The sequence below is a fragment of the Lycium barbarum genome, chromosome 11 (assembly GCF_019175385.1).
Source record: "Lycium barbarum isolate Lr01 chromosome 11, ASM1917538v2, whole genome shotgun sequence".
Classification (NCBI taxonomy): Eukaryota; Viridiplantae; Streptophyta; class Magnoliopsida; order Solanales; family Solanaceae; genus Lycium; species Lycium barbarum.
Window position 1 is genome coordinate 120,406,375 of NC_083347.1, and position 67,549 is coordinate 120,473,923.

General features: G+C 37.1%; 5 protein-coding genes across 5 annotated transcripts; 4 read left to right on the forward strand and 1 right to left on the reverse strand.

Annotated features, from left to right (window-relative positions):
• Positions 1–11,411: 11,411 nt before the first annotated feature.
• Positions 11,412–12,203, forward strand: LOC132620214 (uncharacterized). Its single transcript, XM_060334902.1, has one exon. The coding sequence runs from the start codon at positions 11,412–11,414 to the stop codon at positions 12,201–12,203; it is 792 nt and encodes a 263-aa protein (XP_060190885.1).
• Positions 12,203–13,273, forward strand: LOC132620215 (uncharacterized). The gene has a single exon (XM_060334903.1). The coding sequence runs from the start codon at positions 12,203–12,205 to the stop codon at positions 13,271–13,273; it is 1,071 nt and encodes a 356-aa protein (XP_060190886.1).
• A 3,537-nt stretch (positions 13,274–16,810) lies between these two features.
• LOC132620216 (esterase-like) lies at positions 16,811–30,172 on the forward strand. Its single transcript, XM_060334904.1, has 4 exons — positions 16,811–17,078; positions 27,651–27,784; positions 29,889–29,948; positions 30,062–30,172. Exons 1-4 carry the CDS (start codon positions 16,811–16,813, stop codon positions 30,170–30,172), a joined length of 573 nt encoding a protein of 190 aa, XP_060190887.1.
• Positions 30,173–46,472: 16,300 nt separating this feature from the next.
• On the forward strand, positions 46,473–48,312 carry LOC132618976 (GDSL esterase/lipase At1g28610-like). The gene is made up of 2 exons (XM_060333964.1): positions 46,473–47,252; positions 47,983–48,312. Exons 1-2 carry the CDS (start codon positions 47,187–47,189, stop codon positions 48,295–48,297), a joined length of 381 nt encoding a protein of 126 aa, XP_060189947.1. The 5' UTR covers positions 46,473–47,186; the 3' UTR covers positions 48,298–48,312.
• A 2,070-nt stretch (positions 48,313–50,382) lies between these two features.
• On the reverse strand, positions 50,383–51,030 carry LOC132620217 (probable leucine-rich repeat receptor-like protein kinase At1g35710). Its single transcript, XM_060334905.1, has 2 exons — positions 50,790–51,030; positions 50,383–50,672 (listed from the first exon to the last, which is right to left on the reverse strand). Exons 1-2 carry the CDS (start codon positions 51,028–51,030, stop codon positions 50,383–50,385), a joined length of 531 nt encoding a protein of 176 aa, XP_060190888.1.
• Between the last annotated feature and the right edge of the window lie 16,519 nt (positions 51,031–67,549).

Here is a 67,549-nt window from a genome sequence, read left to right on the forward strand (position 1 = left end):
ATGTACATAGTTTATACATAATCGATCAGATTTCTTTTAGTTTATGTTTTTACATATTCGTTGAGTGTATACTAATCCTTTTCTTTTTTTATGCATGACCATCGCCCACGAGTCCGAGGGACTCATTCTCCTCCCGCATTCTGCGTTGGGCTAAAAGCCCAACGACGTCTCCTCCGTGCCATTTCTGTCCGCAGATAAAAAAAAGGGGGTTCTGGGCCAAAGCCCAATAAGTATGAACAGTCGCAGCAGCTTTAAAATGGGCTAAGCCCAATCCCGACAGCAGCAATCCTAAAAATGGGTCGAACCCGTTTAACTTTTATTTATACTTCTGCACTATTTTTTATTTTCTTTGCTTTTGACTTATGTATTATTTGACTAACACTTTTCTTATTGTATTTCCCCCTTAGCTTAGGAAAATTATGGAAATTAACATGGATAGTTTTCTTTAATAACGGGTAGATAATTTAAGGAAATTAATTATTAAATTCACAAGTTTTTATTCTCTTTTTATGTTAAAACTATTTATAATGCATAATATTTATTTCAAGGACAATTGATTTGCAAAAGCGGCATGGCTTATATATTTTAAGTAAAGGAAATTGTATTTCATTCTTGCTATCACATACACTTCAAAACATCATTAATACTCAAATATGAACTTTTTTATTAACTCTTTAAGTTTGAATCAATCATATATATATATATATATATATATATATATATATATATATATATATATATATATTTAGCTAAGCATAGTTAATAAAAAGTAATGAAGAGGATAAAAAAAACTTTCAATAGCTATTTTGTATTTTGTTCCTAAAAATCAATGAACATCTCACCATTTAAATTATTTCAAGTATTTTGTGAAAACGCCGCATAAACTCGTATTTTCGTCTACTCATATGTAAATTATCTTTTGCAAGTTTTATTGCAAAAATAGCACTAGTATTCAAAATCATATCAACATTCGTAAGTTTATTTTAAACGGCATTTGAAATTTCCTTTTATGCATCACGTTTTCTACATGTCTCATTATAAATAGCATTTTTATTTAAAGTTTTATCAATTTCTATCAATTTTGTTTTAAATGGCATTTGAAATCTTCTTTCATGCAAATTATTATATTTTCTTTAAATCTTATCTTCAACAACATTCTTATATTTTTCTTAAAAAACCTTAGCAACATTTCTTAGCATTTTTTTTGTTTTTCTTAAGGTTTAACGTTTTATTTAGCATTAATTAATTAACCTAAGTTTGGTCGGATAACCGTAAGTTAACGGATTCTAAAGGATGCCTAACCCCTTCCCTTTAGGATAATATAGAGCCCTTATCTAGAATCACACTGGTTAAGCAGACTATTAATTGAGGTTTAATTTTAACTTTGCCTTAGTTAACCTCTAGGTGTCCTAATTCACCGTTAAATTAATTAGGTGGCGACTCCTTAAAACAAAATAAATAGGAATCACTAATACGTCATACTCCTAAATTCAACCCGGGTTAAAATGGGGTGTGACAGTATATATATGAGCTTTTCACGGAAATAAGCAAAATATCTTATACCTTGTGTTATAGAACCCATGGGATGCAAGTTATGGGTTTTCATAGACTACGGATTGGGGTCCCAATCACCAAAACAGTAAATTAAGACTAATCAAACAGAATTGTAACTGACCATATAATATACATCATGGTTCAAGTGTCTAGGGTTTATCATGAATATACCTAGAATCCTAAAATTTGGTATGTAATCATGGAATACTGAAACATGGGGAAGAACAAGGATGTTCCCATGATAACGTCCAAATCCACTGCTCAAAGAGAAATTGTACACGGTCGTATGCAATATATTTTGCCCAACTATGAGTCGGGGTCGATCCCACAGGGAACAATATGCAAGGCGATTAAGAAAGTAAGGAACTTTCACCAACTAAGCTAAAGCCAAACGATGGATAATATTTTGGTTTTTGGAGAATATTATAACTAATGCAGAAATGTAAACTAACCTAGAAAGCAAGTAAAATGATCAATGACCACAAGCATGGATACAAGGGAAATTACTCTCAAGTAACGATCCAATGTATTTTACAATTTTACAACTAAGAGCGGGTTTATGTTAATAGATAAGGATTTCTAAAATCTCATTGAAAGTTTTTCAACCAAATCAATGAATTTCACTCCAAGCTTTCTCAAGCCTTAGAGTGTGATGTTAAACACAATCAATTCAACCTTAAGTTAACTATCCTATCTCTAGCTCAAGTTATTAGATGGGTTTAATGACCCAAATCCTTGCTATCTAACTCTTTTCCTAACTTTCACTTTCTTTCTCAAGCAAAGTAAAAGTACTTAGGCACAAATAATGTTTGCAACCATTAAGAGACATTTAAGCATGAAGAGTTAATAGAGAAACAATAAACCCACTTCATTAGAAATTAAAATCATTCAATACATAAGCAAAATGAGAGATTCATCCAAACCAAACATATGAATATTTGCATAAACAAGATTCAAGTAATGGAATAGAAAGCTACACACTTAGATATACAATACAAAATAAGGAATTGAAGAAAGGATTAAGAAATATCTCATTAAAGTGCTTCCAATCTTCTCCTCCAATGGTGCAGAAATGGCCAAAGATCCATAAAATTGCTCCCTTGTCTTCCTTTTGTAATTGCCTCATTTTTTCAAGTTCCAAAAATGACAAAATATGCCCCAAATTTCCGTTTTTGCAGTTCTGCCCATTTTTTGCAGTTCTGTCCCGTTTTTGCAAAACTGTCCACTTTTGACAGTTTTGCAAAACTGTGCAGTTTTTGTCCAATTTGACCTCTTTTTGACTTTATTTTCGCTTGGTTTCTTCCGATCACTTCTAAATCACATGAACATATAAAATGGAAGTAAATGACATTAAATGCACTATTTTTTTCAATCAAAACATAGCAACAATCTAAGATTAAAGAAGAAATAAGTTGATAAAATACCAACTTATCATCCACACGTGGATAGCGCCTATATACCTTGACTTCCTGCTTTTGAGCGTATCACAATGTCCTTCAATCCCTTCAACTTTAATCTATAGCAATACAGGTCATAGGGATTCTATATTAGCAACAATATCCATGCTTTGATCATCTATACATTTTATCAAACACTTGATGGGCATGAAGCTCCACAACCTTCATTAATAGTGTTTTCTTCACCCAATTCCCATTCTATTACTTCTAGCTGATTCTACAATCTCAATTAGATGTAATTAACATCATTCTTCATCACCCACATGAATACAACAATCCTAAGTCAACAATCCAAAAACTCTAGCATAGTTCACATAATTCTCTTTATCAAACCCATTTACTATTCTCTCAAGAACTCATCAATTCACTATTATGAATGATTAGAGAGTAGAAACATTACATTTTAGAAGTCCAATCCTCTTGAATTCGGGTTCTAGGGTTTCCACATCCAACAATAATGTTCCAATCATAACTCTATGGGGTTTACTCAAGTTAGAAAGGGATTAGGGACTTGAATTCAACGTAGAGTCATGATAAAACTTACCTTGGAAGGTTCTTGAGGTTTGGTACTTGTTCTCTATGAATTTAGGGTGATTTTTTGTGAACGGGGTGTTGGGGAAATAAACTCCAAATCTTAAATATAACTTAAAACGCGTAAACCCGATTTTTGACCCGAAACCTGACCTTTTATGCGTTGGGTCCGCGACGCACATGCATCGCGCGACCCCCTTCAGGTCGATATTCAGAGAGGTTGTTTTTATGCGATCGGCCCGCGACGCAGGGCCATCGCACGGGCCCCCACGCGCCCTCACACGCGACATGTGTCGGTTCTGTACAGTGTTCTGTAAAATAGGCATAACTTCTTGTACATAGCTCTGTTCAAGATCATAATATACCGTTGGAAAGATATTTCAAAGGGCTACAACTTTCATCAAGGAAGTTTTCCCAAGTTACCAAATAATAAAGGGGTTATGGTCGCTGGAAGTAAGACCTTCTACAAACTCACTTGAAAACATCCTCCGTAGAAAGGCTTCTGACTTTGCTTTGTCCAAAGACTATTCTTATGACTTGATTAGTTTTCAAAACACTTTATAAAATTCTCATATTGGTTCCATTATATTATCGTCTTACGAGTCAAACCTTAGCCCAAAGCTACGAGATGTTACAGGCTAAAACGTGAAACTTTTTATAGATATAGTGATTATGTATATTGTGTCATATAACATGGGCATAGATGCGATATAAGATTTCTATCCATTTTTTTTTACTTAACCTATCATAAGTATGTACTAATAAATTATTTTGGCTATTATGATGCTCCGTATATAATTAGAAACTTAAGACATTGGAAAATGCCTGAATGTAATACCCATCTTAGTTTCTTTTTAGGATATTAAACAGTACTGCGATAAATATCCGAGTAATTTATTTTATCAGTTGTAACAATATTCAATTAATTTGATTATAGAATTACAGTTGGTGAGGTAAGATATCACCCATGGAACTACAAAATGTAATAAGTTGTAATAGTGATTTTTAAAAAATGACGCTTGATAATAATACATTCACAATTACTTTTGAAAAATTAACCACCATTATTGACTTAATGGGGGATACTTTGAGTATTACATGGATATTGCTTGATTTTTTAATATGGGATCCACGTTTCTTTAATATTGCTTATTTTTTAATATGGGGTCCACATTTTTTTTTATATTGCTTGATTTTTAAAAATATGGGGTCCACGTTTTTTTTTTCCTTCAGTTGTAACAATATCAATTAATTTGATTATAGAATTACAGTTGGTGAGGTAAGATATCACCCATGGAACTACTAAATGTAATCAGTTGTAATAGTAATTTTTAAAAAATGAAGCTTGATAATAATATATTCAGAATTACTTTGAAAAATTAATCACCATTATTGACTTAATGGGGGATACTTTGAATATTACATGGATATTGCTTGATTTTTTAATATGGGGTCCATATTTTTTTTTAATATTGCTTATTTTTTAATATGGGGTCCACATTTTTTTTATATTGCTTGATTTTTTAAAATATGGGGTCCCCATTTTGTTTCTTCAGTTGTAACAATATTCAATTAATTTGATTATAGAATTACAGTTGGTGAGGTAAGATATCACCCATGAAACTATAAAATGTAATCAGTTGTAATAGTAATTTTAAAAAAATAAAGCTTGATAATAATATATTCAGAATTACTTTTGAAAAATTAATCACCATTATTGACTTAATTGGGGATACTTTGAGAATTACATGGATATTGCTTGATTTTTTTAATATGGGATCCACATTTTTTTTTAATATTTCTTATTTTTTAATATGGGGTCCACATTTTTTTTGATATTGCTTGATTTTTTAAAATATGGGGTCCACCTTTTGTTTTTTTTTGCTTCAGTTATAACAATATTCAATTAATTTGATTATAAAATTATAGTTGATGAGATAAGATATCACCCATGGAACTACAAAATGTAATCAATTGTAATAGTAACTTTTAAAAAATGAAGCTTGATAATAATATATTCAGAACTACTTTTGAAAAATTAATCACCATTATTGACTTAATGGGGGATATTTTGAGTATTGTATAGATATTGCTTGATTTTTTAATATGGGATCCACTTTTTTGTTTTTTACATGAGTTAGAGGTGAACAACGAAATCACCTCCAAACTCATGCTTATATATCGTACTAGACGGCAGCACAGGCACAACACTTTAAATTATAGTGCATCTATATGTATGTAGTTGTCTTTCAATAGTGATATTATATATATATATATTATGTTCAAAACACGATTAATATAACATTGTAGTTTGTGCTCCATATCTAAAACTTTTTTTATTTTGTTTTAATATTGGTTGGTGTTTTTATAATTTGACTAATTTACCTTATTCATTATTTGATCTCCATTTGATATATGTTTTTTACGACATTAATCTCTTTTCACATTTATTAGAGTAAGAATAAAAATAAAAATGTAATTAAATTCTATCTTATTGTAAAATATAAATATTTTAAGTATACTTATCTTAGTAAACATAACAAATAAATGACATGGCGGAATAGCAAATACAACAGTTTAATATCTAGATTAGATCTCAGGCTAATATAAAAAAAGAAAAAAATTGTATGGTTTGACTACTTAACCTTTTGAAGAAAAGCAATTTCATTTGCTCCCATTAATGGATTGATATGCACGTGGTAATGAATCCATCATTATTGACTTAATGAGATACTTTGAAAATTACATGAATATTGATTGATTTTTTAATATGTTGTGCACTTTTTTTTGACATTATTAATTTGCACTATTTCACGATTAATATTGTAGTTTGTACTCCGTATCTAAAACTTTATTATATTAGTGTTTACTACGAATACAAAGTCTGCACTTTTTTTTTGACATTATGTTTTTTTAATATGGGGTTCACTTTTTTTTTTTGATATTGCTTGATTTTGTTAATATGAGATCCACTTTTTTTAAGCGTGAGTTTAGAGATGGAGGGTTCCAATTTTTTTTTTTTTTTAAATACGGCAAAGGCTCAAATATGCCCTTGAACTATATGAAATTGTACACATTTTCCCGTCGTTAAAAGGTTGGTGCAAAGATGCCCCTAACGTTTTTTTTTGCCATACATGCCCTTGAGTTAACGGAAAATATTGGAGGGCATATTTGTTCAATTCGCATAGTATAGGGGCATATTTGTGCCTTTGAAATTCTTGAATATTATGGCACAAAATATCATTGCATTCCAAAACATAAAAAAACATTTGTAATTACAATCCATCCACCATTGTATTACATCAAAATTATACAACTAAAAGAGCAGATGCAATTACAAACATCTTTTAAAGACTGTTTTCACAACAAGAGCATCATTTTCCCTTTTCAAAAGATTTTTTTTTTCTAATGATAATACCATTTTTATTTTTCAATTTATTGTTCTTTTTGGATATTTTTTGTCTTCTCAGTCCCAATATCTACACAATAATGGATGCAACAATTACCCCAATAAAACATAAACATAAAAAAAGAGATAACTTATATTAGACTTATGACATATGAAAAAATGTCTCCCGCGGTGCTCAAAATTTTGATAATAATAATAGAAAGAGTATCACATCTTAAGCATTTATATAGTTTCTTACATAACATTCAATGTTGTTTGGCTCTTTCGTGAATTTCACACATAACCGAAACTTAGTAGTATTATTTGAAGCTCATAAGTGAGATGGAGTGTAGTAAGTCCACGTCCACTCCACATTCACAAACCCTTCCATAGCTATTTGAAGAACTCGAAGCTTCCGACATTTCATAAACAAGTGAAAGAATAAGAGAGAAAAGTGAGGGGTTGTACGATAAGTGTGGAGTTTCAAAATGCAGTTGCAATAAATTATTGGCTAGCATAAAGTGCACTACGAAAATCTGAGAACAATTTGTGCCGTAATATTCACGAATTTCAAAGGCCCAAATATGCTGTTAATGTTTGCGATATTGAACAAATATGCCCTCCAATATTTTCCATTAACTCAAGGGCATGTATGGCAAAAAAAAAAACGTTAGGGGCATCTTTGCATCAACCTTTTAACGACGGGCAAATGTGTGCAATTTCGTATAGTTCAGGGGCATATTTGAGCCTTTGCCCTTTTTAATATTGCTTGATGTTGTTTAGTATGGGGTCCACCCTTTATGGGGTGCTCTTTTTTTGGGGACATTATTAGTTTGCACTATTTTTATGCATATAATATATATACATATACTATGTTCAAAACACGATTAATATAACATTGTAGTTTGTGCTCCGTATCTAAAACTTTATTATATTAGTGTTTGCTACGAATACAAAGTCTGCACTATTTTTTTTAACATTATATATTTTTTTAATATGAGGTTCACATTGTTTTTTGATATTGCTTGATTTTGTTAATATGGGGTCCACTTTTTTTCCCATGAGTTTGGAGATGGTGAGTTCCACTTTTTTTCTTCCTTTTTTTTTATTGCTCGGTGTTATTTAGTATGGGGCTTACCCTTTTTTTAAGGGACAACGGACAACGAAGCATGGGTCTAAACCCATGCTTTATATAGTTTTTTATTATTTTTTATTTTTTATATTGCATGGTGTTATTTAGTATGGGGCCCGCCCTTTTAGACATTATTAGTTTGCACTATTGTTTATGCATATAGTATATATATATATATATATATATATATACTATGTTCAAAACACTATTAATATAACATTGTAGTTTGTGCTCCGTATCTAAGACTTTATTATATTAGTGTTACGAATACAAAGTATGCACTTTTTTTTTACATTGCTTTTTGTTTTTTTAATATGGGATTCACTTTTTTTTTATATTGCTTGATTTTGTCAATATGGAATACTATGTACAAAATACGATTAATATAACATTGTAGTTTGTGTTTCGTATCTAAAAGTTTATTATATTAGTTTTTGCTACGAATATAAAGTCTGCACTTTCTTTTTTTGACATTGTTTGTTTTTTTAATATGAGATTCACTTTTTTTTTTATATTGCTTGATTTTATTAATATGGGGTTCACTTTTTTTTCTCCATAAGTTTGGAGATGGGGGTTTCACTTTTTTTTTACTTTTTTTTTTTAATATTGGTTGATATATTTTTTTTTAATATTGATCGGTGTTTAATATGAGGATCATATTTTTTTTAATGCATTAACGGACGAGAAAGCATGGATTGAGAACCATGCTTCTATATAGTAGCAAAACCGGAACATTAATTTACAAATGAGTTTCTCGAGGACAAACGAAAAGTTGTAGTAATTCAGATTAGCTCAGTCATTTTATTCTACAATAAATAAACATCAAATTAACAGTAAAATAAAAAAGGAAACTATACGTGTCATTACTACTCTACACGTGGAAGTATTTCAGTATAATAAATTGTTATATGCTACTACAAAAAGTCAAAAGGGACAACACAAATGAAAAGTAAATAGAGCAACCAGAATAAATTATATGTGCAACCAATGGGAAACCACAAGTTGGAGCAGGAGGGACGACGATCCTATGACTGACGAAAAAGTGTCAAACTCACCTTTCTATATAGTAGTAAAGTAATAAATATAAATAAATGATACTCCTAAGATAGAATTGACCTTCAGTAGAAAGCAAACATGTCGACAACAGTTGTGTGCTTCTAGCCTCTTATTAATAAAACTCCTAAGACAGAATTGACCTTTGGTGGAAAGCAAACATGTCGACGAATAGATGTCTGCTTCTAGCCTTTTATAAAATAACTAGATGGTCACGGGCCCAACACTTTAAATTATAGTATATCTATGTATATATAGTTGTATTTAGATAGTGATTATATATATATATATATATATATATATATATATATATATATATATATATACACACACGAAGCATGGGTTTTGTGCTCCGTATCTAAAACGTTATTATATTCGTGTTTGCTACGAAAATTTATTAATACTTTTTAAAAGAGAGACTTGTTTAAAAGAAAACTATTTTCTTCTTTTTGAGATAAAACAATAGCATATTTAAGCATTAATTGATACTTTCAATTTTAATTTGATTAATGTAAAATACTTATTATTTTTTTATCAAATTTTAATTTGGATAATTCTAATTCAAATTATTAAATTAATTTTACATGTTTAAAACGAAACAAAGTAGAAATTGATTTTCTATTTAAATGAAGAAATGCTATTTTTTAATTTTTGGTAAATATTCTCGGTTTAGTTTATTTTATTTGTCATGTTGTCTTTTGCATGGTTTTTTAAGGAAACGTGAATTAGAATTATAGTTTGACTAATTTACCTTATTCATTATTTGATCTCCATTTGATATTAATCTCTTTTCACATTTATTAGAGTAAGAATAAAAATGAAAAAGTAATTAAATTCTATCTTATTTTAAAATATAAATATTTTAAGTATATTTATTTTAGTAATCATAACAAATAAATGACATGGCGGAATAGCAAATACAACAATTATATATCTAGATTAGATCTCAGGCTAATATAAGAAAAGAAAGAAAATTGTATGTATTTGCCTACTAAACCTTTTGAAGAAAAACAATAATATGAGGTCCATGTTTTTTGCTGTGCAATAATTTCATTTGCTCCCACTAATGGGTTAATACGCATGTAGCAATGAATCCACTATTATTGACTTGATGGGGATGCTTTGGGAATTACATGAATATTGTTTGATTTTTTAATATATGGGGTGCACGTATTTTTTTTTGACATTGCTTTTTTTTTTTTTTTAATATGGGATTCACTTTTTTTATGAGTTTGGAGAGGACGGGATCAATCTTTTTTTTAATGAGTTTGGAGAGGGTGGGGTTCCATTTTTTTTTTTTTAACTATATAGAAGCACTTTTTTTATAGAAGCATTTTTTTTGTAAGAGTGACTGACGACAAAGCATGGGTAAACCGATGCTTCTATATAGTAGAAAAATAGAAATATAATAAAGTATTTCTATCTATTTTTTAAAAGAGTTAGTAATATAAAGTACAAAATGTCATTTTTTTGCCCTTAAATAAAAAAGTGGGACCAAAGGACGGACGACGATCTTGCTTATAAACTAGCTCTTCTATATAGTAGTAAAGTAAACTTTCTCTCTCTAATGGAGCCGGCTTACGTTAGTTAACGTGCGCAGGTGTGGTAATCCATGGCGAAGGGGAAAGCAAAAGGTAGAGGTCAAGCTCAAGAACCAGACCAAGGACAAGCTCGAGGTAGGGGACGACCTCGCAAAGTTCCTTTAGCAACATTTGTTAGCTCGATTGACGCAAGGAACGCTGCAAAGCAGGCAGAGAATGAAGCTAACCCAGATCTGAATTATCAATCAGATGGAGTGGAGGCTGGCCCTTCAGATTCTGAAGTGGGTAAAAAGTTAATACTCAGCCCTAAAACTCCCGTGAATGCAGTAGATCAGAGTCAAGCTACTGCACAATTACCCGAGGATGCAGGTATTGTGAAGGATAAGGGTAAGATGATGGTGACAGAAAATCCCACCATTGCCAAACCTGTTGATCATGTCTATGAAAAGGAACCTGCAGAGGAAAATTGGGTGAACCTCTTCAAGCATAACAGGACAGCAGCTAACGGTATGAACCTAGCTTACATCCCACCTTTAGTTGTTGATGGTGAAATTGTTGTACAACTTGAGGAAGCTGATGTTAACATAGAGGTGGAAAAATGGAAATGTGCTCTAATTGCTTATTTCTTTGGGGAGTGTCCTGGGTATAATGCAATGCATTGATACATATCCCAAAATTGGATTAATGTTGCTTGCCCTAACATCTATCTACATGAGGCTGGTTACTATATTATTAAATTCCAAACCATTGAAGATATGAATGAGATACTTTATGCTGGTCCTTATACTATTAATAACAAGCCCATGATTCTGAAACCTTGGACTGTACAATTTGATCTCAATGCAGAACTAATGACTGAGATCCCACTGTGGGTTAAGTTTCCCAAGTTACCTCTGAACTGTTGGGGGTATGGCTCATTGAGTAGAATTGCTAGTGCTATTGGAACCCCTTTGTTTGCCGACGAGTGTACAACTAAACAGACCAGACTGTCCTATGCTAGAATGCTGATTGAGGTTAATGTCACAAAACCTCTGCCAGCTGTTATTAAAGTATTAGATCCTAATGGCCAGGAGATTTGTCAAGGTATAGAGTTTGAGTGGAAACCTGAATTCTGTCCCAAATGCCAAAGAGTGGGTCACTATTGCAAAGAACCACCCCCTGCACAGAAGCCAAAATCACCTAAGAAAAGAAGACATGGGAAACAAGTCACACAAGAGTGGAAATCTATTGGGACAATTATACCAGAGAAGGCTGCTACACCTAATGAAGCCCAGGTGACTAAACCGGTTGAAGTGCACCCTCAGAAAACCCAGGAGAGTGACCAAACAAAGGTAGTTGACATCCCTAGTTCATCTACACAGAAGCAACCCTCACCAAGGCCTTCTTCTAAGGGCAATGCTGTGAATGCTAGTCCTATGCTCAATCTTGTAAATTTCCCAACACTTCCAGCTGTGTTTACTAAAAATGGGTTTGAGGTCTTGCAATTGGGAACCTGTGACACCAATAGTCTTCCTCCTGATAAGGGGGGCACAACTCACACAGCCTGATGACTTGGCTATTTTGGAATGTTAGAGGTATAAATAAGAGATACAAGCAGAAGGAGCTTAAACAGTACCTGCTTAATAAAAGAATTAAACTAGCTGGTATTGTAGAAACTAGAGTAAAGGAGCAGAACATGGCAAATAGACTAAATAAAATTGCCCCAAGATGGAGCAGTTATGCCAACTACCAAGAGGCTGTTAATGGAAGAATTTGGTTTCTCTGGGATCCAAACTGGTATGAGGTCTCTCTCAAACACAAGACAACACAAATGATGCACTGCCATGTAAGGGATAGAACAACTGATAACCACTTCTTGATCACTGTTATATATGGCTTTAACACACTTGAGCAGAGAAAATCACTATGGGAGGACTTAAAAGGGGTGAATCAAGGAATAAACCAACCTTGGATTCTGGCAGGAGATTTCAATGCTGTCATGGCTCCTCAAGATAGAATGTGTGGTAACCCTGTTACTCTTGCTGAAGTCCAGGATTTTAATGATTGTATACAGCAGTTGGCTATTCATGAGCTTCCATGGCATGGGGACTACTATACATGGTCTAATAAACAGCAGGGGCAAGATAGAATCACTAGCAGAATAGACAGGATTTTTGGAAACTTTGAATGGATGGTCCAGTGGGGACAGGTGGTTACAACTTATGAACTCCCATTTATATCTGATCATGCACCAATGACCATCCTTTTACAGAGTCAACAGAGACCTAGAAATGTCCCTTTCAAATTCTTCAATGTTTGGGCTACACATGAAAAGTTTCTACACATTGTAAATGATATATGGTCGCAGAGTCTAAGTGCACATAGGATGAAAGATGTATGGTTGAAACTCCAGGCACTTAAACCAGCTTTGAGGAAACTTAACAACACAGAATTCAAATTCATTAGAGTTAAAATTGAAAATGCCAAAACTGAACTAAATAGAGTTCAAGAACACTTGTCTGTTCATGCCACAGATAATATGATCATCCAAGAGAAGAAGATTCTGCTCAACCTGGAAAAGTGGTCACTACTGGAAGAAAGTGCCCTTAAACAAAAATCAAGGGCTAGGTGGATCTAGCTTGGGGACTCAAATAATAAATATTTTTCAGCAGTCAGTAAAGAGAGGAACCACAGAAAGCAAATCATGGAGATCACATCCCTTACTGGCAAGAAATTACATGACTCTGAGGAGATCAAACAAGAGTTTGTAAATTTTTACAAAAGTCTGATGGGTTCAGCTGCTCACTCCCTCCATGCTGTCAATAAAATCACCATGAAAAAGGGCCCTACATTGACTCATCAACATAGACTGAAATTATGTGAAGAGGTGACTACTGAGGAGATTTATAATGCCCTACAGGCCATTGGTGATGAGAAAGCTCCAGGTATTGATGGTTATAATGCTCACTTTTTCAAACAATCCTGGACTATTATTAAAGATGATATTGAAGCTGCTGTGCTAGAATTCTTCTCTACTGGACAATTACATGCTCCAGTAAACTGCACTATTGTTTCTTTAGTTCCTAAAATCACTAAGCCTACTACGGTTAAAGAATTCAGACCTATAGCATGTTGTTCAGTTTTGTATAAAATCATCTCTAAAATTCTCTCTAATAGAATGCATGAGGTGATTGGCTCTATCATCTGTGGGGCTCAAGCAGGGTTCATACCTGGGAGGAGGATTTCAGATAATATTATCCTGTCACATGAACTAGTTAAAGCTTATAGCAGGAAGAACCTATCAGCCAGGTGTATGATTAAAATTGACTTACAAAAGGCTTACGACTCTGTGGAATGGGTTTATTTAGAACAAGTGATGGCAGAATTGGGATTTCCTCAGTTGTTTCAAAATTGGGTGATGACATGTGTCAAGACAGTCCAGTATTCTATTATTGTGAATGGGGAATATACCACACCTTTTCAAGCTGCTAAGGGTCTTAGACAAGGTGACCCAATGTCTCCATTTCTGTTTGCTATTGCTATGGAGTACCTTAGCAGGAACTTGAATGAATTAATGGCCAACAAGGACTTTAAATTCCATCCTCAGTGTGCCAAACTAGGTGTGACCCACCTATGCTTTGCAGATGACCTATTGCTATTCTCTAAAGGGGACTTAAAATCTGTTAAAGCAGTGCAACAATGCTTCCAAACTTTCTCTGATGCTTCTGGCCTACAGGAAAACTTGGGGAAAAGCTCTATTTATTTTGGAGGTGTCCCACCTGAGACTAGAGCACTTATTGCCCAGCAACTACAATACAGCATTGGAGAGCTACCATTCAAATATTTGGGGATCCCACTGTCCACTAAAAAGCTGTCCATCCTGCAATGGTATCCCCTTATTGAGAAGATTACAGCAAAAATCTCCACATGGACTGCTCGAAAATTATCCTATGCTGGGAGAGTTCAATTAGTACAAGCTGTATTATTTGGTGTACAAGCATATTGGGCACAATTATTCCTCATTCCCTCTAAAATACTCAAGCTGATTGATGGTTATTGTAGGAGCTATATTTGGTCGGGGGAAGGGGTTATTACAAAAAAATCCCTGGTTGCTTGGGAAAGGATGTGTTGCCCAATATCTGCTAGTGGGTTAAATTTAATTCACCTACAAAAATGGAACCAAGCAGCAGTTGCAAAACTATGTTGGGACCTTGCGCACAAGGAAGACAAGCTATGGATCAAATGGATCCATACTTACTATATTAAGGACCAGCAGTTGGGGAATTGTGTAATCCCCCAACGAGCTAGCTGGATGACAAGGAAGATTTTGGCCTCTAGAGATATTATGTTGCAGGCCTACCCACCATCCCCTCAACACCAAAGCATGATCAGAACCTTTTACTTGCAGCTTACAGGGGATCTACCAAGAGTACAATGGAAATGCCTGAAGTTTAGTAATAAAGCTAGGCCTAAGGCATGTTTTATTATGTGGTTGTGTCTCCAACAAAGATTATTAACTGCGGATAGACTCCTCAAATGGGATATAGAGGTTTCTCCAACATGTGCTATGTGTCAACAAGATCCGGAGTCCCATGAGCACTTATTTGTTACCTGCACTGTAGCCAAAACTCTATGGGCTAAAGTCTTGAGATGGAGTAACAATCAGCTATGTAATGCCACAACATGAAATGAGTTTGTTCAATGGGGAATCAGGTCTGCTAAGGGGAAAGCACAACAAGCACAAGTGTTCAAGATGGTATTTGCTGAATGCACCTATGCTTTATGGACTGAAAGGAACCAAAGGCTATTTGAGAGCACGATCAGACATGTGGATCAATTGGCAAAGGACCTGGCTGTTATATGCAATGTACGAGCTCCTCCTAGACTGCAAACTCTAATTCATAGTTTCCAGTTTTGATTTGCTGTTTGCCAAATGCTGTACTGATAGTTAGAGTGTTAATTTTGAGACCTTAGCAAGCTGTGGTAGCTTGACTAAATTTGTAATGATTGCTACCGGTGATTAATAAAATATGTTAGTTACCAAAAAAATATATAGTAGTAAAGTAATATATATATATATATATATATATATATATATATATATATATATTGTTCAAAACACGATTAATATAATATTGTAGTTTGTGCTTCGTATCCAAAACTTTATTATATTAGTGTTTGCTACGAATACAAAGTCGGCAAAAATTTACTAATAGACTTATTCAAAAGGAAACCGTTGCTACTTTGAATTTTAATTCGATTAATTTAAAAGTGTAAAATATTCTATTGTTAATATATGTAGATTGGGCCTAAACAATACCTATTATTTTTTTATCAAATTTTGATTTGGATAATTCTAATTCTAATTCTAATTCTAATTATTATATTAATTTTACATGTTTAAGATGAAACAAAGTAGAAATTTGATTTTCTATTTAAATGAAGAACTTCTATTTTTTAATTTTTAGTAAATATTGTTTGTTTAACTCATTTTACTTGTCATGCTATTTCTTACACGGTTTTTTAAGGAAACGTCAATTAGAATTAGAATTTCACTAATTTACTTTATTAATTATTTGATCTCCATTTAATATTATTTTTTATTTTATGACATTAATCTCTTTTCACATTTATTAGAGTAAGGAAAAAATGAAAAAGTAATTAAATTCTATCTTATTTTAATATATAAGTATTTTAAGTATGTTGCTGTACAATAATTTCATTTGCTCCCACTAATGGGTTGATACGCATGTGGCAATGAGTTCATCATTATTGATTTAATTGTTTGATTTTCTAAGCACTTTTATTTTAACATTGTTTATTTTTTTATTATGAGATTCATTTATTTATTTATTAATATTGCTTGATTTTGTTAATATGGGGTCCACTTTGTTTTCCCGTGAGTTTAGATTTGGTGGGTTCCACTTTTTTTTAATACTGGCTGGTGTTTAATATAGGGCTCACAATTTTTTTTAAATATTAGTTGTTGTTTAATATATATGGGGTCCACAATTTTTTTTTTACAATTTTTTTTATGGGCCTGTTTAATATGGGTCCCAAAAGTTTATTTTTATTTTTATGAGGCCCATCAACAGACGACGAAAAAGGACCCCAACTGGCGCTTCTATATAGTAGTAAATACCAAAGTATCAAAATAAAAATGTAGTACTTCATCATGGTTGCACTTCATGCAACAATTGCCTGTATTGTTTTTCTCCTCCTCTTGTTCTCTTCAACTAATAATTGTGAAGCTAAGTGCTTCAAATCTATTATCAGTTTTGGAGATTCACTTACAGATACTGGAAATTTAATTCATCTATCAGAAAATTCCAATTATAAACAACAGCAAATAGTGCAGTGTGGATTGTTACCCTATGGAGAAACTTTCTTTCATCACCCAACTGGGCGATGTTCTGATGGTCGCCTTGTTATCGATTTTCTTGGTACGTGATTCAGTAAAGACTTTAAGTTATACAGTTTAAAAAGTAATTTAAATTTTAAGTATAATATAATTTGTGATGGCATGTTAATTACTTTTTCTGATTTATGCAGTCTTAATTCTTAATTTTCATTGTTGTCTGTTTAAATATGAATATCACTTTCTATATTTATTAACTCTTTAATTCTAACATTTTATGTATCATCTTTAAGACCACAGGATTTCAAAAGTCTCTCAATTTTTTAAACTCATTATTTAATAAAACTAAGACACATAAAAATGATTAGGAAGGAGTACAATAAGGGTGTCAACCGGTTTGAACTGGAATCGGACCGGTAACCGATTATAAAACCGGCCGGCTTCTGATCTAAAAATCGAAACCTGACACTGGTTCCGGTTTAACCGATTACGGTTTACCGGTTTGAAACCCCAAACCGGAACTGTTATACCCCATTTTAAACGGGTCAAAGTAGAGTACAACATATTGGTGATTCCTAATTATTTAATTTAAGGAGTCGCCACCTAATTATTTTAATGGTGAATTAGGACACCTAAGTATTAACTAAGGAAAAGCTAAACTAAACCTCCGTTAATGGTCTGCTTAATTAATGTGATTCTAGGTAAGGGTTCTTAGTTATCCTAAAGGGAAGGGGTAAGGCATCCTTTAAGATCCGCTTAAACACGGTTAACCGGTCAAACTTAGGTTATTTAATTAAGACTAGAAAAATACAAATATAGCATTTTAAATGTTTAGGAAAATAGCTTGTAGATTTCAAAAAATGGAAAATATAAGACTGCTATTTAAATCAAATAAGATAGTAATTTATAGAAAATACTTTAGTTATAAGTTAAACTAAAGAAAACGTGGGATAATGTAAGGTTTTTATAAACATTCGAAATAACTCAATGGCTAGGTATCGACTGATTTTAACGGCTTAAAAATATATTGAATGACCAGACAAGATAGATAAATAGCTAGTGTAAATTTGAAAAATAACTTTATAAGTAGACTTTTTCTTGGTTAAATTAGGCACTTGGCGAAATTGAAGGCTTCGAAACATTGAAAACTTATATTTTGTTTTTAAAAGATGCACTAAAATACTTCGTGAAATGAATTAAAACATTTCCATTATTATACCGAAATAACGTCCCAATTAGCTTATCCGATTATTAAGCTCCCTTAGAGTCATAAAATGAATTAAAATATTTTTTCGTTATTATACCAAAATAACGTCCCAATTAGCCCCACTATATTAAGTGTTCTAAGGTAGCTAAATAGTCACATACGAACACAAATAAATCAAGCGAAACATAAAATGTTGCTTTAAATGCGGCAGCCTTTCTCGTTTTCTCCCCCCTTCATATTGCTTCGGCCCTGGTTGTTTTCCGAGGGGAGAAAGAGAGACCCGAATAGGGAGATTTCATCTCGATCGTCACTGGAATTGTTTCGGATGAATTTAGCGAACTAGAGACACAAAGTGGAGCAATGAAGTCGTTTGGATCTAGCGGCGAAATCGAGTCTTGATGAGTCGTGAAATTACGCGATATTCGACGCTAATTCCTTAAGCTTTTGTGACTCCTTAAGCACTTTTGTTGTTACTTTTTGTGTTTTTATGTTGTTTTGTAGGAAAAGATGCCGGGAGAGCATAAAAGAGCAAAATGGATCAAAATGGACCAAAATGGAACAAAATAGAGCAAAACAAGCCAAGTAGCTGAAATGAGTGATCGGAAGAAACCAAGTGAAAAGAAAGTCAAAAAGAGGTCAAACTGGACATTTTTGCAAAACTGTCAAAACTGGACAGTTTTGCAAAAACGGGACAGATTTGCAAAACTGTCAAAAGTGGACAGTTTTGCAAAAACGGGCAGAATTGCAAAAACAGAAATATGGGGGCAGATTTTGACATTCTTTTGAACTTGGAAAAATCTGAGCTACAAAAGAGAGGCTAGGGCAAAACATTTTCTATCTTTGGTCATTTTGCAAGTTTTGGAGGCTAGGGTTTTCACCTACACCATTGGAGGAGAAGATTGGAGCACTTTAATGAGATAATTCTTAAACCTTTCTTCAATTCCTTGTTTTGTATTGAATATTTTAGTGTGTAGTATTTCATTTCTAGACTTGAATCTTGTTTATGAAAATATTCTTGATTAAAGTTTGGATTGAAACTCTTGTTTTGCTTATGTATTGAATGATTCTTATTGCTATTGAAGTGGGTCTTTGTTGATTTAATTAATCTCGTTCTTGAATGTTTCCAAAGGGATTAGCTAACCCTAGGACTCACCCATTTACTTAGATTGAGCTTGGAAAAGGAAATCTAGGTTGGGAAAGATTAATTAACAAGAGTTTGGGTCATTAAACTCATCTAATAACTTGAGCTCGGAAGAGGATAGTTACTTGAGGTTAAATTGATTGTGCCTAATATCACACTCTAAGGCTTGGAAAAGCTTAGAGTGAAATTCATTGATTTGGTTGGAAGACTTTCAATGAGATTTTAGATATCATTATCTATTGACATAAACCCGTCCTTAGTTGTAAAATCGTGAAATACATTGGATCATTACTTGAGTGTAATTTCCTTTGTATCCAAACTTGTGGCCATTGATTATTTTACTTGCTTTCTAGGTTAGTTTACATTTCCGCATTAGTCATAATTTTCTCAAAAACCCAAAATATTATCCATCGTTTGGCTTTAGCGTAGTTGGTGAAAGTTCCTTACTTTCTTAATCGCCTAGCATATTGTTCCCTGTGGGATCGACCCCGACTCATAGTTGGGTAAATATATTGCATACGACCGTGTACACTTTCTCTTTGAGGAGTGTATTTGGACGTTATCAAGTTTCATTCGAGATTCCTCACAACTCCGGATGTCATGCAAAAGAAGAAGAGAAAAAAAAGGATTAGAGCGGTGACATAATTCTATAATATGCAAGATGTTATACCCCATTTTAACCGGGCTGAAGCAGAGTACAACATATTGGAGATTCCTATATTACTTTGTTTTAGGGAGTCGCCACCTAATTAATTTAACGGTGAATTAGGACACCTAGATGTTAACTAAGGCAAAGTTAAAACTAAACCTCTATTAATAGTCTGCTTAACCAGTGTGATTCTAGGTAAGGGCTCTATATTATCCTAAAGGGAAGGGGTTAGGCATCCTTTAGAATCCGTTAACTTACGGTTATCCGACCAAGCTTAGGTTAATTAATTAATGCTAAATAAGATGCCTTGAATTTTAAGAAAAATGGGCTGAGAGAGATTGTTAAGGTTTTTAAGGAAAATATAAGAATGTTGCTTAAAAGAAGATTTAGAGAAAATATAATAATTTGCATAAAAGAAGACTTTAAATAATTTTAACATAAGAACTGAAACCTAGGAAATTAACTATTGGTTTCTTCTTTAAATTTAACTACCCGTTACTACTAACATTATCCCCACTAATCCGCTAGGATTCATCTAATGTTAAGAAAACGGAACAAGGCAAAGCGTTAGTCATTCAATGCCAAAGCAAAAATGCACAAACGGAGCATAAAATAGAGGAGGAAAGGAATTAAATGAATCGGTCCATTTCAGACCAATTGTTGTGCACTGTTGCTGCTGTTATGGGCCTCGGCCCAGAATCGTTTACACAGCTGAAGAGCTGACTTGATAAGAATGTTTTGTTGGGCTTTGGCCCAACATCGAATGCGGAAGAAAACGAGTCCCTCGGACTCGCACGCGGTGGTCATGCATAAAACGAAAGGAAAAGATTAGAATATAATAGAATGAACAAGGTCAAACACGTAAAATATAAGCTCAAACACGTCAGTAGATCATGTATAGACTGCACATGAATCTCAGATTATGTATCGAAGGCGACAACTTTAGAAGATGCACACTTAACTGATTCATGTGATTTTTTTTTTTTGAGTGGCATCAGTGAATAAAGACAAACTCATACATAACAGGGATTAGGCTAAACTACGATAAACTGAGGGCCAACACAGCACATATTCAAGTGGGAGACATTTATCCACCATAATAGACATGATAACAGTGGCTAACTGATTTAACAAAATACTTAGGACATCTTATATACACTACTGATTTGGTTACTCTAACCGCATGCTGTCACATTAAAATCATATTTGACTAACAGAAGAAACAATAATTCAAGTAGACATTTATATTACTTATTTAAGATAAATAATCATGCATATACCAGTTAATGACTGAATTAAGCTAAATTTTAAGCTAAACTAACAATTAAGCAGGTATAAACGACCAATTAAAAGCAAACTAGTGGCAAATCAATTAAGCTAAATTTTAAGCTAAACTAACAATTAAGCAGGTATAAACGACCAATTAAAAACAAACTAGTGGCAAATCAATTAAGCTAAATTTAAGCTAAACTAACAATTAAGCAGGTATAAACGACCAATTAAAAACAAACTAGTGGCAAATCAATGTGTGTTTAGATCAGGCCGCACCAATATGCCAAACAAACTAAATACTTTAGATCTACTGGACACCAAAAATGCAAACAAAACTAAAGCGTATCGAACTGAACCAAGACGAAGGTAACTGAAAGAAACTAAACATACAGGGGAACTAATTACCGCTAATCGTGCTTAGTAAATTTAACGAACAGGAAACCCATCACCAGAATCTAAACATGACAAGCTAAGCAAGATTGAAGAACTGATTTCTATGGACTAAGCATCATAAACTGAATTAAACAAGTAAATCAGTCACCATAGACATGATATATCGCACGAACAAGAAATCAAGCAACAGAGACTGGACATGATGAGCTAAACGAGCAACAAAACAACCAATTACTATAAATCAAACATATAAATGCAAAAGAAATAAAAGGGAAAGGGGAAACACCTGTTTCGGATGCAGCGAAGTGAGGCGCGGGGTCTCCGATTCACACTCGAATACTATGAAATCCGAGCTTGCGATGCTCGGATTCACGACAACAATAGCAAACGATATTCGGAATAATGGCAACAATAACTTGACCCAATATTAAATAAGATTATGACTGCTAAAGGGACTGCTTTTTAAGGAAATTTTCATGCGGCCGAAGAACTCTTTCTTTTATGGGATTTTCGCAAATCAAAAAACAAAACCCCCTTGGTTCCTTTTCGGAACGATTATTTATAGCTCCCTCCCCCTTTTCGATTTGAGGCTAGGGTTTTCATTTTTGAGAAGGAGAGAGAGGAGCGGGGAGGGGACAGGAGAGGTGCGATGGCAGAAGTATGTGTGTGGCAGGGGTGCGTGGGGAGCAGGAGAAAGTGGGGTGTCAGAAGGGTGCGGGATGGGGGTCACGTGGTAAAGATGGAGGTATGGGTGTAGGTGATGCAGGAGACAAAGTGGAGGATAACGTGGGGTTAAAGGTGTAGGTGGCGGTGGTGGAAAAGGGGAGGGGAGATGCGGCGGAGGAGTGTTTGGCGGGATGAGGAGGCGGCAGAAGGAGGAGAAAGAGGCGAAAAATGAAGAAGAGGCGGTGGAAACGAAGAAATGAAAAGGTTTCCCTTATTTGGATAAAAAATGGATCGGACCCGGTCCATTTGTGGACCGGGTCAATTTTAGACTGGGTATTAAAAGGATGGACTAGTGAATCAAGACATAGACTGGTCTAAAAATTAAGATATAAAATATGGTCTAGTCCAAAAAATATTAGGAGTTAATCAGACTCTGATTTGGGATCCGGTAAGTCAAAATACGGACCGAGTGCAAGAAATAGTTTGGCTTCTAAATTTGAATAAGAGAACCATTTTGATTAACGATGTACTAAGGGTGCCAGAATATCACCTAATACGAAAACATGTAATTATAAGGGATCCGGATAATAAAATTACATGATGTTGCAATGACCGTGCAATAATAAATAAACGCTATCATTTTAAATGTGCGAAATAAATGCGATGTGTATGCGGAAGTTGGTAAAACGCTGAAAAAATGCAAATTTCAATAATACTAAATAATAGCAGCAAATAAATAGCGGTAGTAATACTGCCAATAATAAAATAATAATGATGATAATAATAACTGCAGTAGAATAATAAAACGTGGGTGTTAATAAGAGATTAATAATTATAGTAAAACTTAAATGCATATTTTTTTTTAAATTTTCAAAATACCAGAAGTATAAATAGGTATTTCGGAGGAGAGGCGGGACAAAATTGGGTGTCAACAACTTGTCCCTCTTTGCCCGGTAATGATGAAAAGAGTTGTCGGGCAAAGACGTTGACTTAGTAGCCTATTTTGTCCCGGCTAAAGGATTATGGGGCCTAAGGGTTAAGAATATTACGACCGAACTCTGGTCTCTGAATCGCCTACATATCTTGGGTTGCACGAGAATCAGGCCGTGTGTAGTTCTGGGGAGACTACGACACCTATGACTGGCAACTCACGATTTGATGCGAATCTTCGCAAAAATATTGTCCCAGTGTCGAGTTATGATGACACTGGGTATTGTGATAGAACCCTGAATATGGAGTGTGCTGGAATGCGAACGGAAGATTTGAAATTGGAGTCGAGTGTTCGAGGTAGATCATTGACCCTTGTTGGGAAGTCTGCTTATCCTCCCCGACGTATTGCCCCAGTTCGCTGCCGAAGAAATAGTTTCACGTTGCGCTAAAGCCCCTGCGAAAACTTTAAACTAGATAAAGATAGTTAGTAAAATATGAAAGCGATGTGAAGGGCGGTGCGCAGCCCATGCATCATATGAAAGGCGGTGCATGGCCTTATGCAGAAATTGAAAAGGGCGGTGCATGGCCCAGGCAATATATGAAAGCGATGCGAAGGGCGGTGCGCAACCCATGCATCATATGAAAGGAGGTGCACGGCCTTATGCAGAAATTTAAAAGGGCGGTGCATGGCCCAGGCAATATATGAAAGCGATGCGAAGGGCGGCGCGCAGCCCATGCATCGTATGAAAGGCGGTGCATGGCCTTATGCAGAAATTTAAAAGGGCGGTGCATGGCCCAGGCAATATATGAAAGCGATGCGAAGGGCGGTGCGCAGCCCATGCATCATATGAAAGGCGGTGCATGGCCTTATGTAGAAATTTAAAAGGGCGGTGCATGGCCCAGGCAATATATGAAAGTGATGCGAAGGGCGGTGCGCAGCCCATGCATCATATGAAAGGCGGTGCATGGCCTTATGCAGAAATTTAAAAGGGCGGTGCATGGCCCAGGCAATATATGAAAGCGATGCGAAGGGCGGTGCGCAGCCCATGCATCATATGAAAGGCGGTGCATGGCCTTATGCAGAAATTTAAAAGGGCGGTGCATGGCCCAGGCAATATATGAAAGCGATGCGAAGGGCGGTGCGCAACCCATGCATCATATGAAAGGCGGTGCACAACCTTATGCTGAAATTTAAAAAGGGCGGTGCATGGCCCAGGCAATATATGAAAGCGATGCGAAGGGCGGTGCGCAGCCCATGCATCATATGAAAGGCGGTGCACAGCCTTATGCAAAAATTTAAAAGGGCGGTGCACAACCCAAAATGTCCTATTAAAGGCGGACTAGCCTAAACTGTCCTATTAAAGGCGGACTAGCCTAAAATGTTCAATTAAAGGCGAACAAGCCTAAAGTGTCCTATTAAAGGCGGACGAGCCTAAAGTCCTATTAAAGGCAGACGAGCCTAAAATGTCCTATTAAAGGCGGACAAGCCTAAATGCCCTATTAAAGGCGGACGGGCCTAAATGCGGTGCTTTTGCGAACAATGATGATGTGCCTTTGCAGGGCATTTGAAAGTAATAATGTAATGCAGGTGCGGTTGCTTTTGCAGTGCAGGGCATTTTGAAAACAGTAGTGCAGTGCGGGGCATTTAAAGCAATAGTGCATGCGCATTGTATTTGAAAGCATTTATGCAAGGCATTTGAAAGCAATAGGAAATGTTTGTGCATCGACACGTTTGAAAAATCATTTGCAAGACTCAAGCATTAATTTGTTGCGAATCTCGCAAATTATTGATACTCGAGAGGCATAATTGTTATAAGAAAGATCAAACCGTTCGACGTTCAATCCTTGCAAGGCTGCGAACATTATATATTTTGGCTTCCGCAACTTGGGAACCGTGAAACAAAGCGAGCGTCCTTTCTCCCAAGTCTTCTTTTTGCCTGATGACTCTGTTGGCCATATTCTCTTTCATGTTTCTCGATGTCGCTTGCGATGATGCCCTAAAAAATTGTCCCAGTTACTCGCATAAGAGGGTGTCGTTTTGCGATGATGCCCCTTAAAACTGTCCCAGTTTCTGGTATAGGAGGATATTGAGCTTTTGCGGTGATGCCCTTAAAATTTGTCCCAGTTTATGGTATAGGAGGATGTTGCTTTTGCGAATGACGAGACCGAGCCTGACGTAGGCTGCCTATGTATCCCACTAAGGGAATCAGGTCAAGCGTAGTTCAAATTACAAAGCAGAATAAAATTGAGATAGAAGACGGTGCTCGGTCTAATGCTAAAATTTCAAAGGGGCGGTGCACAGCCCAAAATGTCCTATTAAAGGCGGACGAGCCTAAAATGTCCTATTAAAGGCGGACAAGCCTAAAATGTCCTATTAAAGGCGGACAAGCCTAAAATGTCCTATTAAAGGCGGACTAGCCTAAATGCAGTGCTTGATTTATGATTACTAAAATTAGTGTGGAGCGAGGAGCTTTTGCGATGCTTTATTTGTATGCGGTGAGGCGAGTTTGACGCAGTGCGTAATTTGCAGCAGCAAATATTCATGATGTAATGCCGAAGATTTGGGGACCTTCTACCCTGCCAAAATTTGCATCTAAAAAAGTTCCTGCACTCAAAGAAATTTGTAAGTTTCAAATTTAATTAGTATTAAGTTGACTTTGCCCTTTGCTCTATCTGAATCTTGCAATTGCCGACTTGATACTGTGCGATATCCTTCAAAAATAGCTAAAATATGCCCCTGGGTTACTCAAAGAAAACTTGTCAGTGCAAAATAAAACGGTTGCCTTGCAATGAACACTGGAGCTTTGGCGTTGAATTTGCGTTTCTCGTGGTGATGGCATTGCAACAATCTGGTGACGCTAATATATTGCTTGAGATCTCGATTCATGCTTTTGTCGAATAATGATAGGCCATTTGCAGAGCTGCCCCAATGTTGCTTCGTGGGAAAATGAAATTTTCCACTATATTAAGACCGTGTCCCAGAATGGACTGCCTACTTATCCCGAAGGAATCAGGTCAAAAGTAGTTCATAACAAAGCTTTAGCAAAATTACAAGAAGGAAAGCTGATCATGAGTCAAGTGGGTGGAGAATGCTAGTGACAGTAGATCCTTTCAATCATCTTACTTAGTTCCGCGTTTCCTTTTCAAATGTCTCGGGGCCAATTTTGATGGATCACCGGTAACAATAATTGCATTTCAACTGGAGGGTCATCATTGTTGCACAATTTATTTTGTTGCACGCTTATCTTATCCTTTTCGATCATGTTCTGGATCTTATGCTTAAGTGCCGGGCAATTTTCTGTGTCATGACCTGGAATATTAGAGTGGTAAGCGCAACTCTTGGACCAATCAAAATCTGGCAGTAGGCTTTTAGGGATCCATCCTTTCTTTGGCTTCAGGAGTCCCTTGGCTTTCATTCTCTCAAATATGCTGGTTAATGACTCTTCAAACGGGGTAAAAGTGCGAAATTTTACGTGCTCTGACTGTCGTAAGCTAGATTGTGCTTGATCGGGTTGATATTGAAAGCCTCGTTGATGAAGAGATATATGATCACACGAACATTGATAGTTCCGCCGTGATTGCGGCCGATGTGTAGACCTGACAGCTAAGTCGGTTTCTCTATTTTTGCCTTGCAAGTTGTTGAATGTCTCGGCTTGAAAAGTTGCTTGTACCGATGAAGTGTCAACAATTCTTCCTGTTCGAACACCCGCTTCTACTTGCTTTCCAACTTGAATTAGATCAGAAAAGTCACGTAACCGCGCACATAACAACGTTTCGTAATATATGCCCTTTTGCATGTGGATGAAAGTTGAAATCAACTCATTCTCAGGTAATGGAGGGCGTATCTTTGAAGCTTCCAATCTCCATCGGATGGCATATTCCTGAAAAGACTCATGTGGCATTCTTTCTATCTCAAGCATATCATAAAGGTTCAGACTAACCCCGATGTTAAATTTGAAATGTTCTACAAAGTCGCGGGCCATGTCCTCCCATGTGTACCATTTGCGAAAGTCTTGTTCTGTGTACCAATCTAATGCTAACCCTGATAGGCTCTGAATGAACAATTTCATTCGTATGGCTTCATCGTGTCCAATTCCCATTAATCTGCTACAATAGTCCTTCAAGTGCGTAATAGGATTTCCTCTGCCATTGAAGGTGTTGAATTTTGGCACTTTGAATCCTGGCGGCAACTCAACATTTGGAAGCATGCACAAGTTTTCATATCTTAAACTTTGGACATTTCTTGCCCGCATCTCTTCTTCGACAATTCTCCTTAAATTGTGAAGCTCTCTATCCGAGTCATCCCAATTGATTGCATTTGTTTCATTTCTCAATCTCTTGTATGGGCATACCGCTAGCTGATTTTGCTGGTTTTCTGTGAAGGGTGTTGCAAATGCAGGCTTTTGGACATTAGGCGTCAACGTGACTTGCAAAACTTCTGGTTTAACAGAGTATCTTGGCGGCACATATGTAGGAGCTGAGGGAGGAGAAATAGTGAAGGAAAGGTTTTGGGTTGAGCGGGAAGCTGAACTTGTGTTAGGAAGCAGGCTGAAGGTATTTCCCAAATTGACCAACACACTTCTTTGTACCACATTCTTCTCGCTATTCTCATTTTGCGCTTGCGCCAATCCCATACCGACGTTGAATGATTCAAATCTTTTTGCCATTGTATTTCGTCCTTAATGCAGATTCGCAGCCAAAACAATGTTCAATGCCAGGTAACCTCTAAAGAATTAAAACTAAACAAGTAGAAAATAAATTCAAGTAATTCTCTTATCATCAAGTAATCGCAAATAAATTCAAGAGCGAGCATATCACAAATAAATTCAAATAAATCACTTAGCAAGTAAGTGAGCAAACAACTTACAAAGTTTATAACACAGACATTAATAACACGTCCTAAGATGCAGGGGCCTCTTTATGCCAGAGGTAGGCCTAACGCCAAATATTCGAGATCATGATAGAGTGATCCAAGCCGTTTTAATTAAGACACTTGAGTTTGAAAATAAAAGGCCAAGTTTCATTAAAATAACAAAAGCGAGCACACTGATGAGACAATAAACCAAAATACATAAAAGGTGACATAACGTAAAGACACTCGTAAGACTAGGCCTAGATATTTCGCACTTGATCATGCTGGCGGCTGAACTGAAAATTATGTTAGCCATTTGAGCCCTCGGGAGTGACAACGATGGTCCCTAAGCGAGAATGTCTTATCCAAATTGTCCCCCCATGACGACATCCAAACGCAATAAACACTCTCAACTCAGGCGAAACTTGATTAAATTAGAATCCTTATAGAAAATCTCCATACGTAAATCAGAAGAAGAAAAAAAAAAAACGTGAAATCAACTCTTATATAAATTTGTCCTTCTCCTGCTACTACTAGATGGTTCAAGGCATCATTTGATCCCCAGTTAGCGCCAAAAGAGCTTTGTAAACCGTGTGAATCTGATGAAGTGATAAGAGCGTGAAAATATCACATATGCCAATATGAGAATGAAAGCTGAAAAGGAAAAATGAGGAAGTGCATTCATGAACCGTTTAACTTCCTTAAACTGCTTGTTATTTTTTGTATAATCGACGATTGAAATCGTTCTCAATGATTTAGCTTGTAGGGCACTATGAGGAAACCAATAGAAGCATGATTATAGTTTTATTTGCATGGGTTAGAAATCTTTTTTATTACACTTTTTCTTTCCATAATGATTAACCGTGGGTTGTTGCTGGGCGCAATTAATGCTCACCAAGCAACCTCAGCAAAAGCATTTCCAAAGCTATGAATATAGGGAAAAAGAAGGCTTTGCTGCAGTGTGGTATGTATCAGTTAGTAGCATATAACACTCTAGGATCACAATGGATTGTCAAACATATAACATACAATTGGAAGTACTATCTCAACTAAATACACATGACGTCGACACGAAGTTAGTCGTGAATGGACCTTAAAACCAGGGCCGCTAACATAGTTCAGAAAGCAGAAAATATTGATTCCGGCTTCTTAAGATGCGCGGGCGAATGTGATTGCCAAAAGAAGAGGGTTTGGATCTTGAAATAGGGACCCGTATGTTTGCTTACCATTCCAACTCCCAAAATATCAACGTATATATATATATATATATATATATATATATATATATATATATATATATATATATATATATATATATATATATATATATATATATATATCATTTTTTGCACTTCACCAATCCAATCCTACTTTTAACTGAGAAATTAGAGGATTTCTAAAAAAGAAGTGCCCGATCATTTTCGAAAAAATGCAAGGCGACATGAATAATGAGAACAAAATACGTAACAACATTTAATGTTGGATATCTCAACAGCGTTTAAAGTACATGAATCAACAAATTCAATAAAAAAAAGTCGAAGCATTTTGAGCTCATAAATCAATTGAAGCAATTCCGACATAGTATCCAATTTATCGATGCGTGGGAAAAACCTTTTCCTATTTCAACGAGTTCGCAAATTAGGAAAATGTTATTCTGTTCCCAAAAGGGAAAAGTAGCTCAACATATGCATACTAGTTATCCAGCAAAGACTCGGTCTTAACAGAGGAATGGTGATTTATGTATACAATCTCATTATTCACTACAAGCTCAACATTCCAAATCAGGTGAAAAGATCAACATTCCAACATTCTGTTTCCATATTACTGAGAAACATTCCAAGTCAGGTGATTTATGTATACAATCTCATTATCCCTTAGCAAAATACTAGAAGTGATGGCATCTATTCCAAGAAAATGAACAAACCATAATGTAGCATCTGTTTCCCAGTAATATGCAGCAGTTTAAATCCAGTAGCAGCACCCCAAAATTCAGCAAAAACAAAGCAGCAAAATGTAACAACACAACAAAACTAGAAAACCAAAAACATGCGGTAGTTGCTGCATCTTAAACTGCAGCATTGACAGCAGCTCTTTTAGAACTCAAAAGCAGTAGCAGCTTCCTCGTGAAAGCAGCAACCATTCGGCCAAAAACCTAACATCAGATGGCTCGAAACACGCCAGCAGTTTACCCCAAAATGAGGTGGTAAAATAAAATAGCCATCCTCAAAATGCAGTAGCTGGTTTGTCAAAGCCCAGCGTTTTGAAGATTTTACATGTGCAAGCAAATCTTCAAGGATCAGTAGTAACTCAAGCGTGCAACAATCAGTCCATGACATTTTGGGATTTGAAACTCCCTCTTTAAATCTCAAAATGTAACCTAGGGACTGATTTAAACTGTCCTCCTCAACGTCCTTAATGAAAGAGGTAACATACCACAAATCACGGATAAAAACATGCTTACCCATTCAAACTTTGAAAACCCCTTCTAGAAGCATCATAATATTTCTACATTAAAACAACAAGTGATTTAAAGTAAAGATAAGGAAACAAGAATATACTAAACTACAGATAATGGTGAACAAACTCCAGATTTGAATTCGACATGTAGTCATTCTACGGTGTAACAAATATTGACAGTAGCTAACTAAGGGGAGGGGAAGTTATGCATGGTAAACAGATTTCCATTTGTAAAGACCTTACGCTGAGCATTTCAATCAAACATGAGCGATTTGAGTTGTCTTACACACCTATTAAGATAGCCTCTATCTAACAAAATGTCAAACTAAATGGTTCCACCTTATCATGTCTTGAGAGTATAGGCATTTTGATCTAATACTCGTGGGAGGTTTTAAATCAAGTAGTTAGACTATCTTGCAGAGAGAACAAGTTTAACATAAAAGGGCAGGAACCAGTAGCTAGTCACATTAATATCTAAGCAAATGAACATTTTGGAACTAATGCTACAACATGATAAAACAAAGAGAAACTACCGGGTTTAAACTGTACTAAAACAAAACAGTGACAGCTCCTTGTCATTTTTGAGCGAGGATTAGCCACAGGTCAAGTTTGTAAGAAAATAGGAATCCTTATTAAGATTAAAACACGAGGGAAGCACAACTAAACCTCAACAGACCCTTACTCAAACCATTTCAAACGATTCCAACTAACAGCTAGTAAACCAATACATGAAAAGGAGTGCCTCAACTCAACATTGTTCTTAAAGAAAGAAAGAAAGAAAGAAAGAAAGAAAGAAAGAAAGAAAGAAAGAAAAAAAAATCGAATGTAGCATCATGTTCGAATCAGTAAAATAACAGAAGCATAGCAGCTGTTTTGGGACAGCATCAAGATATCAATTGTCTAAGCAAAATGTAGCAGAAGCAGGATAGGAAACACATCATGCAGCAATCGTTTTGACCTCAAAATGCAGTAGAAATTCATGCAAGTGTAGTGTCAATTCCTTTCAGCCCCATTATCAACACATAACAACAAACATTCTTTAATTAAGCGTGGCATCTATTCTTTAGGCACCAAAGGAACGACCAGCTCACAAACATACAGCACCAGATGACAACTTGCCTCAAATTTGGGGCAGCTCAAAGCTTAGCAGTGGCCTGTTTCAAAAGTGTGAAAGATCCATTCCCCAAGTAACATCTGCTCCTTGAGGACAACAACCCAAAGTATGACAGCAAACACAAGCAACTGAATGGGCAACATCTGCTCTTTTCAAACACAAATGGCAACACATAGCAGCAACACATTCATTGAAGCCTCGACGAGCAGTAACAACAGCAGTTTACAGAGATTTCGGGATGTGAACTCCCCAAGTCATGCAAGAACGAAAGGGGTGAAGGATGAGTATCCAAAAACAAAGACATTGGCAAAATACTAACAAGAGAAGAAAAAAAAAGTGTTTCAAGTGTTGAAGCATTACCACAACTTAGTCATCAAATAAACACTAAGGTTTAGATTTTAAGCGTGGCCGAGCACATACATATACTTATTCAGATAACAGAATCTTAAGCAACAGGTTTAATTATTGAAAATTTCTTGTCACTCAAAGTTGGGTCCTACTCTTAAATTAACCAATCAGCTCACAAACAAACACTTGAAGTTACAAACATTGTCCAAGAACCAGCACAAAAGAGAACATTAAATCTTTAAAAGGCAAAACCATTACCTGAGTTAGGATTGTCCTGAGGTTAAACCAAACATCTCAGAATACATAATTTGCTGCAGAAATTTATACTAATTACTTGGGAGGATATGGGGCTGCTCAAACTTGGCATTCACAGTCAAATTTCCTTTACCCTATCATTAACTTGGTTCAATTCAAACAAACAGTAAGGGATCGGCGAAGACGACTTATACATATTCAAAGAGTTGAAAGAGATGATCATGCAGAGTTCAAGTTAAAATCCTTTTCTTCATTCTCTTTTTATAGTGTTGGATTCCTACTTATTCCTTTTATCTTCTCCATGAAACTGAACAAATAGTTGAGCTTAATACCTATGATCCATTCACACATAAACATAGAGCTTATTTATAAAATGCACAGCAACAACAACCTTCTCAAGCCATGAAACAGAATTGAACACAGAGCTATATTTCCCAAGTTCAAATCACACACACCCATATTAGGACTGCAGGATGTACAGATACAATCTGTGTATCTTAAGCTAACAAAATCATTCTAATGATACACATATTGTACTTCTAACGCAAACACATCATCAATAGTATTCTACTCCATTTTTACCTAAGCTAAACCTAATTGAAGGAACCTAGGCAGAGGATTACAAACACATCTACCAACACTTTCCTCATGGAAAATCAACTTGTAAAATGACACGGCTACCTACAGCACCACAAAGACTCAGGATAACATATTAAATTGAATCTCATACTCACAAAGTAAAGGATTTAATCATCTAAGCTTTCAAAACTAAAGTAGGAGAATCTAAAGGGACTCACATACTCAACACTCAATCTAACAGCCCAGAAGAAACAACAAGAGGCAGTATGTCTAAATCTATACCAACATTTGAATCCAACACACATAAAACAGAGCTATCGAGAACTCAAGTATACAACCAGATTAACAATGTTGATATTTTAAAGCAATGGTTACTTTCAAAGAGAAAAGAGACTAATTCTGAGAACAGTTTCAAGATGGAGATATGAACTACATCATTTTCATCAGGATATTGGCTTAAATTAAACTACTCCCAGAGAATTGTGAACATAGCAGCTTAAATCTACATCCAGCTAATCTAGAACTGATCACAAAGAAGAGGGATGGCCATCAAATACAATTCAAACTACACCAAACATAATCAGATTGAGTTAAAGGACCTATCAATCTCTAAGTTGAAACAATATTCTCTCCTTCAGGGACATAAAAGTTAAAAACCAAACAGCAGTAGAAAGGAAAGGTTTTCAGCAGTTTTGACTAAATCTATACCAACATTTTAATGAATAAAGTGCTGGGTAGTGGGTTATCTAAGCTGTTTTGACTTGAAAGGAAAGGTTTTCAGCAGTTCGATAGGCAGTAGATTCAAGTTTAACTCCACAATCATTATATCAATCATGTTAAAGTAAATCAAGAGGGGGCTTAAGGCAAATCATATTTTGGATGCTTCATCATGCGAGGGAACTTAACTGGAAGGCATTCTGAAATCCCTAATTTTCACTAAAAAAAAGAACCAGACTTTTGATGAGCAGCGATTGGGGCGACGAGAGTCGAGTAGATTATTTTTCGCCAACGACCACAACTAACTCGAATTCAAAAATATTTACTTGTTCCGGTAATTCAAGGACTCGATTTACAAGATTTTTTTTTAAGCGACGTAATTGAAAAGTACGGGACTTGGGGAATGTAAAAACTTCCTACAAAAGAAATGACTCCCAAACTCTACATGTCGTGGTTAAGCTTGGATCTTTCTATCATTATCACGTTACACATAATATGCTTACGGTCGTTGGGTTATGAAACCCGTCAACAATTTGGTAGGTTTCCTAATTGTGGAGTCGATACCAAGGACCGACCCACCTAAGGCTTATGCATGCATGACTTAATAAAATTGGTGGCAAAGCTCTATCTTAAGGTTTTCTGAGATTTGGCTTACTAGACACAAGGTTCCCAAGCGGACTACTCGAGTGAGAAGGCTACGCGGTCCCCGTTACTCGGGCACCCCGCGCATACGCCAACTCTCCTAAAATTTGGATTCTACGAAGAAAAATTTGCGGGTGCGCAAAACACACCTCGCGTGTACGTGTGATAGTGTGAGTTCTCCAGAAGTGGAGGAAATATGATCGGAATGCCAATTTAAGGAAAGCAGTAACATATTATTACACAGAAAATTTCACATAATAAAGCAATCACTTAAAAGAACATAAAAGAAAAACAAATGAAGCAACAATAAAGGCAAAAAATAAATAAAAATAACCAAACATCCAACAAATTAATTATTAACCTAAGTTGTTATGGTCAAGAACCTAAAAGTCCCCAGTGGAGTCGCCAAGCTGTTATACCCCATTTTAACCGGGCTGAAGCAGAGTACAACATATTGGAGATTCCTATATTACTTTGTTTTAGGGAGTCGCCACCTAATTAATTTAACGGTGAATTAGGACACCTAGATGTTAACTAAGGCAAAGTTAAAACTAAACCTCTATTAATAGTCTGCTTAACCAGTGTGATTCTAGGTAAGGGCTCTATATTATCCTAAAGGGAAGGGGTTAGGCATCCTTTAGAATCCGTTAACTTACGGTTATCCGACCAAGCTTAGGTTAATTAATTAATGCTAAATAAGATGCCTTGAAGTTTAAGAAAAATGGGCTGAGAGAGATTGTTAAGGTTTTTAAGGAAAATATAAGAATGTTGCTTAAAAGAAGATTTAGAGAAAATATAATAATTTGCATAAAAGAAGACTTTAAATAATTTTAACATAAGAACTGAAACCTAGGAAATTAACTATTGGTTTCTTCTTTAAATTTAACTACCCGTTACTACTAACATTATCCCCACTAATCTGCTAGGATTCATCTAATGTTAAGAAAACGGAACAAGGCAAAGTGTTAGTCATTCAATGCCAAAGCAAAAATGCACAAACGGAGCATAAAATAGAGGAGGAAAGGAATTAAATGAATCGGTCCATTTCAGACCAATTGTTGTGCACTGTTGCTGCTGTTATGGGCCTCGGCCCAGAATCGTTTACACAGCTGATGGAGCTGACTTGATAAGAATGTTTTGTTGGGCTTTGGCCCAACATCGAATGCGGAAGAAAACGGGTCCCTCGGACTCGCACGCGGTGGTCATGCATAAAATGAAAGGAAAAGATTAGAATATAATAGAATGAACAAGGTCAAACACGTAAAATATAAGCTCAAACACGTCAGTAGATCATGTATAGACTGCATGAATCTCAGATTATGTATCGAAGGCGACAACTTTAGAAGATGCACACTTAACTGATTCATGTGATTTTTTTTTTTGAGTGGCATCAGTGAATAAAGACAAACTCATACATAACAGGGATTAGGCTAAACTACGATAAACTGAGGGCCAACACAGCACATATTCAAGTGGGAGACATTTATCCACCATAATAGACATGATAACAGTGGCTAACTGATTTAACAAAATACTTAGGACATCTTATATACACTACTGATTTGGTTACTCTAACCGCATGCTGTCACATTAAAATCATATTTGACTAACAGAAGAAACAATAATTCAAGTAGACATTTATATTACTTATTTAAGATAAATAATCATGCTTATACCAGTTAATGACTGAATTAAGCTAAACTAACAATTAAGCAGGTATAAACGACCAATTAAAAACAAACTAGTGGCAAATCAATTAAGCTAAATTTTAAGCTAAACTAACAATTAAGCAGGTATAAATGACCAATTAAAAACAAACTAGTGGCAAATCAATGTGTGTTTAGATCAGGCCGCACCAATATGCCAAACAAACTAAATACTTTAGATCTACTGGACACCAAAAATGCAAACAAAACTAAAGCGTATCGAACTGAACCAAGACGAAGGTAACTGAAAGAAACTAAACATACAGGGGAACTAATTACCGCTAATCGTGCTTAGTAAATTTAACGAACAGGAAACCCATCACCAGAATCTAAACATGACAAGCTAAGCAAGATTGAAGAACTGATTTCTATGGACTAAGCATCATAAACTGAATTAAACAAGTAAATCAGTCACCATAGACATGATATATCGCACGAACAAGAAATCAAGCAACAGAGACTGGACATGATGAGCTAAACGAGCAACAAAACAACCAATTACTATAAATCAAACATATAAATGCAAAAGAAATAAAAGGGAAAGGGGAAACACCTGTTTCGGATGCAGCGAAGTGAGGCGCGGGGTCTCCGATTCACACTCGAATACTATGAAATCCGAGCTTGTGATGCTCGGATTCACGACAACAATAGCAAACGATATTCGGAATAATGGCAACAATAACTTGACCCAATATTAAATAAGATTATGACTGCTAAAGGGACTGCTTTTTAAGGAAATTTTCATGCGGCCGAAGAACTCTTTCTTTTATGGGATTTTCGCAAATCAAAAAACAAAACCCCCTTGGTTCCTTTTCGGAACGATTATTTATAGCTCCCTCCCCCTTTTCGATTTGAGGCTAGGGTTTTCATTTTTGAGAAGGAGAGAGAGGAGCGGGGAGGGGACAGGAGAGGTGCGATGGCAGAAGTATGGGTGTGGCAGGGGTGCGTGGGGAGCAGGAGAAAGTGGGGTGTCAGAAGGGTGCGGGATGGGGGTCACGTGGTAAAGATGGAGGTATGGGTGTAGGTGATGTAGGAGACGAAGTGGAGGATAACGTAGGGTTAAAGGTGTAGGTGGCGGTGGTGGAAAAGGGGAGGGGAGATGCGGCGGAGGAGTGTTTGGCGGGATGAGGAGGCGGCAGAAGGAGGAGAAAGAGGCGAAAAATGAAGAAGAGGCGGTGGAAACGAAGAAATGAAAAAATGGATCGGACCCGGTCCATAAATTTTAGACTGGGTATTAAAAGGATGGACTAGTGAATCAAGACATAGACTGGTCTAAAAATTGAGATAAAAAATATGGTCTAGTCCAAAAAATATTAGGAGTTAATCAGACTCTGATTTGGGATCCGGTAAGTCAAAATACGGACCGAGTGCAAGAAATAGTTTGGCTTCTAAATTTGAATAAGATAACCATTTTGATTAACGATGTACTAAGGGTGCCAGAATATCACCTAATACGAAAACATGTAATTATAAGGGATCCGGATAATAAAATTACATGATGTTGCAATGACCGTGCAATAATAAATAAACGCTATCATTTTAAATGTGCGAAATAAATGCGATGTGTATGCGGAAGTTGGTAAAACGCTGAAAAAATGCAAATTTCAATAATACTAAATAATAGCAGCAAATAAATAGCGGTAGTAATACTGCCAATAATAAAATAATAATGATGATAATAATAACTGCAGTAGAATAATAAAACGTGGGTGTTAATAAGAGATTAATAATTATAGTAAAACTTAAATGCATATTTTTTTTAAAATTTTCAAAATACCAGAAGTATAAATAGGTATTTCGGAGGAGAGGCGGGACAAAATTGGGTGTCAACACAAGATTTTATGATCGACAACCAACATAATAGAACAGTTTCAATATTAAGACAAACAAGTGACTTATGTATACGTTATGTATATTTGAGTATACTTCATGTATACACATTCATAAGGATACTTAGAAGGTTAATATTGGAAAGCTTTTGCCCCCGTCTTCCCGATGTTGCACAAGTTCCAAGGGATTTCACAAATCCCAGGCATGGCTAACACCGGGGAGGGTTCAAGCTTAATCCATAATGACCAACTAATCTCCCCATAAATGTACTAACTAAAGAATACTCTAGATATACATATATAAACATAATCAAACACAGTATAATTACAATGCACAGAACATGTGGGAATTTAAATAAGCACAGAATCACCACAACATTCATGCAATTTCCTATAGCATATTAATAGAATGAAACAGACTTCAGTTCAGGCCAAATATTGGTGTGAAACTTAACACGCGGGAGATTCAATTGCACAAAAAAAAGGAGTTTTGACTTCCCATGCCACCAACCCAAACAAAGCTAGTTACAGATGACAAAAAAATATTTCAAGATAGTCTTCTCTTCAACTAGACATCAGCCCATCCAAATGACTGCCTTAAGTTAATCATAGCGACAATCTTAGCAGCAATTAACTTCTCGGCATAGAGATAATTCTTAGAGGAAAACATGCTAGTTCATCACTAGAATCTCTTAACAGAATGGTGAGAGAAGAAAGGAAATGCTACTGCTCTTTAGTTTGCAACAGCAACAAGGTTAGGCAGCACAAAGTTTTCATTTAATCAAGGGAACAGAACTAAAGATTAGTCTCTTGAGTGAACAAAAGGGGGAAGAAAGGCATTTAATGAAAGTCTTTTGAAGACCAGCTTCATATCCTCCATTCGGAAAATCATGGACCAAGTTTTAATACTTTTGAATTTCAATGAACTAATCTCCTCAAGGTTGAGGTTTTAAACTATAAGAGAAAAAGGTACTTTGCTCTTAGGCCTGCATGAAGTTTTAAATCAAATAGTTGGCTGGTGTTTTAGAGAAACTAAGCACATCACAAAAGGGCAGAAATTAGTAGCTAAACATATTAATATCTGCACAAACACATGTCCTGAGCTAATCCCACAATTCAACAGAATAAGGCAACATTTAAAGACCCTTAACACTTTCATAGACTTCAAGGACTTAGTTATAGCTTCGAAAAAGGGAAAAGCAAAACAATCCTTAAGGATTTCAAGTAGAACCAGAGGCTTAATTCTATGTAGACCCATGTGGACCTAGCAAGGTTATTGAAAGCAGCATATTTAAGTTGGTGACAATACTAAAATAAATTCTTTAAAAAAAAAAAAAAAAAGACAGAGGGTGACTTATTGATTGAAACAGAACAAGATGTAGGATTAAACTAATAACATGCATTCAAACCTACAAATTTGAGTTAAAACAAGCCAAACCAGATCCTAAATTTGAACATTAACACAGCCTTATTCATGATTCTTTAGGTAAACGAAACAAAGTGTGTAAATGCCTTATTTTCATGAACCAAACAGAAAATTAAATGTCTCAACCCCAAACTCTAATATATGACATTGAAAACTAAACCAAACTGACCTGATTACCACATTTTCCCATGGAACATAACTGAAACCAAAGGTGAAAAGGGAAGGAAATCTAAACTGGGCATTAGGGAACAAGGGGGAAACACACTCATATAAACATTGCCTCTTCCTTATATAACTAAATCAGGCAACCAACCACACCACAAGCTACAGATCAGTCACATAATAGAAAACCACTAGAAAACACATCAAACCTTTGACCATTGGAATTCCATTTAGACTCAGTCGAACAGAACCAAAGGGGAAGAGTAATATGCAAAGGGAAAGCCAGACAGCATGCATGTCATACACAAGTTTTTGGTTGTTTATTAACACTTAGGGGGATTCTAGGCAATTCAACACACAGTTTAAACTCAGCAAGACAAACAGTTGGATCTAGATGAACTGGAGACTCAATATTGACATATTTCATATGTACAGAGCTTCACACAAATCCAAACAGGACCATACACAAGTTGGTTTTAATTCATTATACTCACCAAATTAACTAAACATGTGACCAGATTCAAGTGGTTTAAGCAATTGGATTATGAATCATGCATAAGTGACCACCACAGACTATGCTTTAATACCATTAAATTATACAGCAGGTATTTGAACTTAATCAAGACTAAACATGATATATAATGCTAAACTAAACGTATAACAGATTTAAAGCAAATGAGACTCAATCCAAACATATAAAGAATACCATGACACAGAGAGGATAAGCATTTTGGACAAGATTCAAGGCAGTCTAGGACATTTAACTCTATTACATTTAAACCATTTATAACATCAATTTACAATACTACAACAAATATGCTACTAGGATCATATTAGGAATACAACAAATGTCCAAGGAAGCACTAAGCATAAATATAACCAAACATGCATTTAAGAAAATTCAAGACTGATAACATTTAAAACATGACACCTAATAACTAAGCTACATAACACATAAAAACAATGCTTAATCATGAAGACATGCTAACCTAGCACATAATCCACAACGGATAACTAAAGGAACAGATCAAAATGCACAGACAATTCAAGAGAGGGGAATTACTGACCTTCTTCAGGTGCAACGAAATGGGGCTTGGAGTCTCCGATATACACTTGAACACTACGAATTCCGAGCTTGCATGCGCTCTGATTCGAAGTAGTAGCAGGGGCAAAAGAAAATAAAATGATTTAGTATTTTGAATGAATACCAAGAAGTATTAGCCTGAAGAAAATTAGTATTTTCAAAAGGAATCTAGGCGGCTCAAAGAAAAACTCTCCCTAAGGTTCCAAAAAGGATTTGTATTTATAGATCCAGATTAGGGTTTGCTAGGATTCGAAATTTTTGGGCGGGATTTCGGTCAAAATGCTCCACTCCCAAATCCAAACGTTCGGATTTTTTGGTGGATATTTCAAACGCTTGGTCAGAAAAGAAAGAAGGAGACAAAATCCCATTAAAACTTTGTACTCGAAAATGAAAAGGGACTGATAAAAGAAAATATTTGCACTCACAAATGGACAAAACCCATTAAGGATTTTCAGACCGAAAAGAAAATAGAAAGAGGGAAAATCACCTCTTCAACATTGTACCCTGATAGAGGAGGTACGACGCATTAAATTCCTTTCCCAAATCGACCGCGCATGGTCTGCGGGGGTGAAAAGGGTTCTGCGACGTGGCTACTTTTGTCGAGGAGAGAGAGAGAGAGAGGGAGAAGAGGGAGGCGCGGATGAATTAGGTTAGATTGATGAATAGAAAGGTTATGGGCCGGGTCAGTTCGAGTAGATTTAATAAATGGTGGGCTGATTATTATGGACTAATCTGAAAATATTAGTGGGTTGATTGGGCTCGGATTTGGGGCTCTCCATTGGGCTAAAAAAATATTTTCTTCTTATACTGTTTTAGGCTTCTAAATTTAAATAAAAGACCTTCATCAATTAACGTGTGCTAAAATATTACTTACTACAAAATATATTTATTACTACTCAAATAAAATTATACGATATCGTGATAGCCGTGAGATAATATTTTAAAGTTTAACAATAAGTAAATGCTATTGTTTAATTGCATAAAATATTAATGCGATGCGTAAGATGTTAAAGCGATCATGGCAATTGCAATAGTAATAATAATAATAATAATAATAATAATAATAATAATAATAATAATAATAATAATAATAATAATAATAATAATAATAATAATAATAATGATGATGATGATGATGATGATGATGATAATGATAATGATAATAGCTAATGACTATAGTAGGATAATGAAACGATGATATTAATAAAAAACTAATAATCGTAGTAAACTGTAAAGTATTGCCAAAAATATTAGAAGCGCAAATAAATATTTTGGAAGAAAGGTGGGACAAATTGGGTGTCAACAGGAACCGGTCCGGTTCAAAACGTCCAAAACCTCTCTTTTTTTGTTTTTTGTATAGTGTATATATATATATTAGTATTTATAAGTATATTGTAGGTATATTTACATATGTTATATAAGTTTATAAGTAAAGTTTATAAATTTACTGACTAACAGGCTAATAGCAAGTCAACAATACAACATATACGCGTGTGTGTCTATATATAAATATATATAAAGTTATATGCTTAAGTTATACTACATATACCTAAAATATAGTAAGAATATACTTATATATATCAATATACTTAGGTTATATAACTTACATATATATACATATATATGTTGAAGTTATATGTATAATATATATTATAAGTATATTCTTAGTATATTTTAGTTATTTTTCAAGTATATAACTTTCTAGTTTTTAATTTAAGTAGATATATCATGTATATTATAAGTATATTTTTAGTATATTTTAGGTATATTACTAACTTAATATAAGTAAAAATATGAACACAAGTAAATAGAAGAAAGCTCAATGAGCCATATATTTTATTCATTCTTGGATAACATTTATTTGCAAGTTGTAGTTTTATTTAACTTGCAAATAATGCATGAGTTGCAAAGAAATAGTAGAATAATAAAATCACCAATTCTCAATCATTTGGTGAATTTCCCCCATATCATATTCGGTCATGGAGATATCTTCAAAGTCTTCCATTTGGTCTGGTCCACTTGCTATCAAATCTTCAATCTCTTCCGCTTTGCCTTCCTCCGCTTCTAAGTTTTGGTTGGGTCGCTCCGATCTAATCCAATCGCGAATGCACACTAGTATTGCAAGCTAAAGCCGGATAATGAGTGTCTATGGTCTCCAATTTGTTGTCTTCCCTGGCTAAATGCACTCTCCGAAGCCACGGTTGATACTTGAACCGTAAGGATATCTCGAGCCATTCTTGAGAGTATCAGATGATTTGCCTTGTATTTCTTCCACCATGCTAAGACGTCCAGCGGATCTAGTTCCTTGATATCCACATTTGGCTGCATCAAATAAAAGTGATATTCATCAAAGTTTGCATTACAAGAAGGAGTTGGATGTGAATGTAAAACTTTTAAACCCGACAAGCCTTTTTTGCTACTTTGAGAAGTAGTAGGGCGTGGAGCAACGGGTGTAGCATGTTCTTCCAAACTAGAATAATGAGTAAAAACTTTTCTAAATTCATCATCAATAGTGGTTTCGGCTTCAACTAAAGATGGTTGAACTCGCTCTTCAATTTCTAAAAATGTATAAATTTGACCAACCAATGCTTTAGTATAAGATACTTTTAAACAAGGATTTAAAAGAGAACCCAATATAAATAAAGTTGGAATGGGAAAAAAATACTTCTTAAATTTTGTTGTCATATCAAAAATAGCCGCTTGATAACCGAGTTTATATTTATATTCTTGTAAAACTCTAGCTATTTCTGCTAAGTAGGCTAAAATTTCGGTTACCGTAGGATAGAATTGTCTAGAAAAAGCAAGAGTTGCATTATAAAAAAATTCCAAGAGTTAAACACATTCCTTAACATCTTCCTAATCCGTAAAATTTAACCAATTATCACTATTAATATTATATTTGTTGTGAACTTGTTGTATGGGAATCCTATACTCATATGCATGTTGTAGCATAATGTAAGTGTAGTTCCACCTAGTCTCAATTTCTACTTGAATTTTCCTAGGTCTAAGGTTATTTTCCACACAAGCATTCTTAAAATCTCTAATTCTTCCCCTATTAGCATTCCAAAAAAGAAACGCAACCGCGTCTCTAACCTTTTGAATAGGATCGTCAAAACGCATAAGACCATCTTTAACAATTAAGTTTAAAATGTGACAACTACATCTTACATGAAAAATATTTCTTAGCGGAGGGTTTAGTTCTCTTTTTAAAAGACCAATCGCCTTTATATTATTAAAAGCATTATCTAAAGCTATACAAAGTGTTTTTCTATAAATGTTAAAAAATCTCATAATAGTAGACATTGAAGCCGCTAAAATATTTCCATCGTGACGACCTTTTTCTTCATCATATAAAAAAGCTATAATTCTTTTTTGCATAACCCAGTTGTCATCAACCCAATGACATGTAATAGCAAAAAAATCTAACTTGTTAAGACTAAGACCCAAATCAGCGGTAAGAGAAACATTACAATTTAAAGAATTAAATACATGGTGCAAATAAAATCTATATTTTTTTATACAAATCTATAACATCCGTTCTACAAGTACTTCTAGGAATACCCTCAAATAACGGATTATAACAACGTTTAATGTAAGTAACAAACCCCAAACCCGAAGGAAAGGAAAATAGTAAAGAATCATAAGCTACCATTTTAACTATTTCTACGCACTCTTTTTTCTTGTCATACTTAAAAATTTTACCGGTTCGTGGGTTTATCGTCATTTGAATACCCCCCACATTTGAACCCGTTTGCTCTCCCCAAACATCCATATGTTTCTTTCTCATATGACCATTTAGTGTACCCATTCCACCATCCTTACTAGTTTCTTGCTTAAAAGTAAATATTTGTTCACATAGGGTACATTTAGCTGTTTGACTTTCCCTATCCTTAGTCATAAATTTCCAAATTTTAGTAGTTGACTTTCGAGTTCTAGGCGGTTTGTCTTGTGTATGTGATTGTGCAGGACATGTATCTCCTATGGGATTTTCGGGGGGTTGTGTTTCATCATCATCATCATCATCATCATCATCAATTTCATTAAAAGTATCGGTATAATGTTGTTGCATTGCCTCATGACCTAAAAGTGGATTATTTCTACCAATATCAATACCTAAATTAGGTTTTTCTTCCACAAATGTTTCCTCATTAAGCCCACGCCTAACAATACCACTACTACCGGCATCACGTCTAAATCTCTTCGCCATTATTAAATAGAATTAATTTAAATCACACTCAAATAAATCACAAGAAAATGAATTGCAACAAATTAAATTGCTATAATTAAATTATGTAAATTAAATTGCGAAAAATAAAGATAGAGTTGGAACGAAGGTACCAAATTGCCGGACTAATTTTCAACAAAGTGAAGGCGGCTATAATTGCAAATCCACCAAAGCTACTTCGGATTGTTGCAAAATCACCAACTCCACCAACAATATTATAATTGCAAAATTAATAATTGAAACTATAATAAGACTTTATAATATTTATTTGAGAGAAATTTAAAGTGGCTAATTGTTGCAAAGTAACTATAATTGAGAGATTGAGATTTGAGAGAAAGAGAAGAGTGAATTGGTGTGGATTAAAATGGAAATGGAGAGGGGTTTATACAGGGGTGGGGGATGGGTTAAAGTGTAAAAAAAAAGTTTGGGGGGTTTGGGTGGGGGGGGGGGGGGGGGGAAGAGTTGGGGACCATATGGCAACGACCATTTTTGCAAATGGACCATTGCCCAATGGTCCAATTTGGGCCCAATCCGCAACGGCTACAAAATAAAAAAATAAAAAAAATTTAAATTCCACCGGTTAACCGGTTTCGGTTTAACCGGTTTCGGTTTAACCGGTTTCGATTTCAAAAAAATTGGACCCGGACCGGTACAAAATATACGGTTAACCGGTTCAATCGGTTCCGGTTTGAACCGGTAAAACCAGACCGGTTGACGGGTTTAGAGTACAAGGTTGTGTTACCGACAAAAAATTATCACTACAGTTTATCTTTTCTTTAATTTTCTTTCCTTTCGAGCTGACCGGTTCTTTCAGAAATAACATCTCTATCTTCACAAAAGTAAAAGTAAAGTCTGAGTACATTCTATCCTTTCCAAACATCATTTGTGAAATTACACTGAGTTATATTGTTGTAGTACTAGAGCCTTGGTAATTTCAATGATTATATGAATGGAGAGAGAGAGAGGGGGAAAAGAGATAAGAGAGTTTTGCTTACAACTTTGCTTTGGTGAGCTTGGGATTATGTTTAATTTCTGTACAACCAATAATACAAGGTTAGTTTAAATCATCACATTGAACTAACCTGCAAAAACATGTAATTTTCTATAATACAATTAATTCGATAATTTAATATGTATCAAAATACACCTAGTTGAGTAGTTCAGGTAGGAATGGGAACAACTGATAGTTTGCCTAATCAACTTTGAGGTCTGTTTTTAATACATAAATGGTGATAGTTCAAATAGGAAAAGTAACAATCGATAGTTAGGGTGTGAAACTCGTGAAAAAGTGATAGTTCAAATGTGGTTTTTTATCATTGACTCTTATACGAAATTAATAGGTCATGATACATGTTTGCACATAGACTTCTCTTGTTTAACAACGATAATTGTTTGCACATAGACTTCTTTTACATAACCGTGATTGAGTAAAACACAAGTAGCTGATAATAGTTCAACCCGTATGCCAACAAGCTTGCCAAATGAAGGAAGAGGAGAGCACACTTCTATTATAAGTTGAAACATAATCGATCCCAGTGGCGGACCCAGGATTTAGTGGTTCTGGGTGCTCTCCTTAAAATCAATAAAAAATATATTGCTTTGAGTAGGATTTGAAATTGACTACTCGATGGCTTAACCTAATGCCTACAACCTTTTAACCGGAGCACCAAGATCTTTTATTGCCTCATGAGTGCTATTTATTATTTTATACCAAAACTTCAATATTTTCTATATGTATACGTAGAGTATCCGCCATGGTTAATGGGTGCTCGAGCACCAAAACTTAGCAGATGCGTCCGCCCCTGGTCGATCCTCATGGGATAGAGGGTTTGCAGATACTCGTTTAGATTCTCATAGCATTGTTACTGTTAAGTCACCTAACTATGGTAAAATGATACGATTTAGCATAAATATCATATGCAGATTCATGTTTACTTGCTATTATGCTCGTTGTCCATGTTGTCTTATGTTACCTTATTTGACACTATTTGCTCAAGCACAATAAGGAATAAAAGAACACTTTTAACACAAAATCTTAAAATGCACGAAGTACCAAAAAGTACCCTTCTAGCGGGGTATGCGCGGATTATGTGAACTCTTGAAATGCATCTCATTAAGGACAAAGTAGAAACATAAATATTAGGTGGATTAGATGTGGGTAACTTTAATATTTAAAATGGATTGAGTCAATAAATTTAAATATTTAAAATGGCTTGAGTCAATCATATGATTAAGGAATGTGTCATAGGCCCAATTCTCTCATCTCAAAACTAGTTACTAGTTCTAGTCTCTAGCTTTACATTTATTTGTTAAAAAATAAATATATTGTGCTATCAAGAATATAAAGTTATGTACAAATTTAATCATTTTGTTTGTTTTCTTACAATTCTATTTTCTCTTAGAACTTTCTTATGAGTGAAAATGTGTTTTAAATAATTCAACATTTTCTTGTGCAGAATGCAAAGATTTTCTGAAAAGTTCCCTTATTCTGTTTGGAGAAATTGGAGGAGATGATTATAATTTTCCCTTATTAGGTGGAATGCCCATACAAATGGTTCAATCAATGGTACCTCTAGTTATTAATAACATCGGCCAGATTATTAATGTAAGTTTCTAAATTCACTAGATTATGAGTTTTTGTTTCATTATTTGCCTTAACAATAGGAAAATGTTCAAATTTGTCTTTGTATTATCCGAAATTGCTCAATTTTGTTCTCTGTTACCTTTTTACTCATTCATACCTTTATCATTAGCAAAAGGTCATGTATTTGTCTTACCATTAACAGAGCTCCAAAATGAAATTGGTGGACTTCATGTGTCAAAATTTCCCTAATTTTCTTCCAATTTACTTCTCAATTGACTATGGATTAAAATTACTCTCATCAGGCTTGAGCTCCGTTAGGGGTAGAAATAGCACAAACTGGCCATTTCTTGACCATAATTTTTTTGGAAAAGCAGTCACTTTATGGAGCTTAAATTGCAATAGTGACGGTGTGTGTATATATATATATATATATATATATATATATAGGCATGGTGATCAGTTGGACCGTTGATTAATTAACTTACTCAAGGACATTATCTTAGTGTTTCACTTGTGGATTTGAAAGTAACTAATTTTCAATTACAGAGTTCGAAAGATGTGGCTATTTGTGAATTTTATCCCCATAGACATCTAAGACAAAATTGAGACTTTTTTATAACGGTAAGAGTAATATTAGACAAAAAAGTTTAATAGAGTCCACAACATCTTAATTTCGGATAGAATAAGTGCAAATTTGACCCTTTTTCCGTACTCATGATGATTTGCAAATTTGACCCTTTTATCCATGCAGGAAGTCATCGAACTTGGAGCTGAAACACTTATAGTTCCTGGAAATTTACCATTAGGATGTTTACCATCCTATTTGGATCGTTTTATGAGTACTAATAAAAATGATTATTATGATCCAAACACTGGTTGCATTAATTGGCTAAACGAGTTTTCTGAGTACCATAATGTGATGCTTCGAGTTGAACTCAATCGTCTTCAACAACTTCATCCTCATGCCACAATTATTTATGGAGATTACTACAATGCATTGATGCAACTTTACCTTTCTCCCCAAAAATATGGTGAGTCAGTTCTTAGTTTGAATCGTTTGATCTAAAACTTTAAAATACCGTAGAATAGATAATGTTGCTCATTTCTTTATACTTTTAACACGATCTTTTACCTATGTATATCTTTTAGACATATCACTGATAGTGTAAAAGATATTTACACAATTAAGTCAATCATCAGGTAAAATTTTACAAGTAAATTTTATGTAAGTATTAGTTGACAATCTTGTAAGAATGATAACTAATTAACTTGCTATTACAAATCAAACTATATTGATAGAATAAAAGATCTTCATACTATCAGTGTATATATTTAAGTTAAGAGTGATTTGCAAGAATGACCTCCATTTGGCCCCACGTAACAAAATTGTAGAAAATGACCTCTATTTCTCATTGGGATAAGTTGTGGACATAAATTTGTTTTGCCTATGAGGCTAGATTTTGTGACATTTCATACAATGAACCTGCTCAATCGGCCGCAAGTTATCGCAACTGAAACTCCTAACCAATAGACAACAATTATACTATCTTCACTGTCGGTAACTTCTTGAAATATTCAGAACTTTTGTCTCATAGGCAAAACTAACTTATGCGCACATTACGATTAGAACTTATATCCAATGGACAACAACAATTTATTTTTTAACAAACAATTGTTGAGTGGGGCTATAAATTCAAGATCACCTCTTATGATGTCCTATTTCAGAAATTTCTTGTTAACTGTGGTCCATTTTTTAATAATGAGTGGTAGTGAGGCTCAAGTCTAGAGCCTCTGTGTCAGCTTGTATCGCATACTATTTATTTTGTGTGAATCGTTTGATCTAAAAGCTTAACATGTTGTGATGTTGGAATGAAACATTTTCATTAACATACTTTCTAAGTAGAGAACTTCAGTTTCATGATCTTTTTTGTGGATTCAAGAGATCATATAATTGGGAATTTCAAGTTGATATTTCTACAAATGAATTTGTAGGATTCAGAAGTGCTCTTGTGGCTTGTTGTGGAGGAAAAGGTCCACACCAAGTTGATATTTCTACACAATGTGGCGACTCCTCTGCAAATGTTTGTGATGATCCATCAACATTTATTAGCTGGGATGGCATACACTCAACAGAGGCTGCATATAAATGGATGGCCCAAAGCCTAATTAGTGGCCCATTTTTCATTCCTCATATCAATGAATTATGCACTTTTCGAGTTTCTACAACATAAAAATAGCGTTCACTGATGTTTTTTGGATCCTGAAGCTTTATTATAATGATTATTTTTCAATGATACGGAGCGAAAAATAGCTACATATGTATTTTACCCTTCAACAACCCCTTGTGTGAAAATCTTATCATTGATGGGCAATGTTAGAAAGAACATACACCGTCAAGTCAAATTTTGTATGGTATTCTTTTCTTTTATTAGTCTGTTTAGAAAAGCATAATATCCTCCTATATTTGTAATATTTTAGTTTTAATCTTTCTGTTCTAATAGGAAATTTGTCTTTTAATCGCTTATATATCAACAATCATGACTTTCGTCCTCATGATATTTGATTAAGCTCATTTAACGTGTAATATAGAGCAATTCTTTTTGTCCAAAAGTTAACTAATGGTGTTAAAAATCGAGTTCATAACTATTGATTCCGGGTAAAATACGAATGATTCCTTACGATTGTGATCACAAGTTTACACTGAATTCACTATATATATATATGACTTTCGTCCTCTTGATATTTGATTAAGCTCATTTAACGTGTAATATAGAGCAATTCTTTTTGTCCAAAAGTTAACTAATGGTGTTGAAAATTGAGTTCATAACGATTGATTCCGAGTAAAATACGAATGATTCCTTACGATTGCGATCACAAGTTTACACTGAATTCAATATCTAATCTATATATATATATATAGAGAGAGAGAGAGAGAGAGAGAAAAAAAAAACTAGAATTTTTTTCCTATTTGATTTATGCTTTGATGAAGTGGGGCATGGCGGGACGTTAAATTTGGAGAACCACACAATACTTTATTGTAGATGAAAAACTGGCTCGACAGGTTCTTGAAATGACCCCGTGAGGGTATTTCACCATACAATTTCTTAACAGAAACATTGAAATACTTGAGGTATTGAAGTTTTTCCAAAGACTAGGGAATGATTCCAGATATATTGTTATGAGAAAGGTCTAGAAATTCCAAACCTACCATGTTGCTCATTGAGTTCGGTATAGATCCTTGCAATTTGTTGCGTCTCAAAGAAAGGTGCACCAGATTTTGCAATCCTCCAATTTCTCTAGGAATTCCATTTGAGAATTGATTCATTGACAGATCCATCAGTGTCGCAACCTTTAAATTTCCAATTTTTGGAGGTAAAGAACCACCTAAGTTGTTTGACGATAAGTCAAGAACCACTAGATCTTTAAGATTCCCTAAGCTTGCTGGTATATTGGAACTCAATTTATTGGAACCCAGATGTATCTCTCTAAGGGAAGTAATGTTCCCTCAACAATTTGGAAGAGATCCTAAAAGCTGATTTTGACCAAAGTAAATGTTACCCAATCTCTGTAATTTACATAGACTATCTCCAATAAATCCTATAAGAGTGTTTTCACTCAAGTCAAAGCTCTGAAGGTTTCTCAAGTTGCCAATAGATGTGGGAATCGATCCAGCCAAGTTGTTTCTACAAATTTCAAGGATTAATAAGCTACTTAAGTTTCCAACTCCATTTGGAATTCGCCCTTTGATTTTGCAATTATTAGCGGAAAAGCTTGTAAGAGATGTGGAAAGATTCCCCATGGAGACTGGAAGCATACCATCGAGAGGGTTCGAATCTAGAAAAGGATATGTTAAATTTCTGCAACTGGTTAAGGAGGTCAAGAAACTAAATGATGAGTCACTGGTTAAGTTTAAGACCTATAGATGAGTAAGATATCCAAGGGAGTTGGGAATCAAACCAGTGAGTTTGTTGTGTGAAAGCTCTAAAAGAGTAAGTTTTGAACAATTGGAGATTGAATGAGGTATAGACCCAATAAGATTGTTGAGGCCTATGATATAACTGGTTTGCGACACTTTCAAAGTGTTACTGCTAAAAGAGAAGCATCCTTTATATAGAAAGAAAAAAAAAATAGAAAAACACTTCTTTTAATAGGAAAAACTGAAAAGTCATTGTCATTTTAACCAGATTTCTCCAAAAAAAAGTGGGTTAGCCTGTAAGTTGCTCTATCTAGTAAAATAACATATTATTTTGTGAATGACTGTGGTTAATTATTTTTCTCGAAAATCCTGTGAACTTAGTGTAGAATCCATCTATTATAAAGGTGAAGAAACAGTGTCATTTTGATTCAGCAGGTACTCAAATATTCGAGATAATAAGCAAAGGTCCTCTTTTTTTTTTTTTTTTTTTTTATAAAAAAGAGGACCTTTGCTTATTATCTCGAATATTTGAGTACCAGCTGAATCTAAAATGACACATGTTGGCAAACTTCTCATCCAGTTTCATTGTCGGCTTGTCGCTATCAGTTCTATGTATGCACGTGCAACACACGTTTTTGTACTAAATTTATAGAGAATCTTAATTCTAAGTTCCCTCATTTCTATAATAGATAGAGAAAGACAAAAAAGTTTTGAGAAAATAAAGAGTTTTAGTAAATGAGGATAAAAAAGAGTTGCAACTATAAAAGCCCAAAATTGTAAAATGCCATCCTTTTTAGCTTTCCTATTTATATCAACATATACGTTTTATTTTTCATCTCAGCTTCTCCTTTTTTTTTTTAATCATTGTTTTGTTTGATACATAATGGAAATATCCATTGCTTTATAGTGTTCTTTAATAATTCATTTGCTAATTAAGGAAACTAGCAGGATCGGAGGAGTGCAAAAAAAGGAAAAAACCTTTCTCATGCCATGAAAATGTACCTGTTTACCCCGAATTTGGATAATCAATTAAATTTGTGAGTGCGTATAAGATATGTGGTTAAGTCTCAATCTACTTGGTGTAAGGAAGGTATAAATATAATACGATATGAAGAGAGAAATGATAATCGGCGACTTGCTATATACTTATATATTTACTAATGTATGAATGCTACTTGATTGAAGAAGTGCAAGAAATAAACACAACAGATATGACCGAAATCTGGTATTTGAGAGAGAGATTTTGTATATAAATTGCTATTACAAAGTGTTCTTGATATGAGGAAGCCAACCCCCTAAAAGGAGGCCAATGCCCCTTATTTATAATGCTGCCCCATGGGCTTCATACAACATAAGAAATAATAAAATAAAGAAAACGTTCTGAGTTGGATTAGGTTGGATTAGGTAGACCGTATGGTCTGACACCCGTACGATTGACAGTTGAACACAGCAGGACGCCATCGACGCGTGACAACTGCGCAACGGATCTCCCGGACTACCGACCACGATCAATCGGACACACAACCTCGAACAACCGGCCATGGAAGAACCGGACCAAATGACGCCCTTCCGTTGCTCCGGTCCAAATGCTTCCCCGGCTCAGAACGGGGACCTTCATGCGCGTTCTTGTCCCTTTCTTCCCTCGGCCTTTGATCTCTCCGATTTAGCGTATATCCGGTTTTTACCGTATACAGATAGTCCCCACAGTTCCCGGATCGTAGATTTTGTCGGAGTGCGGGGAGTGGATGAATCACTAAGCCGGTGACTCCTCTTTTCCCGTTGTTATCGTTTCGTTTTTGGCTGGAACAGTTGCCCCACGTTCTTCTGCCATCGGCCACGTGTCTCGTCTCGGATGGTCTGCTCTGACAAACCGGCCGTATGCATGTCGTTTCAAGTCATTCCTCATCAATTAAGGGGGCATGTAGCGCTCCCTGATTGGCCGGGGGATCGTAACCGTCACAGTCCCATGCCTATATAAGGCTCTTCCATTTCTTCATTTGAACATTTAGCTCTTCGATTAATCCTTTTTGCTTCAAACATTCTGCCTCTTACACATTCAATATCTCTATTCATAATCATCTGAAAAACTCGGTTCTTGTTGATCTGCTGCTTGCACTACGTGTAAAGGATCGATACCGCTACCCTCTCCCCTAGTTATTCTCGCCTGTTGCTGCTTCCTCCTGTTGTTTCTGCCATTTTTTGAACCTTTTGACTGTTCCCTTTGCTCTTTTGCCTTCCTTTTCGAACCCATACAACCTCTTCTTTTATTATTTCCAAATGTCTGAAACAACTTCTCATGATATTTCCTCGGTTTCATCTCAGGGAACTGAGGCTACCTCCCCTTCTAAGGCAAATGCCTCATTCGAGCCCACGGCCTCGGATATCATACCGGCCAAAACCAATTTTAACAAGGACTTAGAGGTCGAAAAACCTTCCTCCGTATCCGACAGAGGGTATGACGTGAGACGATACCCCTCCTCCATTACCGAGGATAGACTCGACCTTGTCCGATCTGACTGTGGATGGAACAATCGCCTGGTCCGAGTTTTTGCTCCTGGGCCCGATGAGTCTGTCACCGACCACCGGGAGGGTTTTTTGTATATCTACACTTATCCCTTCACTCTCAAGCTCGATCCTCCATAGATCCGGTCAATTTGGACATGTGTCGGACCTACGACGTGAACTTGGCACAAATTGGTCCGATCGTTTGGAGGGTTGTAGCATGCCTCCGATTGTTGGTCAACAATGCTGGTAAAGAGCTCACGCTGGCCCACCTGATACGCCTATACTCCCCGAGGCTGTTCCGGGGTGGCATAATAAAACTCGCCAAGCGTAGCCGGAATCCATTTTTCTCCAAAATGGATGAAGACAGAGACAGGGGCTGGCTGGAGCGATATGTCCGGGTGAGGACCGAGGACATCATTCCGGCCGACCACATGCCTTTCCCAGAGAAGTGGAACAACAAGCGTAAGCCCGACCCTTAAGTGATTACTTTTGTACGTTTCGTTAAATTTTGATCCCACATTCTCACCGTTTTTCTTGTTCATATCAGCCAATGGGTACATTCCTCTGGTCGTCCGGGACCTGAGAGAATGGGTCACTGCACTTCTCAGCCAACATGTTTACGATAACCGTGCATGGGGCCTCCTGTCACGTGGCCGATGGATCGTCCAGAACCATGGTAGTACTTTACTTCTTCCTGTGCTCACCGCACCTTCTGCTATTCGTATTCATTGCGTCTTTTGTCTTTCAAGTTTACCCAAAGGCTCGGTGGATCCCAGGCCTGAGTCGGTTATCGAACCCACAACATCGGCACCCGAGTTTGACTCAGCGGGTGCGTCCCGTGACCTTGCTGCTGCTGCTACTGCCGCCAAAAGAAAAAGGCCCTCGGATAAAGGGCAACAATCGAAGAAGAGGGCGAGGAGTGTCACTCGAACCTCACGAGATGAAACAGAGGTTGACATTATTATTCGAAGAGTCGCTACCGATACTCCCATGGCTCCTATCCCGGAGGAGGCTATCGCCGTTCCACTCCTTCCTTCTGCTGGTGAAGGACTTTTGGTTCCGGTTTCTCACACAGGTGCGGAAGAAATTCTTTCCCCAGTTCCTCTAAGGTCGATTGACTTCGTCGACATTTCAGGTGAAACTTCTTCTGAGGGAGCTCCCCTGCAAAGGACAAGAAGGCCTGGTGAGGCGGCTGCTGTTGAAGTCGGTCAAAGGACTGAACCGATCCCGGAGATCGAAGTCCCCATTGACGTTGATCTGACGCCCGAGCATGAGCCTGCTGCAACTACGGAGCCCCCGAGCTTTGCCGAAGATATTGAGGCTGCTCCAAGTTCCTCTACTCCGGCTCCGAGGCCTGATGAGTTCGATGACATGTTCTTGGGCATCCCTCCCGCTACCGGCAAAGCCGCGGGATTCGAGCATCTCCTTATCCCTCGGGCCATGAGGTCGGCCAGCCGGTCCTCCGAATCTGGGGCCAGGGACAGATTGGTGCGTATTTTTTCAGCCCCAAGCGTGGAGCCGAGAAGAACAAAATCGGTCGTGGTCACCGACCCCGAGGACTGTAGCTTCCTTTCTCGCCCGGTGGGCGTAGCGAGCTACCTGAGGTCTCTTGTCTCAGATTCGGACAAGCGGTAGATGACCGGGGTTTCCTGGCAATGCCTCATCAACGAGGGTATGCATGCGGGCAACCGGGTAAGATTTTTAGCCGTCTCTGCATACCTTTACTGAGAATTTTAACCTTGTCTCGTTCAAGATTTTAACTTACTTTCTTTTGCAGAGTGTGGTACTCGTCAATGAGGCCTTCGTCCGCACCCAGCAAGAGATGGACGATCTTAAGGGCCAATTGGATGCCCAGGGCCGGGAAACGGAGAAGTATCTGCACCTTCTTCAGGAGAAGGAGGAGGGGTTGAACCGAGCAGTCGATATTTCCAATCTTCGGCCCGAGCTTAATGCAGCGAAGGCCGAGAATCATCAGCTGAGGAGTGAACTGGCCGCCATGATCGCATACAACCGGAGCCTCGAAGCTGAGAAGATCGGCCTTAGCCGGGATAACGCCCACATTTCCTCGAGGCTCGGCGAGCTTGAAACCACCTTCTCCCAACTCCGGGAGGAGCTGGACTCGGTGAAGTCGGATGCGGCGAGCTTGGCCGAGAGGAATCAGCTGCTCGAATCTGAGAGTGCCCAATACGAAGAGCGTGCCAGGGTGTTCGAAGAGAAAACGGAGAGCAGGGGCCGGATATGTGATGATCTGAAGAATGAACTTAGGGAAATGGCCGATGCAAATGACACCCTCCAGGCCGAGCTTCAATCGGCCATCCAAATGCAGAATGTTCTTGGAGAGGCTCGGGATGCTCTAGCGGCGAAGTTAGCCCGGGCCGAGGCTGATTTGGACAAAGCTTGGAAGAGCGTGGAAGCCGCTAAGGCTCAGTCTACTATTGTTGGTGAGTACGAGAAATGAAAATATCGGTGGATCACTCTTGAGCAAGCCGGGCATGGCTTCACTGATCTTCCGGCCCTTATTGCCGAGGGTAAAAGGATCGAGGGAGAGGCTAAGGATGCTCTCGGTTCTGACTCTGAGCGGACAATGTCCGAACGTTCTGGCTCCAGCCATTCCGGGTAAGTAGGGCCTGTACTTGGCTTTTATCTTCATTTTATTTTTTTGCCTTTGTAGGACTTTGGTTTTTTGATGTAAAAACACCCCTTGTATAAATGAAAAACGAATCTTTCTTGTTCCTTCGTTTGAGTGTTCAATATTTTTTGTCCGTTTTAAGGATAAGAATTGTTGGTCCGTTTTAAGGACAGGCCGACTCGTAGTCATTTAGTTCACTGTGCCCGTAGGACTTACCTAATAGTTTGAGAACTTAGACGCCTTCGAATCACGATAGGCATTTCCTTAGGGCCGGTATTTTTCGGCAGCATTTTAGGGCCGGTGTTTATTCGGGCACCCGAATCTCAGCCTTGGCTGGATTTTGACGTAACATTCCCCGTTTGGGGAGGTTAGAAAATTTAGGCCCGGATCGTTGTGATCTCGCCGCCTTAGTTTGAATTTTTTAACGATTTTGGCTTGGTTCGCTATGATCTTGCCGCCCTTGTCGAATTTCGACCATAATGCCCGGTATAAGGCGTGTGAATGAAGTAGTGCCGAAATACGGCGGTTATCACCGAGGTAAAGCCTTTTAACGGGAAGATAACCAAGATATTGCTTATCCAAACTTTTCGATAATTTTTCATTGCAAAGTATTTGTGTACATGAGGACTTTGTTTCCTTCTGCTTTTGCCGTAGCAAGTACTAAATGGACACGATTCATTTTGATCGTTTGGTCCTTACACCGTAACCTATAGCAGAAGGTCCGGCCTTGCTTTTGCCGTAGCAAACACTTGGTGGACACGATTCATTTTGATCGTTTGGTCCTTACATCGGAACCTAACATTTTTGGCCCGGTTGGTTTGTTGGGGGCGGCCTCGGGCGTGTTAGTCCCCTAGCTCTTAGCCGGGCTGTAAGATCGGGTGAGTGCTATTAAGTCCCCACTCGTTGGGTATGACCCCGACAGTCCGGACGTTTGTCCTTTATCTTCGTCAAGTAACACGTTGTACTTGTTGGCTCATTAAAAACCTTATCGGAAAACCCATTTTAGGACAAAACCGCACTAAGGAAAAGAGTGCAACACGTGTTTTCAGATTCAGATTCCTTTCTTTGCCCGGTACTCCGTTTCCTGCAAAAACGAAAGGTCAAAAATAGAGAAACATGGGGTGTCTTTACCTCAGCAGTAGTATCTTTTCAGATGAGCCACATTCCAGTTATTGTGCAGCTGTTGCCCATCCATGGACTCCAGCTGGTATGATCCTTTACCCGTTACCTCGGTTATCTTGTAGGGTCCTTCCCAGTTCGGGCCCAGTTTTCCTTCGTTGGGATTCTTGGTGTTCAAGGTAACTTTTCGGAGCACCAAGTCCCCCACTTGGAAATGACGAAAATTAGCTCTCCGATTGTAGTACCTTTCCACCCTTTGTTTCTGGGCAGCAATACGGACCAACGCGTTTTCGCGAAGTTCGTCCGTGAGGTCGAGTCTTACGGCCATGACCTCCTCTTTTGACTCCTCGGTCATAAATCAGAACAGGAGGGTCGGTTCACCAACTTCTACGGGGATAAGAGGATCAACCCCGTAGACCAATGAGAAGGGAGTCTCCCCAGTGCTTGATTTCGATGTGGTTCTGTAAGCCCACAATACCTCCGGTAATATTTCTCTCCAATGATGCTTTGATGCTTCAAGTCTTTTCCTCAGGTTTTGGATTATTGTCTTATTCGTGGATTCCGCTTGGACGTTTGCACACGGGTGATATAGAGTTGATACAATTTTTTTGATCTTCAACCTTTCGAGAAATTTGTTGAATTTGCCACCCACGAACTGGGGCCCGTTATCACAAGTTATCTCGGCGGGGATGCCAAAGCGACAGATGATGTGATCCCATATGAAGTCAATGACCTCCTTTTCTCTGACTTTTTTCAAAGGCCTGCGCTTCAACCCATTTGGAGAAATAATCAGTCATAAACAAAATAAAACGGGCTTTACCTGGTGCCCATGGTAATGGACCGACGATATACATCCCCCATTTCATGAAAGGCCAGGGTGACACCACCGAATGCAACAACTCCCCGGGCTGATGAATCATCGGAGCATGCCTCTGACACCCGTCGCATTTACGACAAAATTCTTCGAGTCTTTTTCCATTCGATTCCAATAATAACCGGCCCTGATAATCTTTCGGACCAAAGCATCAGCACCGGAGTGATTGCCGCAGGTTCCTTCGTGCACCTCTCTCATCACATACTCCGTCTATCCGGGACCCAAAGACTTGGCCAGGGGTCCGAATAAAGACCGCCGATATAACTGGCCGTCCACCAAGCAAAAACGGGCAGCTTTGGTCCTTAGTGACCGTGATTCTTTTAGGTCACTTGGGAGCTTACCATCACGCAAGTAGTCGATGTACTTGTTGCGCCAATCCCAAGTTAAACCCATTGCGTTTACTTCGGCGTGTCCGTTTTCTATGGCCGTGTTTAACAAGTGCACCGTTGCCCCGGGGTTGATTTCCACCCCTTCGACCGAGGATCCCAAATTCGCTAATGCATCGACCTCGCTGTTCTGCTCCCTCGGTATGTGCTGCATGGTCCATTCTTTAAACCGATGTAGTACCACTTGGGTTTTTTCAAGGTACCTCTGCATCCGTTCGTCCTTGACCTCGAAGACGCCGTTCACCTGGTTTACGACCAAAAGCGAATCGCACTTTGCCTCGATTATTTCGGCCCCCATACTTCGAGCCAATTCCAAACCTGCAATCATAGCCTCATACTCGGCTTCATTGTTAGTCAATTTAGCAGTTCTAATGGATTGTCGAATGGCATCCCCGGCCCGGGTTCTAAGGACGATCCCTAGTCCAGAACCTTTGACGTTCGAGGCCCCGTCCGTGTGCAGAGACCAAATGCCCGAGGCCTTTCCCGAGGTCAGCAGAAGCTCTTTCTCGACCTCGGGGACCATAGCTGGGGAAAAATCTGCCACGAAGTCGGCCAAGATCTGGGATTTGATGGCCGTTTGAGGTTTGTACTCGATATCATACCCGCTAATTTCTACAACCCATTTAGTTAACCTACCCGATAATTCCGGTTTATGCATGATGTTTTTCAGAGGGTAAGTAGTTACTACATGTATTGGGTGGCATTGAAAGTAGGGCTTGAGCTTTCTGGAAGCGCTTACCAATGCCAATGCTAATTTTTCCAAATGGGGATAACGGGTCTCCGCATCCCCCAAAGTTCTACTCACGTAATAGATAGGGAATTGTGTACCTGATTTTTCTCGAACCAAAGCGCCACTTACCGCTACTTCGGAGACAGCAAGGTAGAGAAGGAGCGGCTCGTCCGCCTTCGGTGTGTGCATCAGCGAGGGGCTAGACAAGTACCTCTTCAATTCTTGTAAAGCTTCTTGGCACTCCGGTGTCCAAGCAAAGTCGTTCTTCTTCCTCAGTAAGAAGAAGAAACGATGACTCTTGTCCGAAGACCTCGATATGAAGCGACTCAATGCTGCTATCCTCCCGGTGAGCCTCTGTACCCCTTTGACGCTATTCACTACTTCGATATCCTTGATGGCCTTGATTTTGTCCGGGTTGATTTCAATACCCCGGTTTGACAACATGAAACCCAAAAATTTACCGGACCGGACACCGAAGGCACATTTTTCCGGGTTAAGCTTCATGTTATACTTGCGGAGCACATCGAAGGTTTCCTGCAAATGCTTCAAATGGTCCTCTGTTAACAACCATATCGTCAATATAAACTTCTATTGTTTTTCCTATTTGTTCTTCGAACATCCCATTAACTAGGCGTTGGTAAGTTGCACCGGCATTTTTTAGGCCAAAAGGCATTACATTATAACAGTAAGTCCCATAACGGGTGATGAAGGACATTTTCTCTTGATCCTCCGGATGCATCCGAATTTGGTTATACTCGGAGTAAGCATCGAGAAAACTTAACATCTCATGCCGGGCCGTCGCATCGATCATTCTGTCGATGTGAGGCAACGAAAATGAATCCTTCAGGCATGCTTTGTTTAAATCCTTATAATCAACACACATTCAAAATTTATTACCTTTCTTGGGCACCACTACCGCGTTAGCAAGCCAATCCGGGGACTTTACCTCCCGGATAGAACCTATTTTTAAAAGCTTCGTTACCTCGTCTTTTACGAAGGCATGTTTTGCTTCCGCCATGGGCCTTCTTTTTTGCTTCACCGGGGAAAACTTCCCGTCTAAGCTGAGCTTATGAGTTGCTACTTCCGGTGATATACCTGTCATATCTATATGGGACCATGCGAAGCAATCTGCGTTAGCGCGAAGAAATTCAATGAACTTGTTCCTGAGCTCCCGGGTAAGCCCCGTACCCAGGTATACCTTTCTGTCCGGTAGGTACTCGAACAGGATGATCTGTTCCAGCTCCTCTACAGTTGACTTGGTTGTATCCGAGTCATCTGGCATGACGAACGATCTGGGTACCTCGAAATCATCCTCTTCATGTCCTGGATCTGACCCGGTGTGCTTTGATTTCTATTTGGTGTCCTCTCCTCCGGTTACATCTTCTTCCTTCTGAACCGATTATTCGGGTCGAGGCGCTGCTTCCTTTACTGCGAACATCTCCCTTGCAGCGGGCTGTTCACTTTGGATGGTTTTTATCCTTTCCGGGGTGGGAACCTTTAGCAGCTGATGCAGTGTTGAGGGCACGACCCTCATGCTATGTATTCAGGGTCTGCCCAGTAGTGCGTTATACTTCATGTCCCCTTCGATTACATAGAACACCGTTTGCTGAATGGTGCCATCGACGTTCACAGGTAATGAGATCTCCCCGTTTGTGGTTTCACTCGCCATGTTGAACCCGCTGAGTATCCGGGCTACTGGTACGATCTGATCAAGCAGCCCTAGCTGTTCGACCACTCTCCACCGGATGATGTTGGCCGAGCTACCTGGGTCAATCAAAATACGTTTAATCTTAGTTTTAAAGATAAGTACAGAAATTACCAATGCATCATTGTGCGGTTGAATGATGCCCTCTGCGTCCTCGTTGCTAAAGAGATAGAACCCTCGAGTAAGGGATCTCGGGCGCGCTTTTCACGACCAATAGAAACCTTGGCCCGTTTCATCACCGGCCCCCGAGGGGCATCGATACCCCCAACTATCATGTTGATTGTATACTGGGGTTCTACCGGCTCGACCCTTCGATGAGCCTCCCTTTCCTTGTAGTGACTTTTGGCTCGTTCACTCAGCAAATCTCGGAGGTGACCGTTCTTCAGTAACCGGGCTACCTCTTCTCTCAACTGGCGACAATCCTCGGTTCTGTGACCATGGGTTCTGTGATATTCACACACCATGCTCGGGTCCCGTTGGCCCGGATCCGACCTTAGAGGTTTCGGCCATCTTACATCCGGGACGCGTTTGATGGCCGAGACGAGGCCCGAAGTACTAACGTTGAAGTTGTACTCCGATATCTTTGGCAAACCCTTGTTACCAGCGGAGCTTCCGGCATCGCTCCTGAATGAGAGACCCCGGCTGTTTGATGGGCGCTCGACCCATTTACTACCCCGACCTGAGAAATGGCTTGGGCTCACCCTTGACTTTTCCGACCTAAAACTTTGCCTCTCCGAATGGGAGTATGGCCGATACCTTTCCTTCGACGATTCGGCCTTTGTTTCGTAACCCTTCCTTGGTTCTCAAAACTTTTATTCACATTTATTGGCCCCGGGGGGAGCTCGAATTGATCATCCTCCACCCGAATATTCGACTCGTACCGGTTATGGACATCGGACCATGTCACAGCCTCGTATTCCAGCAAGCTTTCTTTCAATTTGAACGAAGCTGTTGAACTTAGAACATTGAGCCCCTTTGTAAAAGCTTGCGCAGCCCATTCTTCTGGAACCGGGGGGAGTTCCATCCGTTCCCTTTGGAACCGGTTGACGAACTCACGCAGTAACGCATCGTCTCTTTGGGTTATACGGAAAATATCGGCCTTGCGGGCCTGCACCTTTTTGGCACCGGCGTGGACCTTGATGAAGGCATCGACGAGCATTTCGAAGAAGGTGATCGAATGCTCGGGTAGATAGTCGTACCATGTCAATGCTCATTTTGACAGAGTTTCCCCGAACTTCTTCAGCAGTACCGATTCAATTTCATCCTCCTCCATATCATTGCCCTTTATGGCACATGTGTATGAGGTCACATGCTCGTGCGGGTCCATTGTGCCATCATATTTCTGGATATCCGGCATTTTAAACCTCTTCGGGATTAATTTCGGGGCATCACTCGGAGGAAAAGGCCTTTGGATGTACCTCTTCGAATTCGGCCCTTTTAGTAAAGGCGGAGCCCCCGGGATTTGATCCATCCGAGAGTTGTATGTTTCGACCCTCTTCTCGGTTGAGTCTACCCGTTTCGCCAAAGTTTCGAGCATTTTTAGAACCTCGGTGGAGGACCCAGCTCCGGATCCATCGCTCTCAATGACGCGTGCCTCCTCTCTTCTAGGTTCGGCAACACCGCTCATTTTTTCCGGGGTCGTTGTATTCCCTCCCCTTTGCAACCGAGCTATCGCGATTCCCTGTTCGGCAATCGCCGCTCTCTGCTCTTGCAACATTTCAAAAATTAAACGTAAGTCAATATTATCATTGGGTGTACCCAGTTCCTTCCGGTCCTATGCCCGGGACAAGGTAACAGAATTGTGGGTATTTTGCGGATCAGTGGCCGGTAAGGTGGCATTCTCCTGGTCTACGGCGTTTTGTTGGTTGAGGCCCTCCCTCGAATTAACGGGGTTAGGATCAGATGGGTTTGGTGGTCCTCGTGGACCGCTTCCTTCGTTTTCTGCCACGATTTCGTTGTTGTTGACGTGACCGGATTGCCCACTGTCAGCCATTTAGTCCGTTTTCTCATATACGAACAGAAGGTGTTTTTGATTTAGATGGGTAAGGTAGAGATCAAGACAAAAGACCACTATTATCCTAGCCCCACGGTGGGCGCCAAACTGTTTACCCCGAATTTGGATAATCAATTAAATTTGTGAGTGGGTATAAGATATGTGGTTAAGTCTCAATCTACTTGGTGAAAGGAAGGTATAAATATAATACGATATGAAGAGAGCAATGATAATCGGCGACTTGCTATATACTTATATATTTACTAATGTATGAATGCTACTTGATTGAAGAAGTGCAAGAAATAAACACAACATATATGACCGAAATCTGGTATTTGAGAGAGATTTTGTATATAAATTGCTATTACAAAGTGTTCTTGATATGAGGAAGTCAACCCCCTAAAAGGAGGCCAATGCCCCTTATTTATAATGCTGCCCCATGGGCTTCATACAACATAAGAAATAATAAAATAAAGAAAAAGTTCTGAGTTGGATTAGGTTGGATTAGGTAGACCGTACGGTCTGACACCCGTACGATTGGCAGTTGAACACAGCAGGACGCCATCGACGCGTGACAACTGCGCAACGGATCTCCCGGACTACCGGCCACGATCAATCGGACACACAACCTCGAACAACCGGCCATGGAAGAATCGGACCAAATGACACCCTTCCGTTGCTCCAGTCCAAACGCTTCCCCGGCTCAGAACGGGGACCTTCATGCGCGTTCTTGTCCCTTTCTTCCCTCGGCCTTTGATCTCTCCGGTTTAGCGTATATCCGGTTTTTACCCAGTACGGATCACATTCGAAGAGTAATGAGGTAAAATTTCAGCTCAACTCCTTTCCTCGATAGCGCTACTAATGACAGTTAGTTCAAATACCACCTATGTATCTGATTAGTATATCTTAAAACATTGCACGTAGCCACTCTTTTCTATGCTTAATATTTTTCTAAGGTGGACAAAACATGTTTCCTTTCTTTTCTGGGCTTTCCGAATGGCAGTAAGACTTGAACTTAGGACGACTTGTTTGTTTTGTGGAGGGATTGGTGTTCATCGTGTGATTTTTTTTTTTTTTTGAACATACAATTTAGGTAAGCGACTATATCTTTGGAGGGATACTTGATGGTTCCAGCTTAACCAAAGAGGTACTTATGCAGGTGCAGTCTAAGTTATTTTATTACGTACAAGCTATGAGGGCTACACTTACCATTAGTATTAAATATTTTGCAATATTTTTCTTTAGAAATACAAAATATGCAGTTTTTGAATGTATAATCCAACTGTTGATCATGTAAAAATTGATTTCTACACTGTGATAACTTATTATTTGTACAATCATTGGTTCATTGAAATATAAGTTCCTTCAAAATTCTGCAGAAATATCCTTGTGAGTTTTTTTTTTTTTTCCACTCTTTCCTTGACATACAACACAACTCAGAATATGGCTTATACCCATGTGGTCATGTGCTATGAGATACTTTCAGTTTCTTTATCCAAATTAGTCACTAATCCGGTTAAATTTAGTATTTTTAGGATTTGGACCATAGTGTTTGAAAATCAATACGTACTTAATATATAAGATTAAGTAAATCATGTAAACCACATATATTATGTATATAGTTGAAAGTGAAGATTTCGCTTAAAAAACTTTCTTTTGTTCGTATAGTTATTCTGGGAGTTGGAAAGCTAAGAAAGTAAGTTTGAAAGCAAACAAACCACAATCATGATACAAAACTGCAGTATATTTAGGAAATGAAGAGCTCTGCTAGAGATATTATCCTATCATAGTAAGATATAAAGACTCCACTTACATAGCTAGAATTGCCAAAACCGGGTAAAATTGTGGCACTCATATATGGTTTACGATGTAGCAATATCTACAAAGATTTGGTAACGAAGATAAGTAATAAATCATTTTTGCTGCCTTTTAAGCATTTCGTTGGATTTCGAACCAATAATGTATGAATGAACATGATCTAAACGAAGGGAATTTTTGTTGTCTTTATGTATTTATGTATCAATATTTATCTTCTTAGTTGCTACAATAGATCATTATGCATCTGTATTTAATACCAGATCAATCTTTTGAGGTTTTTGTTTTACCACATTACGTATAAGAGGTTGCAGAGTCTGCAAGATGTGTGTGCATGTTTAGAGCAGAGGCAATTCTTGATCAAAGATTTTGCATATTACGATTATGGTAACCATGCAGCAAAATCATCTCACAGGTTTAGTAAATTTCTGTTTGCAGGCTCCGAACTCATTGTGGCTTCAGTTCAAAGCATATCGGTTAAGTGCCAAATGGAAATATAGATTTGCTTTCACATCATGCTAAATGGAAAGTTTCAAGTGCCAAGTTAATTGGACTAATTATACATATTTGTACGCTTATCTACAAAAAATATCTCTTATGTTTCAACCAATTTACTACAAGAACATATTTTAGATTCACTCTTTTATGAACATGCATTAAGTCTTGCTTGTGTTTATCTTACCATGCTTGCATCATATTATAGTTTCCTAAAGCTTCCAAGAAATATGAAGATCTTCAAATACTCGGATCACCTGTAGAGCTATACAAGTGACTATACTGTTTATGTCCTTGATGACATACTGTGTGGACTAAATTTTTATGCAGACATTTATGATCCCAGGAACAGTTTTCATGTCACTACTTGTTGGATTTGTTTTTGGAGTCTTCAGAGGTGTAGCACTGGTCGTGTTCACCGCTACTGCAGGTGCATCATCTTACTATTTCCTGTCCAAACTGATCGGGCAGCCCCTCGTGTTCCCTCTATGGCCTGATAAGTTAACTTTCTTCGGTGACCAGGTGGCTAGAAGAAAAAAGCGGCTGCTAAATTACATGCTTTTCTTGAGAGTTACACCGATACTACCAAACACATTCATCAATGTTGCTTCACCGATCGGGGATGTGTCTTACCATACATTCTTCTTTCCAACTGTGATTGGGATCATTCTAGCTGCTTATGTCTCTGTCAGGGCTGGAATAACTCTTGGTGAATTGCAGTCAGTGGGTGATCTGCGTGACATGCATTCTATAGCTACTCTTTTCCTTATCGGTCTTGTAACTGTTACGCCCATATTGATTGGAAACAAGAACTATAGAGCTCAGCATCATCAGAAAACATTGTGAAGTGCCACTAACTTTCCTTGGCATGACTTCATTATCTGTACAGATTAGCATTAGACAGTTGCATTGTGCTCGAGTCACAGCGGCGGAAAGATATGCAACTATTGAATTTGATCTTGAAGCATTTGTTTAGCTATAAATTGCAAAAATAAAACAAAAATGGAAAAGAATCTAATGTCATTTGAAAATATTGATATGTAAGATCACTACAACATAAGACATCTATACCTACGAAATCTAAGCTATGAATTTAAAATTCGTAGCTATTACCTAGTAATAGCCACAAAAATTCAAACTTCATGGCTATTTAGAAAAAATTGTAAAATTTCTTAGCTACGAAAATCAAATTGACAAAGCTAATTCCTTATTTTTGCTATAATTGCTAACAATCGTGGCAATAATTACCTAAATAGCTACAACTTTATTGCTACAATAAAATTTTGTAGCTGATCATAAGTTTTCGCCACGACATAAAAGTTAATGTAGCAATAACAATCTTTTAGCCACAATAAATTATTTGAAATTAAATATTGTAGCTAAATAAATATGTTTGCTTCAAGTTATAAAACTCGTGGCAATAGTTAAATGATATAGCCACAAATTGTTTGCTACAGTAAAATTTTGTAGCTAATCATAAGTTTTTGCCACGCCATAAAGTTATTGTAGCAATAGTAACTTTTTAGCCACAATAAATTATTCGAAACAAAATATTCTAGCTAAATGAATATTTCTACTTCAAGTTCTAAAAAATTGTGGCAATAATTAAATGATATAGCCACACATTTTCTGCTAAAGTAAAATTTCGTGGCTAATTATTACATTTTTCCATGAGTTGAAATTTACTATTGTAATAATAACCTTTTAGCCACAATAAATTATGTGAAACAAAATGTTGTAGCTAAATAAATATTCTTCCTTAAAGTCAGAAAAAAATATTGCAAAGTTTAAATGATATAGCCATAGATTTTTTGCTATAATCAAATTTCATAGCTAATTATTAATTTTACCATGAGTTGAAACTTATTGTAACACTAGTAACCTTTTAGCTAAAAGAAGTTATTTAATAGCTAAATAAATATTTTTGCTTTGAGTACTAAAAAGTTGTGGCAATAATTGGATCGATAGCTATAATTATTTGTCATGACAAAATGATATAGCCATAGATTTCTTATTGTGATAAAACTTCGTACCTAATTAGTATTTTTTTTACCACGATTTGAAATTTGTTGTACCAATATCAATCTTTTAGCCACATTAAATAAAAAATTTCTTACACTTTAAGCTACCATATAAATAGTACTAATATAA

Excerpts from the sequence above, each read along its gene's own strand:
- LOC132620215 (XM_060334903.1), top strand. The coding sequence starts at position 12,203 with ATGACTTGGCTATTTTGGAATGTTAGAGGTATAAATAAGAGATACAAG.
- LOC132620216 (XM_060334904.1), top strand. The coding sequence starts at position 16,811 with ATGGTTGCACTTCATGCAACAATTGCCTGTATTGTTTTTCTCCTCCTC. Across the intron at positions 17,079-27,650 it reads CCTTGTTATCGATTTTCTTG|GCTTTTGGACATTAGGCGTC; the intron begins GTACGTGATTCA and ends TTGCAAATGCAG. Across the intron at positions 27,785-29,888 it reads TTGAGCGGGAAGCTGAACTT|GTGAAAAGATCAACATTCCA; the intron begins GTGTTAGGAAGC and ends ATTCCAAATCAG.
- LOC132620217 (XM_060334905.1), bottom strand. The coding sequence starts at position 51,030 with ATGGGGAATCTTTCCACATCTCTTACAAGCTTTTCCGCTAATAATTGC. Across the intron at positions 50,673-50,789 it reads ATGTAAATTACAGAGATTGG|CAAGCTTAGGGAATCTTAAA; the intron begins GTAACATTTACT and ends CCAATATACCAG.
- LOC132620214 (XM_060334902.1), top strand. The coding sequence starts at position 11,412 with ATGAATGAGATACTTTATGCTGGTCCTTATACTATTAATAACAAGCCC.
- LOC132618976 (XM_060333964.1), top strand. The coding sequence starts at position 47,187 with ATGCCCATACAAATGGTTCAATCAATGGTACCTCTAGTTATTAATAAC. Across the intron at positions 47,253-47,982 it reads ACATCGGCCAGATTATTAAT|GAAGTCATCGAACTTGGAGC; the intron begins GTAAGTTTCTAA and ends TTATCCATGCAG.